This window comes from Pteronotus mesoamericanus, unplaced genomic scaffold (genome assembly GCF_021234165.1).
Source record: "Pteronotus mesoamericanus isolate MK-2021 breed Mesoamerican mustached bat unplaced genomic scaffold, CSHL_Meso_final contig_87, whole genome shotgun sequence".
Classification (NCBI taxonomy): Eukaryota; Metazoa; Chordata; class Mammalia; order Chiroptera; family Mormoopidae; genus Pteronotus; species Pteronotus mesoamericanus.
In genome coordinates, this window is record NW_026555273.1 from 327,865 (window position 1) to 387,820 (window position 59,956).

A 59,956-nucleotide genomic window follows, 5' to 3' on the forward strand; every position below is an offset into this window, starting at 1 on the left:
CAGCAAGAGGAAGAAAACTTACATCATCCAAATTCCCACAGCCCCTGTGTGCTCTGGGCCGAGGTCTTTCCAACAAAGAGCCACATGCAGCAGCGCACTGCCCACAGTGTGTGGCAGTCTTAGGAGAGCCAGAGTGTGCCTGGGAGGGGACAACGGTGGGTACCAAGTCTGACCACAGGACCCGCTGCCACAGCGACAGCTGCACCTGACCTTCTGACACTCACACTGTGAAGTCCATTTACATCAGGGCTTGAGATTGTCTCTGGCATCCGATAACAGTGGGGACAGAACAGGGACTCGGTGGATCCGCAATACTGGTCATGGACCTAACACTTTAGCAACAGTTGCCTGTGACCATTCTAGGTGAACCTGACTCACTCTGGCTGATCGAGGACCATGTCACAGGTGGTGCACAAGCTTCTCCACTGCACTGAAGACCCTGCGTCCACAGGCATATACAGCCCTGGAGTGTGGGTAACACCAGATTCATACACTCATTCGTGCTCTTATTACAGGAAACGGGCCCTACATCTTTACTGGGCATGTCCCGCTTGGCCCTGGACGTATGAAGCCGGGCGGTGGGGGAGGGAGTGATATGTCTCTGATAGTCTCCTGCACACCCTGTAGATTAATCTTCAGTGGCTACTGGATGCACTGGGGCTGCCAGGATTCAGGGAAGGGACTGGAGTGGGTGGCAAGTATATGGGGTGATGGAAGTTCCATAGCCTATGCAGACTCCATGAAAGCCTGATTCACTATCTCTAGAAACAACACCATGAACATGTTGTACCTGCAAAGGGAGAGTCTGAGAGCCAAAGACACGGCTGTGTATTTCTGTGTGAGACACACAGAGTAGGGGAGACAGCCTAAGCCCAGACACAAACCTTCCTGTGGGAGATAGGAGGGCTGAGCTGCAGGGGGCTCCCAGGACACCAGGGGGCGCTCGTGACACCAGGAGATCCTCTATCTGAATGCACTGGTCAGACACATGTGATTTTTTGACTGAGGAACTCATCTCCTAAATAGCTCTGTTGTGACTTGGTTTTTGTTTTTGTTTTAGTTTGCGTGGGTCACAAGGTGCCCAAACTGTTGGCTGGGAGTTATCCTTAGGTCTGTCCACAGTGTGCTTACAGGTAACTTTCTTTTGAATTGATGGCTCAGAAAAGCAGATTGTTTCTCCATTGTGAGTGGGCACCCTCCACTCCCCTGAGGGACCAATTGGGCAAACAGTGAAGGAGGGAAAGTTAAGCCCTTCCTGCCCATGTGCTGGATTCTGCCGCGGGGACCGAAGTCGTCTCCTGCCCTGGGCACCCTGGGCGTCAGCCTCCGGGCCAGGCTGAGTTACGGCGGCAGCCTCCCTGGGTCTGCTGCCTGCAGCTGCCGCTCATGGGCCCGTGGGGCGTCTCACTGAACATTCTATGAGCACCAATTCCTTATAAATGTAAGTGTAAATGTGCATTTTTTGGTTCTCCTTCTCCAGAGGAACATGACCAATTCTGTGATAAAGCAGACTGCACACAAGTTTGCCCAAATTTCCCCATCAGAGCTTACGTAAGGGTAAACTTGAAACAGTACTGGGAGCTTGGTGAACAAAATGGAGGATCTCATTGACTGATGTCATGTTAGAGTTTACAAAGCTGTTAGCTGACATTCTCTGTGCCACAGACATGTGAAGCTCATTGAAAGTATTGGATACTCGTGAAGACTCAAAGGAGATTGCTGAGGACAGAATAAACAGTCCTGCGTGGCATGGGGGCTCAGAGGCAACTTCAGCAGACGAAGCTGATGACAAGCCGCAATACACTGGTCCTCAGTGATTGACCTTGCAAACGGTTTTTACCCATTCATCTCAGAAAATAATCCACTGCAATTTGCCTTCATGTGGAAACATTTGTGACATGTGTTTACTGGAATGATACAGGTGTATTTGATTTATCGGATCATTGTGAACATCTGCTCAGAAAGGATGTTTGCTTGACGCGGGTCCCAAGGGTTATAATACACTATAATCACGAGATCAACATAGAGGGTAAATATGCACTAACTGAAATGATGTGGTGTCACACATAACTGACACATGCTTGATAAGCCTAGCGCACACCCAAAGTCCTGAAGAGATGGGGACTTTCTCAGCACTCTCTTAGGCAGCAGCCACCTGTGACATTCCCTGGACAGTGAACACTGAAACAGACGCACTCGTCCGTTCCTGGAACTAGGTGAGATCTCAGTGCCTGCCGGGCTGCTGGATGTGGAGGACAGAGGGTCCATATATGGGACATCACGCAACTCCTCCATGACCGACCCTAGAGAAGACCTCCTCTGAAAGGCAGCCTGAGTAACGACCAGCGGTGCCTGAGTTCTCATCTGTGGTGCCTTGGTCAGTGCAGGAACCTCCATGAGGGTTGAACCAGGAGCCCAATTACAGGAGGAGGTGGCGGTTCTTGCAGCGACTGACAGGTGCAGCCGTGGGCCACTGAGCAGTGAGTCTGACTCCACGTGGGATGCAGGGTCTGAGGTCCCTAAGGCAGGTGGTCGAAGGGAAGATAACCATCAGGATGGAACATCCAGAAAGGATGAAAAGTCAGCCTGTCCCTCACAGAGCAACCCATCAATTGCTCGCTCCGGAAGTCACTCCCAGGCCTAGAACCTATGGGGGGGCCCTGCCCATGTGCTAGGAACAGGGGAGAAGGGAGGCCTGAGGTCATTACCATGGAAATCATCACAGTGTATGTGTGTGTGGGAGGGTGATTTATTGAGCAGCAGACGTGCAGTGGGACTAGGGCCACATGCGGGGAAACTGAGATGGGACCTGCAAGCAGAGGAACTGCAGGACATCAGAAACCCCCAAAGCCCCCAAGAGCTTCTGGACTCAGGGGTGTCAGCTGAGTCAGTGCATCTGGAAGCTCCAGGGAAGGGGTTCCCTGGTGGCTCATAGAGCACTGGTAACAGGGCTCCCCACAGAGTCACTGTGGTTTAGTACGGCAAGTTTTCTGTGTCCAGAGATGTCAAAGCACATGGTGTCCCTGAGGCAGCACCCTAAAGTCAATGTACAGCCATGAGAGGTCCATGCCCTGTGACCCAGACAGGACCCTCCCCTGCAGGGCACCGGCTGTGCAACAAGGGACATGCGGGACCCGCGATCTCAGGGCTGCTGCCCCAGCAGCAGGTGCAGAGGGAGCTGGGGAGGGATTTCTTCTGAGGGCCTGGCTCTTCCTCTTCTCAAAAAACATCTAAAATAAATTGGACATGAGGTGACTGTAATATCCCATTCCATCAGAGAATTTAACAAACTCAGTAAAACCTGTGAACCACAGTCAGTGCAGGTATTTCTAGGGCTTCTTTATATCTGAATTATAAGGAGCTGGGTCAGGGAGGCTTTTATTAACTCACCGGGGGCAGAATTTGGGAGACACACTGGCCCAGCAAGAGGACATGCAGGAGTCAAGGCCAGCCCTGGTCCAGGTGGTCTCTGTGTCACTCAAAGGTGGGATCACAATGTGGAGCATGTCCTGTGGGGGCTTTTCCCTCAGTTGGAGGAGCTATGTCAGCACAGAGCTCAGGGACCTGGCCGGGGACACATGTCCATAAACACTGATTTGGACTTGACCCCTGAGTCCCCCACTGAGCATGGCCTCTGCGTCCTCCACCCTCTCCCAGGTGGAGTCAAATAATCAGCTATGAAATGCTCTGCCTCCTGAGTATGCAAATGAGCAGAGGCAGTCGAGGTGAAATGTGGGTCTGTCCGAGTCCTGACAGCTCTGCCCACAGCCACAGCCTCCGCAGCAGGAGTCTGACGCTCGGAGCCTCACCATGGGCTGGAGCTGGAGAGCCCTCTTCCTGGTGGCAGTTGCTGCAGGTGAGAGGCTCCCCAGTCCCTGGGTTGATGAGGGGTCAGGGACAGTCAAGGGACATTTCCACACACTTCTGCCTTCTCTCCACAGGTGTCCACTCAGAGTTGCAACTGGTGCAGTCTGAGGCTGAGGTGAGGAAGCCGGGGGCCTCAGTGAAGGTCCCCTGCAAGTTTTCTGGATACACCCTCAGCAGCTCCTTCGTGCACTGGGTGCGAAAGGCCCCGGGACAAGGGCTCGAGTGGATAGGGATGGTTTACCCTGACTATGGTAACACAAACTACGCACAGAAGGTCCAGGGCAGAATCACCATAACCGCAGACAAGTCCACGAGCACAGCCTACATGGAGCTGAGAAGCCTGAGAGCTGAGGACACGGCCGTGTATTACTGTGCGAGACACACAGTGAGCGGAAGTCAGGGTGCGCACAGGCAGAAACCCCTCTGGGGGAGAGAGGAGGGCGCGGCTGCCGGGGGCGCTCAGGTCCCACAGACCACGGAGAAAATCTGCACGGGCAGGTGTGGGCCTGGCGGGGAAGGAAGGGGCTTCCCCGTGGAGGCAGGGATTTCCTCTCCACTCCCTCAGCTGCATCCAGGGCCACTTCCTCCTTCTTCGTGGTTCTGATTCCCCGCATTCTCACTGCAGCCAGCAGAGGAAGAAGTGACCCTGTCTGCCTGCCTGCAGAGGAGGTTCCACCCCGCGCCTGGGGCCTTTCTTTCATGAGGGTCCCGTGTGTCCTTGTCCTTCCTTGGCAACGCACCACCCTGAGTGCTCTCACCTCCCCGTGGCGCAAACGCTTCCCACAGAGGCGTCCAGCCCCGCCCGCGCCCCCGTCTGCTGAGCTCAGGCCCTCTGACCCCCAACGTACACAGTGTCCCCACACGGGTCCTTCCCTCTGACAGTCACACCCGGCCCCACAGGGGTCGCGATCGTCCCCCAGGACCTCCACCTCTCAGGCCTCTGTCCTCCCTGCCACACATTCGCCTCTTGCCCCTCATTAACTGGGCGGGTGTGGGAACACACCCAAACATACGTTTCTACAATCACAGTATTGTTACTCTGATTTTCTTTAGTTTCCTTTTGAAAACGACACATGGTCCCATTTATGTCCCAACAAAAGAATTCAGGGTAATCTCCCCACGTCAACCCCTGTACCTCAGCCGCCCCTGACTCATCATGTCTGCAGACTCCTGTCACAAAAGCGAACGCTCTCTGGTCCCAGCAGCAGGAATCTGGATGTTGTTGAATGTCCGGGTTCAGCCATCCTGGCTCCCTGAGTATGTGGGAGTCAGCTGCACCTCAGGAACCTGGGGACAGGCTTCCTCCTTGAGGTGCTTGAGGTCGTGTGGGGGAGTATGTGTGTGCATGTGTGTGCACATGTGTTGACTTGCTGGCACATGTGTGTGTGACTATGTGTGGTGAGTGTGCACATGTATGCTTTAGTCTCTTCTGAGTCTCCTGCAGCTCACCGATGAAGGATCTCCCCACACGTCAATAAGAACCGGGCCCACAGCGAGCGCAGCCACTGGAAAGCCTGTGTTTCCCTCTCTGCCCGCTGGGTGTGACCCCATGGACAAGAGTGCATCGTGGGCACAACATGCTTGGGGACCTCCTCCTTGATGGAGACTGACTACTGAGGGCCTCAGATCATGCATGTAAAGAGGCTGAAAGGCAAGGCATCCCTTACTCAAAGTGTCCCCCTTGTTCCCAGGTGAGCTGCAAGAGTCAGGCTCAAGACTGGTGAGCCACAGAAAGGGGCTGCCAGGATGGGGTGCATGGGAGCCGGGGGTAGTGCTCACCCCAACTTTCCTTACAGAGCAGAACCTTGACCCTGGGACACATCCTGGATCCAGCTCTCCCTGCAGCTGAGCCCTGTGACCACCAAGGGCACAGCCCTAGGTCACTGCACCACACACACAGAGCGATACAGTGCCTCCCCAGACACCAAAGTCCATCTGGAGGGGGCGGGGGTTGCTCAGGACACTGGATGCCTGGGGCCCATCTGGTGAGCAGGTGCAGAGAGAGGCTGGGAAGTGTTCTTGAATCTCCCTGTAATTCCTCTCCTTGTTCAGAAAACTCCTTCACAAAGACCTTCCTCCCATTCATGTGTGTATGTGTGCATCTGTTACTCTGTGTGTTAGTGTGTCAGTTAGTGTGCATCAATGTGGGCATGTGTTACTGTGTGCTTTACCTGCACATGCAATTTTGTGTGTTCGTGAATGTTTGTGCTATGTACCTTCATATTTGCATAATTTTATGTGTGTTTCTAAGTGTTTTCATATTCTTATTACTGGCATGACTTTTAGGGAAGAGCAAAGGCTTAATGTTCGTTTACAACATTTCCTAATTTTCAACAAACTGCTCAGCTGCTAAAAATATGTCCAATAATACATCTTAGTATACATTCCTTTCTTGGTGTCTTTTTACCTTCTTGCACATGAGTCTGAGCTCCACAGGCATCTTGCTGGTGATTTGCTGTGTGTAGCTCTGTGACCCTCTCTCAGGCGGACATGGCTGCACACAGCGTCTGACTCTCCGTGCGCCCTGCCCCATCCCGGTCCCAGGTCCCACGGGCCCTCCCCCTGCTGACAGGCCTGACCAGGCTCAGGGCTGGTGGACCTCACCATCTCGGGGTCCACATCATCCCAGAAAGGGCTGTCAGCTCAGTGCTCCAAACACAGGGTTCCCCACATCTGTCCTTAGAAGGAGCCCCTCTCTCCACAGGAAGCAGTCCTGACACCACAGTAGGGACACCGGATCCTAAGGACTGGGATGTGCCTCATTGTCCTTCAAGATTTCCTCCTGCGTGCAAGGGTTTCCATGTTCAGTATTGGTGGTACCTGCACTGGGAACATGTTGGATCCTAGGAGCAGCCCAGGGGACCCTGACTTCCTGGCTCTGATGTCCAACAGCCCTGTCCATGGTGAAGATCGTCAGAGGGGCACATGTTTAATTGAAACCTCTTCTAGAAAGAAACAGAGACTTTGTTACAATTTTAAATAAATTTCATGTTGAGCTCTTCAGTACATAACAAAATATGCACAGGGTGAACATACCTGCTAGTGTAAGAGTGGCCAGCGCCCACCCCATCCTGTTAGTACTTGACCAGAACATACACAATCAACACAGAGTCACACCGCAGTCATGCACACAGTCACACACAAGGCTACACACTGTCACATGCAGTCACACACACAATGACAACACACAGAGATACACACACAGCCACATACAGTCTCATACTCATTTTTTTAATTGCCAGAGTATATTTTCATCATCATCTAAAAGAAAACACTACAAGTTCTCTTGCTACTACCAAACCGCAGGAACACTTGTGTAAGGAGAATATCTCCTCTCATCTCAAGGCAAAAGAACAAAGTGAAGTACAAATGTCCTTTGTGTTTTTTTTTTCACTTGTTTTTTGTTGTTCAAGCACACTTTCATGCCACAACTTTCCCCTGCCCCACGACAACCACCAGCCAGCAGTGCTTTCCCCCTTCGGTGGCGTCCACGGGTCCTTTTCACATGTTCCTTGATTTGACCCTTCCCATTCTTTCCCTGTTACCCACCTCCCTCCTTCCCTCTGGTTACTGTCAGTTTGCTTTTTATTTCAATGTTGCTGGTTATATTTTTCTTGCTTGTTGGTTTTGTTGATTAGGTTTGACTTATAGGTGAGAGCATATGGTTTTGTCTTTCACCACCTGGCTTATTTCACTTAGCATATTAATGCTCTCCAGTTCCATCCATGCTGTCGCAAAATATAGTAGCTCTTTCTTTCTTTGTGCTGCATAACATTCCATTCTGTAAATGTACCACAGTTTTTTGATCCACTTGTTTATTGATGGGCACTTAGGTTGTTTCCAGCACTTGGCTATTGTAAATTGGCTGTTATGAACAGTGGGGTGCGTGGGTTCTTTTGAATTGGTGATTCAGGATTCTTAGGGTAAAATCCCAGCAATGGATTTGTGGGGTCAAAAGGCAGTTCCATTTTTAGTTTTTTGAGGAAATTCCATAGTGTTTTCCACAGTGGCTGCACCAGCCTGCATTCCCACCAACAATGTACTAGGGTTCCCTTTTCTCCACAACCTCTTCAGCACTTGTTTGTTGATTTGTGTACGGTGGCCATTCTGACTGGTGTGATGTGGTATCTCAATGTGGTTTCAATTTACATTTCTCTGATGACTAATGATGCTGAGCATCCTTTCAAATGTCTCTGGCCTCTCTGTGTGTCCCCCTTGAAGAAGTGTTCAGGTTCTTTGCCCATTTTTTAATTGGATTGTTTGCCTTCCAGAAGTGGAGTCATGTGAGTTCTTCATGTATTTTGGATATCAAATCCTTGTCTGAGGTATCATTGGCAAATTTATTTTCCCATATGGTTGGTCTCCTCTTCATTTTGCTGATGTTTCCTTTAGCCATGCAAAAACTTCTTATTTTGATGAGGTCCCACTTGTTTATTCTATTTCCTTTATGTCCCGTGCTCTAGCGGACATATTGGTGAAGATATTGCTCTGTGGGATATCTGAGAGTTTCCTGCCTATGTTCTCCTTTAGGACTTTTATGGTGTTGTGACTTAAGCTGCGACTTACTATTTAAGTCTTTTATCCACCTTCAGTTTATTTTTCTCTATTGTGTAAGTTAGTGGTTGAGTTTCACTTAATTGCATGTAGCTGTCCAGATCTCCTAACACAATTTGTTGAAGAGGCTACTTTTACTCCATTTTATGCTTCTGCCCCATTTGTTGAATATTAATTGACCACAGAAACATGGTATAATTTTTGGGCTCTCTAACTGTTCCATTGATCTATATGTCTTATGCCAGTACCAGACTCTTTTGAATACATGGCCTTATAATGTAGTTTTATGTCAGATATTGTCATCTCTCCAACTTTGTTCTTCTTTCTCAAAATTGCTGCAGCTATTTGGGGTCATTCATAATTCCATATAAATTTTTGAAATGTTTGTTCTGTATCTGTGAAATATGTCATTGGCATTTTTTTAATTTTATTTTAATTTATTTTTTCAAATACATTTGTCTCTGCCAACCCCCCACCACTTTCCCTTGCCCCCTCCCTCCTTCCCCAGCTCTTCCCCTTTGGTTTTGTCCATGAGTCCTTGCTACATGTTCTTTGACTTTCCCCTTCCCTTCCTTTTCCCAGCACCCCCGCTCCCTCCTTCCCTCTTGTCTCTGTTGATTTCTTTTCCTTTCAGTGTTGCTGGTCTTATTTTCCTTGCATCTTTGTATCATTGGTTAGGTTCGACTTATAGGTGAGATCATATAGTATTTGTCTTTCACCCCCTGGCTTATTTCGCTTAGCATAATGCTCTCCAGTTCCATCCATGCTGTCGTGAAGTTTAGTAGTTCTTTTTTTATTTCTGCTGCGTAGTATTCCATTGTGTAAATGTACCATAACTTTTTGATCCAATCATCTCCTGATGGACATTTAGGTTGCTTCCAACACTTGGCCATTGTCAATTGTGCTGCTATGAACATTGGGGTGCATAGGTTCTTTTGTATTGGCATTTTGATATTCTTAGGGTATAGTCCCAGCAGGTGAATCACTGGATCAAAAGGCAGTTCCATTTTCAGCTTTTTGAGGAAATTCCACGCTGCTTTCCACAATGGCTCCCCCAGTCTGCACTCCCACCAACGGTGTACTAGGGTTCCCTTTTCTCCACAGCCTCGCCAGCACCTGTTGTTTGTTGATCTGTTTATGATGGCCATTCTGACCGGTGTGAGGTGGTACCTCATGGTGGTTTTGATCTGCATTTCTCTGATGGCTAGTGATGCTGAGCATCCTTTCAAATGCCTCTGGGCTCTCTGTATCTCTTCCTTGGAAAAGCATCTGCCTAGGTCCTTTGCTCATTTTTTGACTGAATCGTTTGTCTTCTTGGAGTGGAGTTGAGTGAGTTCTTTATATATCTTGGAGATCAAACCTCTATCTGATGTATCATTAGCAAATATATTTTCCCATATGGTTGGCTCCCTTTTCATTTTGCTGATGTTTTCTTTAGCCATGCAGAAGCTTCTTATTTTGATGAGGTCCCACTTGTTTATTCTTTCCTTTATGTCCCTTGCTTTAGGAGACATATCAGTGAAAAAAATTGCTGCATGGCATATCTGAGAGTTTCCTGCCAATGTTCTCCTCTAGGACTTTTATGGTGTTGGGACTTCTATTTAAGTCTTTTATCTATCTTGAGTTTTTTTGTGTGTATGGTGTCAGCTGATGATCCAATTTCAATTTTTTGCATGTAGCCGTCCAGCTCTCCCAACACCATTTGTTGAAGAGGCTATTATTGCTCCATTTAATGGTTCTGCCCCCTTTGTCAAATATTAGATGCCCATATAGACCTGGGCTTATTTCTGGGCTTTCTATTCTGTTCCACTGGTCTATGGGTCTGTTCTTGTGCCAGTACCATATTGTTTTGAGTATAGTGGCTTTGTAGTAGAGTTTGATGTCTGGTATTGTGATCCCTCCTACTTTGTTTTTCTTTCTCAAAATTGCTGAGGCTATTCGGGATTGTTTATGCTTCCATATAGATTTTTGAAATGTCTGTTCTATTTCTGTGAAATATGTCATTGGTATCTTAATAGGGATTGCATTGAATCTATAAATTGCTTTGGGTAGTATGGACATTTTGATGATATTAATTCTTCCAATCCATGAGCACAGTATATGCTTCCATTTATTTGTGTCTTCCTTAATTTCTTTTTTCAATGTTGTATAGTTTTCTGCATACAGGTCTTTTACGTCTTTGGTTATATCTATGCCTAGGTACTTTATTTTTCTTCTTGCTATATTGAATGGTATTTTTTTTTCTGATTTCTTCTTCTTCTATTGCATTGCTGGTGTACAAAAATGCCTTTGATTTCTGAATGTTGACTTTGTATCCTGCTGTTTTGCCAAATTCACTTATTAGGTTGAGGAGTTTTTTGGTAGAGTCTACAGGGTTCTCTATGTATACTATCATGTCATCTGCAAAGAATGATAGCTTTACTTCCTCCTTTCCTATTTGGATGCCTTTTATTTCTTTTTCTTGTCTGACGGCTGTGGCTAGGACTTCCAATACGATGTTGAAAAGAAGCGGTGAGAGCAGACATCCTTGGCATGTTCCTGATCTTAGTGGGAAAGCTTTCAGTTTTTGCCCATTGAGTATGATATTGGCTGTATGTTTTTCATATATGGCCTTTATTACATTGAGGGATGCCCCATTTATTCCCATTTTGCTGAGTGTTTTGATCATAAATGGGTGCTGTACCTTATCAAATGCTTTTTCTGCATCTATCGAGATGATCATGTGCTTTTTGTCTTTTATTTATGTGATGCATCACGTTTACTGATTTGTGTATATTGAACCATCCCTGCATGCCTGGGATGAATCCCACTTGATCGTGGTGGATAATCTTTTAAATGTATTGCTGGATGCGGTTTGCCAATATTTTGTTGAGGATTTTAGCGTCTATGTTCATCAGTGAAATTGGCCTGTAGTTTTCTTTCTTTGTAGGGTCTTTATCTGGTTTTGGGATCACGGTGATGCTGGCCTCATAGAAAGAGTCTGGGAGTCTTCCCTCCTCTTGGATTTTTGGGAATAGTCTGAGAAGGACAGGGGTTAGCTCTTCCTTAAATGTTTTGTAAAATTCTCCTGTGAAACCGTCCGGCCCTGGGCTTTTATGTGCTGGGAGTTTCTTGATGACTGCTTCAATTTCCCCAGCTGTTATCAGTCTGTTCAAGCTTTCTGTTTCTTCCTCCTTCAGTGTTGGAAGATTATACTTTTCTAAAAATTTCTCCATTTCATCAAGATTTTCAAATTTCTTGGCATATAATTGTTCATAGTAGTTTCTGACGATCCTTTGTATTTCTGTGGTATCCGTTGTTATTTCTCCTCTTTCATTTCTGATATTATTAATTTGGGTCCTCGCCCTTTTTTTCTTGATGAGTCTACTTAAAGGCTTGTCAATTTTATTTATCTTTTCAAAGAACCAGCTTCTGGATTGGTTGATCTTCTGAATTGTTCTTTTCATCTCTACGTCATTCAGTTCTCCTCTAATCTTGACTATTTCCTTACTTCTACTTGCTCTGGGATTTAGTTGTTGTTGTTTCTCCAGTTCTTGAAGTTGTAGTGTCGGGTCTTTTATTTGAAATGTTTCTATCTTTTTTAGGTAAGCCTGTATTGCTGTGAACTTCCCTCTCAGGACTGCCTTTGCTGTGTCCCATAGGTTTTGGACTGTTGTCTGTTCATTTTCATTTGTTTCCAGAAATTTTTTGATTTCTTCTCTTATCTCATTATTGACCCATTCATTGTTTAATAGTCTACTGTTTAGGCTCCATGAGTTTGCAAGTTTTTGAAGTTTCTCTTAGAGATTGATTTCCAGTTTCAAGCCCTTGTGGTCCGAGAAAAAGTTTGGTATTATTTCAATTTTCCTGAATTTGCTGAGGTTTGCTTTGTGTCCTATCATGTGGTCTATCTTTGAAAAACTGCCATGAACATTTGAAAAGAACGTGTATTTTTCTTCTTTGGAATGTAAGGTTCTATATATGTCAGTTAAGTCTCTTTGATTCAGTGTGTCATTCATCGTCACAATATGTTTATTAATGTTTTACTTGGAAGATCTGTCCATTTTTGACAGTGGGGTGTTGAAATACCCTACTATCAGTATGTTGCTGTCTATATCTTTTTTTGAAGTCATCCAAAAATTTCCTTATAAACTTGGGGGCTCCTATATTGGGAGCATATAAGTTTACAATGTTCATGTCTTCTTGATAGATTCTTCCTTTAAATATTATAAAGTGCCCCTCTGGGTCTCCTTTTATGGCCTTTGTTTTGAAATCTACTTTGTCTGATAGAAGTATGGCAACCCCGGCCTTTTTCTCATGCCCATTTGCTTGGAATATTTTTTTCCATCCCTTTACTTTCAATCTGTGTAGGTCTCTTGCTCTGAGGTGGGTCTCTTGTAGGCAGCATATGTATGGGTCATGTTTTCTTATCCATTCAGCTACCCTGTGTCTTTTGATTGGGGCATTTAGTCTATTCACATTGAGAGATATTACTGATAGAAACTTACTTATCTTTTCTCTTTGTACCTGTGTTCCTCTCATTCTTTTCCTTCATCTGCTTAAACCAGTCCCCTTAGCATATCGTGGAGTGCTGGTTTGGTAGAGATGTATTCTTTTAGCCTTCTCTTATCTGGGAAACTCCGTATTTCCCCTTCTATTTTAACGGAGAGCCTTGCTGGGTAGAGCAGCCTTGGCTGTAGGCCCTTGTTCTTCATGACTTGGAATATTTGTTGCCATTCCCTTCTGGCTTATAGTGTTTCTGTTGAGAAGTCAGCTCCTAGGAGTATTGGGGCCCCCTTGTATGTTACTTTCTCCTTCTCCCTTGCTGCCTTGAGGATTCTCTCTTTGTCTTTGACATTTCCCATTTTAATGATGATGTGTCTTGGAGTGGACCTCTTTGAGTCCCTCTTGAGTGGGGTCCTCTGTGCCTCCTGGATCCACGAGAGCCTTTCTCTCCTCAAATTAGGGAAATTTTCCATCATTACTTTTTCGAGGAGGTTCTCTATCCCTTGCTCCTCTTCTTCTTCTTCTGGTATCCCTATTATGTGGATATTATTGCGTTTCAGGTTGTCCTGCATTTCCCTAAATGCCTCTTCATTCTTTTTGAGTCGTTTTTCCATTTCTTGATCTTTCTGGGAGCTTCTTTCTACCTTATCCTCCATCTCACTGATTCGATCCTTGGCTTCATCCAGCCTGCTTTGGATTCCTTCTACTGTGTTCTTCCATTCAGAAATGGTATTCTTCATATCCTCTTGTGTCTTCTTGATAGTTTCTATGTCCTTTTCCAGGCTGATATAGTTTGCTGTAAGATCCTGATAGTTTCTCTGCAGTTTCTCATAGTTATCTTTGAGCTGGCTGAGCTCATTGAGCTTCCCTAGAGCCATTGTTTTGAATTCAGTATCTGATAGTTCCCTTGCCTCTATTTCATTTAGCTCTCTCTGTGGGGAGTCCCCTTTTCCACTCATTTGGGGGGAACTTCTTTTTCTTCCCATTTTTATGAGAGTCTGTTAAGTATTTTTGTCCTTTAGTTTTCTTTCTGGGCCTGCCTCTGATGATGTCAGTTGTTGACCCTATATGACCTTGGGTCATTTGTTTGAGCCTTCCAGGAGTCTACTGTCTGTGTCTGACTCCTGCTTTGGGCAGCTCTGTGACCCCTTCGGTCAGCGCTGGGCTATTTTTTGGGATCTCTCTGCACTCTCAGGCCGGCTCCTTGAGCGCGCTCCTGGCGCGGCAGGATCCCCCGCCTGCCTGGGCTGGCTTGTGCTTGCCCCAGACCAGGGGGCTTATTCGCGACCTCGTGCAATTCATCTGCCCCCCCCTGGCCGACGAGCTACCCGGCACTGGTCAGTTTAGGGCTTTCTATTGTGTGTTTTCCCCGCTTTTGGCTCTTTGGGTGCGTTGCTTGCCTTCGCCAAATGGGGACTATGGAAATGGGAGGAAGTCAGCTCCAGGTCTCTCCGGTTAATTCTGTCTCCGGTCTCTCCTCCAGGGACTCTGGGCAGCTCTGTGACCCCTATGGCTGCAGATCTACTAATTTTGTGGGCCGCTCCGCAATCGCGGGTGGGCGGGTCAATTTACGCCTGCCCTTGCCGCTCTGTGCACTACCTCGCAGGCCGTATGTGTGCCAATCTATGGGAGGCCTTGCCGGCCGGTGCAAGCGTTCACCAGCCTGCACAGGTCACACACACGCTCGCCAACCCTCGCTGGTCACTCAGCACAAGTGTGCGTGCCTGCACTGGGTGTTTTTGGGGTGTTTATGTGTGCTTTTCGGCTTTTGGCTCTTTGGGGGTGTGGCCTCTTCCCGCGCAATGGAGACTACAGCAAGGAGAAGGAGTCGGGATTCCCCGGTTCCTCCTCCCGTTCTTTCCCCAACGCCTCCGTTTCTAGTCTCTCCTCAGGGGTTTCTGGGCAGTTCTGTGACCCCTTCGGCCAAGGATCCACCACCTGTGTGGCCCGCCTTTCAATCGCAGGCAGTCTGGTTCATGCGCGCCCCACTTCTGCCTCTTTAGGGTTGCGCCTTTCCAGCCCACAATGGAGACTACAGAACGGGGAAGGAGTCAGGACTCCCCGGTTCCTCCTCCCCTTCTTTCCCCAACGCCTCCATCTCCAGTCTCTCCTCAAGGCTCTCCCAGCCAGTCTGCACTCAGTCCCCCAGCTCACATGCACAAACTGTGTGTGGAGTGCACAAAAGGCAGGTTAATTGATTCCCTTATGCCTGATCGAGATGGTAGCTGCAGAGTGGGAGGTGCATTATCACCTGGGCTCCACCGGCCACCGTGTCAGTTCTCTTCACAAAGTTTTCTTCACCAGGGTTTTCCCAGGCACCAGCCCACCCTGCTGCTGCCTCTACCCAGAGATCAGGGAGGGTGGCTGCCACTGCAATTTTTGCGTTGGCCCCTTAAATGTCTCTTTGCATCCCCAGCCACCTGTCTCTGGCAGAGAGCGCCCCTAAGCTTTTCGGGGTTGTGTTTTGTCTGTATTTTCTTGGTTTTAGCTGTTGTAGTTTAGGGGTCCCTGTTTATGATTCAGACCCCGTTCTCGGGGGAAGCTAACTGGCTGTTTCAATGTCCCTCTGATGCTAGTGCCCGTGGGGACCCAGCCCACCCTCTCGAGCCTCCACTGCACTTCTCACGCGTTGGGATGTGTGAGAGTCGAATCCACTGTCTGTCCGCGGCTCCAAAGCTCCTCTTCCCACTATCGTTCCATTGTTTTCCAGGTGATTACTCCACTATTTAGTCGCAATTCTAGCTTGATCTTGGGAGGTCAGCGTGACTCCCATTCATTCCTCCGCCATCTTCTCTCCTCTCGTCATTGGTATTTTAATAGGGATTGCGTTGAATCTATAAATTGTATTGGGTAGTATGGACATTTTTATGTTAATTCTGCAATCCATGAACATGATATGTGCTTCCATTTATTTCTGTCTTCCTTAATTACTTTCTTCAGCGTTGTGTAGTTTTCTGAGTATAGCTCATTTACCTCCTTGGTTCAGTTTTTTCCTAGGTACTTTGTTTTTCTTGTTGCTATAGCAAATGGGATTTTTTTCCCTAGATTTCTGATTCTGATATTTCATTGTTGGTGTATAAAAATGCCTTTTATTTCTGAATATTGACTTTGTATTCCCCTGTATTGTCAAATTCACTTATTAGGTCAAGTAGTTTTTTTGGTGGAGACTATAGGGTTTTCTATTGACACTATCATGTCATCTGCAAACCAAAACAGTTTTACTTCCTCCTTTCCAATTGTGATGCCTTTTATTTCTTTTTCTTGTCTGACTGCTGTGGCTAGGACTTCCAATACTATGTTGAATAGAAGTGGTAAAAATGGAAATCCTTGTCTTGTTCCCAATCTTAGTGGGAAAGATTTTAGTTTTTGCCCATTGAGTATGATGTTGGCTGTAGGTTTTTCATATATGACCTTTATTATATTCAGGTATGCCTCCTTACTTACACTTTGCTGAGTGTTCTTTTCATAAATGGGTGCTGTACCTTATCAATGTTTTTTCCTAAACTATTGATATGATCATGTGATTTCTATCTTTCCTTTTGTTTATGTGATGTATTATGTTTATTGATTTGTGGATATTGAACCATCCTTGCATCTCTGGGATGAATCCCACTTGATCATGGTGGATGATCTTTTTAATGTATTGCTGGATGCAGATTGTCAATATTTTGTTAAGGTTTTTAGCATGTATGTTCATCAGCAATATTGGCCTGTAGTTTTCTTTCTTTGTTGCATCTTTATCTGGTTTTGGGATTAGGACAATACTGGCCTCATAAAAAGAGTTTGGGAGTCTTCCCTTTTCTAGGAATTTTTGGAATAGTCTGAGAAGGACTGAGGTTAGCTCTTCCTTAAATGTTTTTTAATATTCTCCTGTGAAACCATCCCATCCATGGCTTTGGTGTGCCAGTTTTTTGATTACTGCTTTAATTTCACCCACTGTTTTGGTCAGTTCAGACTTTCTGCTTCTTCTTGACTCAGTTTTGGAAGAATATATTTTTTCTAGAAATGTGTCCATTTAACCCAGGTTTTGAAATTTCTTGGCATATAATTGTTCATAGTAATTTCTTACAATCCTTTGTATTTCTGTGGTATCAGTTGTAATTTCTCCTCTATCAGTTCTGATTTGGGGGTGGGGGGGCTCTTCTCCTTTTATTTTTTCCTGATGAGTCTAGTTAAAGGTTTGTCAATTTTCTTTATCATTTCAAAGAACCGTCTCCTGGATTTATTGATCCTTTGTTCTTTGAATCTCTGTGTCATTCGATTCTGCTCTGGTCTTCATTATTTTCTTCCTTCTACTCACTCTGGGTTTTGTTTGTTGTGGTTTCTCCAGTTTTTGTAGATGTAGGATTAGACTGTTTATTTGAAATATTTCTATCTTTTTTAGGTAGGCCCTGTATTGCCACGAACTTCCCTCTGAGGACTTTCTTCACTGTGTTCCATAGGGTTTGGACTGTTGTATGTTTATTTTCATTTGTCTCCAGAAACTTTTTGATTTCTTCTTTGATCTCATCATTGACTCATTCATTGTTTAATAGAATGCTATCAATCTCTTGAGTATCAATATTTTTTAGTTTTTTCCTTGAGGTTGGTTTCTAGTTTCAAGCCCTTGTGGTCCAAGTAAATGCTTGATGCCATTTCAATTCTCTTGAATTTGTTGAGGCTTGCTTTGTTCCTATCATGTGGCCTATCTTTGAAAATGTTCTATGTGCATTTGAAGTAGCATGTATTTTGCTTATTTGGGATGAAAGGGTCTATAGATATCAGTTAAGTCCATTTGATCTAGGGCATTTTTCAATGCCACAACATTCTTGATATTTTGTTTGAAAGATCTATCCATTGATGACAGTGGGATGTTAAAATCCCCTAGTACAAGTGTGTTTCTGTCTATATCATTCCTGACGTCTTCCAAGAATTTCCATAAATATATATATATATATATATATATATATATATATATATATATATATGCGCGCGCACACACACATACATACATACACACACATACTCCTTTGCTGGGTGCATATAAGTTTATGTCTTCTTATTAGAGTCTTCCTTTGAGAATTATGAAGTGTCCTTCAAAGTCTCTTTATGTGGCCTTCGTTTTGAAGTCTATTTTGTCTGGTATATGTATTGCTACCCTGGCTTTTTCTTCTTTCCATTCACTTGGAACATTATTTTCCAACCCTTTACTTTCAGTGTGTGTAGGTATTTTGTTCTGAGGTGGGTCTCTTGTTGGCAGCATATGTGTAGGTCATATTTTCTTATCCATTTAGCTACCCTATGTCTTTTGATTAGAGCATTTAATCCATTTACATTTAATGTTATCATTGATAAGGACTTACTCATTTTTCACTTTGTACCTGTATTCCCTTCTCTCTCACTGTTTCTCTTCCTTTTCTTACAGCAGTCCCTTTAGCGTCTCTTCCAGTGCTGGTTTGGTGGAGGTGTATTCTTTTAGCCATCTTTTATCTGGAAAATTCCTTATTTTGCCTTCCATTTTAATTGAGAACCTTGCTGGGTTCCAGACTTTGCTCTTCATTACTTGGAATATTTCCTGCCATTCCCTTCTGGCTTGCAGTGTTTCTGTTGAGAAGCCAGCTTCTAGCCTCATTGGGACTTCCTTGTATGTTACTTCCTGTTTCCCCTTTGCTGCCTTTAGGATCCTCTCTTTGTCTTTGAAATTTGTCATTTTAATTATGATGTGTCTTGGAGTGGGCTTCATTGGGTTCTTCTTCATTGGAACCCTCTGTGCTTCCTGGACTTGTATGACTTTTTCTCCCATCAAATTAAGGAAGTTCCCCATCATTAGTTCTTCAAACAGGTTTTCTATCCCTTTCTCATCTTCTCCTTCTGGTATCCCTGTTATATGGATATTATTATGTCTCATGTTACCCTGCATTTCTCTTAACCCCTCTTCATTCTTTTAGAATCTTTTTTCATTTTCTTCCTCTTTCTGGGAGTTTTTTCTACCTTGTCCTCCAGCTCACTGATTCAGTCCTCTGCTTCATCTAGCCAGCTTTTGATTCCCTCTTCTGTGTTCTTCAATTCAGAAATTATATTCTTAATTTCCTCTTAGTTCTTGTTGATAGTTCCTATGTCCTTTTTCATGCTGATATAGTTTGCAATAAGTTCCTCATAGTTTCCCTGTAGTTTTTGGTAATTCTCACTGAGTTCATTGAGCTCCCTTAGAACCATTGTTTTGAACTCAATATTTGATAGTTTACTTGCTTCCGTTTCATTTAGCACTCTTTCTGAAGATTCCTCCTTTCCTTTTGATTGAGGGTTGTTTCTTTGTCTTCCCATTGTTTGTAAGACTCTTTTTTTTCTTTTTTTTCCTTTTGCTTCTGCTTCCTAAATTGATGCATTTTGACTTCAAGACTTTATGGTATGAACTTCTATGGTAGGAGACCTGTGAGAGTCAGTGGTGCAGTCTCCTTGATCTCCTGAACTTGCTGCTCTTTGGATGCCTTTTATGCCCTTTATGTTGGTTCTCTGGAGGTAATTGGGTTTTGATTGTTGTTTGGTGGTCCTTTGGTGGGTCCTTCCCTCCAGCTGATTGCCTAAGGGTCACTCTGCCCACCAAGACTTGTGTGTTTTTGTGCAGGTGGTGCCAGAACAAAACCACAAAGCCCAGGAAACAAACCCACATCTGCAAAAATATCTCCCTCCTGCAGTCCCACTATCAACAGCAAACGAACCAGTATTAATAAGACTGTAAAGAGATTAAGACTATTATAAGAAATGAGACAAATAAACTATTAGTATAAAATCTAATGACTTAATATGCACAAATTTGATGGACCGAAAATGAGATGTTAAAAAGCTATGTAGTAAAGAAATTTTCGCAAGTCATGGAAGAGACCACAGTGGAGTTCGTCTCTGTAGCCTCTAGCATTTACCAGGGTTTTTTTTTTTTTTTTCTTTCTGGATCTTCCCCTGATGATGTGAAATGTTGATGCTGTCTGACCTTAGGCAGTCTGTTTGAGACTTGCAGGAATCTACTGTCGGTGGCTGTCTCTTTCAGTCATTAATCTAGTCATTCTTCACTCAGCAGTCAGGATTAGGCACCACAGGGCAGGGCAGAGTCCCTCCTGGTGGGGCTATTGTTTCCTCTCAGGCTGCTGCCACTCAGGGGAGTGGTCTGCCTGAGCAAGATGGCTGCTGCCCTCATACTATTTTTGAAAAAGACACACATTCACACATGTGTTGTGATACAAAACTGTTCATGTCATTGCACAATGTTTCCTCTGAAATATCTCAGGGTGTTTTCCCCACGTTAATGCCCAGTCCACAAAATGCCCAGGACAGATGGTTCTCCTGCTACAATTGCAACAACAAGTACTTAACCCATGACCTTTACTAGCATTTGCTTTATGTTTCTCTCCTGCAGTACCAATTATTATAAATAAACTCATGTGTTTGGAATTGATATGATACTGAGAATAAATAAGTAGATCTGTAATGGAAAAGTGAAGTTATGAGCAATGTTGTACTTTTCACTCAATGATTTTAAGAGTTTCTTCAAAAAGGTTATACCAACTCCCTTTAATCACCAGGTAATACCAGAGCAAACACACCTCCAACTCCTATGCCGCAGTACAAAAGTACTTTACTTCTATAACAACAATTCAGAAGGCTGAACTTGAATTTTAACCTATAACTCTGTTTCCTAATAGTCTTTATAAAGTTAGGGAAGTACACAATTAAATAATTTTAACAGAAATAGGGAGAAAATTTGGAAAGAAATGTCCAGGATGAGCATACAAGGGAGGGGAGATGAGGCAGAACTTTGTGTTCTGCCTGGTGGGCCCACGTATCCCTCCCTCTCCGCTCCATTCTCTGCTTCTCTTAGCAAAGGAGAGAAGACAAATGAGGACAGAAACAGAAACCTCACCCCAGTGCACTGTAAATGCAGGGCACTGGTGGTGCCCGAGATGGGACTAACCTGTTACAGAGTGTGGCCAGGACTCACAAACTAGATATGACAGGAACAACAAAAAAATTGTGAAATCTAGTTTTATATATGTTTTAATTGTTCATTGTGATAGAAAATACAAAAGATGTCATCTTAGCTATCTGAAGCGTACACTTCAATAATGTTAACTGTATTTACTTTGACATACAAAACGGTGAAGAACTTTTCATCTTGCAAATCTAACACTTTATACACATGAATCAACTTCCGCTTCCTCCCAGCTCTGGCACTCACAATTCTACTTCCTGTTTCAATACACCTGACAACTCTAGATAGACACTTTGAAGCAGTGGAGTCATACAGGGCTGTCTCTTTTGTGACGGTCTTATTTCTCTCATCATAAAATCCTCAAGGTCCATCCATGCTGAAGCACCTGACAGATTTTCTCTTTTTTAATGTTATGTAACATTTGGCTGTTTAACCATCTCTTTGAAATTACAGTAGATATACACCTAGGATTCAAATTGATGTACCATATGACACTCCTATTTTAAATTTTTACAAACATCTGTATGGTTTTGCATAGTGGGTGCGTAATTATCACTAATGTTGATCATTTTCAGATGTGTGTTGCCCATCTGTATGTCAACTTTGAGAAATGCTTGTTTCACTTTTTGCCCCACTTTCCTTTCAATTGTATAGAAGTGTGATCATTCAGCCCTGAGTAAGGGTGAGGTACACAGCGTAATGACTGGACTCACATCTCTTGTGAAATGATTGCCACAGAAATACAATTAACGTCCATCATTTCGTATAGATGTGAGGAAACAAAAGGGAAGAGAAGAAAAGAAAATAGAAGAAAAAAAGGGAAATGCGGGTTTCTTTGTGATGAGAACTTTAGGATCTCCTCTCTTTAGTAACACCCACACTTAGCGTACAGCAGTGTTAAATCTAGTCATCACGCTGCCAATTACATGCCCAGGGCTCGCTTATCCTGCACCTGGAAGTTTACACCTTTATCTCATCAACATCCAATTCTCCCACAGCCCAAACCCCACCTCTGGCAACACAAATATGATCTTTTTAATGATTTTTTTAGGAGTCATATACAAGTTAGATCACACAGAATTTGTTTTTCTGTGTGTCACTTACTTTGTCTACCATTATGACCACAAGGCTACTTATGTTGTCACTAATGGCAGGATTTTCTTCTCTTCACGGTGAACAATATCCCATTATGTATACTTTATCCATGTCTCAGCTGTTGTATATCATGCTACCATAAACATGAAACTACAGCTAAGTCTTTGATATGGTGATTTTGTTTCCTTTGGAGGCATACCCAGAGGTGGAATTTCTGAGCCATAAGGTAGTTCTGTTTTTAAATTTTTGAAGAAATTCCATATTGCTTTTTTGTAGCAGCTGTACCAATTCGCACTCCCACTGATAGTGCAGAGGGTTCCATTGACTGCATGTCCTCACCACCCTTTCTAATCTCTCGTTTATGTTTGACAGGTATTTCTTTTGTTGGTTCATTTGTATTTTGATGTTGATTTGTAAAAGTTCTAATTATATTCTGGATGTTAATGCATGAGCAGATATATGACTTGCAAATATTTTCCCCATTGCATCAGTTGCCTTTCACTTCGTTGACTGTATTCTTTTTATGCACATATAATGTTGAGTTTATTTTTTTAAAGATTTTATTTATTTTATTTTTAGACAGGAGAAGGGAGGGAGAAAGAGAAGGAGAGAAACATCAATGTGTGGTTGCCCCTCACATGCCCCCTACTTGCCCAGGCCTGTGCCCTGACTGAAAATTGAACTGGCAACCCTTCAGTTCGCAGGCCAGTGCTCAAAACACTGAGCCATACCAGCCAAGGCTGATGTTGACTTTAATGTAAGTCAATTTATCTCCAGTTCTTCTTGTTTATTGTGTCTTTGTATCCTATAAAATAAATTATTGACAAATCCAATGCCATCAAGTTTTCTCTTTTATATTAAGTATTTTATAATTTTAGGTCTTATATTCAGATCTCTAATCCATTTTGAGTTAATGTTTCTATATGCTATATGATAGGCTTTCATTTATTCTCTGTATGTGGATTTTCAGTGAACTCAACACCATTTGTTGCTGACACTGCCCGTACTACATCATGTGGTCATAATGCAGGAAAAAGTTGACAAAATGTAACACACTTTCCTGAGAAGAAATACATTTGACACACTAAAAGTTGAAGGGAACTGCTTCATATAATAAAGACTGTGTATAGAAGCCTACAGATAATATCATTCTCAGTGATGAAAAAAGTGGAATAATTTCTCCAAAATCAGGAGCAAGACAAAGACAATCACTCTCACCACTTGCATTCCTCATAGTACAGGAAGTCCTACCCAGATCCCTTTGGTAGAAAGCTAAATAAAATGCATCCAAATCAGAAAGGAAGAAGTAAAATGATCTCTGTTCACACAGGACATGAACTTACAATGGACTTCTATTTCATTACAATAGTTAAATGAAGTCTTTCTTTTGCAGGAGAGTTTAATATGCATCTGGGTTTCTTTTGCGCCGTTGCATATGACCCACTACATTCCTTGGACACAGCAGGAGCTGCAGTGCACACCTGAATGACCTTGCATGGGTCTGTGCATATGTCTGTGTGTGTGTGCGTATGTGGGGGTGGCAAGTTGCAGGGTGTGGCATTTTGCTTTATATCTATCATCACTCCAACTTTGCATAATATCAAACAGTTTCATTTGTGAAACTCACCATGTTACATTTAATTATCTTTTTACCTTGACAGCAATGTCTTATTTACATAAATTGAGTGCATATCCAAATGAAGGCTCATCTTACCCTTTCCAAGACTCTGCAACATGAGTTGAGCCCAGGACATAGGAGTTTTGTTGCTGGGCTCCTCTGCAAGAGGGCAACGCAGTGCATCCACAGTTGACAGGTCACTCTCAGCCTATTTGCCGGCCTCTTCCAGTCTCCCCTTTGACTCCAAGGGTACGGGATGTGCAGTAATGTAATTGCAATGGCCCTCAGTCATGCTTTCCACCCAAAGTCACCAGAGAGGCCTCATGTAAACCACAAATGCAATCATGGCAGAACTGTGGTCTCACAACAACACTGCAAATTAAGGGATCACCTTATTTAATGCAAAAACTGCAGAAGGACTAACTCGCACAAACCATGGAGCTCAGGATGGCCACCGTGGATGTGCATGCAACGCACTGTAATGGTCTAGAAATGCCCACTTTCTGCACGTTATTCCATGTAGTATAGGTCTCAGGGACCACAGGAAAGGGGATCATCACCAGTGCTGTCAGCTGCTCCCTGCGTCTGTCCCCACCAGCTGCCTGGAGATTTCATCGTTGTGTCAGCCGGGCTGACTGGGCACCCTGACAGGGCTCCGGGCCCCTGGGGTATCACAGTGGTCTGCCGCGCAGGGCCGACGCTGTTGTGAGCACGCACTTGTTCACACAGTGAGCACAGGTGACCTGTCCATCGACCTCACTCATCTTTACACCCCGCCCTCACTCTCCCAATCTTGGGGAGGCTGGGATGGAGGAGAAATGGGCTGCTGCTCTCACTCAGGCTCACACTCTGTCCAGTCCTCTAGGCCAACCCCTCTAAGACAAGACCCACAGGGCAAGGGGCTCTGGATGAGCTCCCAGCAGAGGATGTTGTCTCCTCCATAGTGCAGGGCCCTTCTGAGGGCTTTGTTCCCTGAGGGTCCTGGTCCTGGTTGAGGGTGTCACTGGGAAGAGCAGTTGTGGAGCCCACAACTCAGGTCTCATGGCTCCTCCAGCAGAGACTCACTCCCCTACTGCAGGGCCCTGAGTTCCCATGGGGTCAAGACCACGGGAGCGAATGCAAATCCCACCCAGCCCCACCCTCGCTGGGTTGAAGAACCGAGCACTGGGCCCAGGGCAGTGACTCCTGTGCTCACCATGGACAGGCTGTGGTACACTCTCCTGCTGCTGATCATCCTTTCTTGTGAGTGCTCCAGTTGGGGATGAAAAGACTCCTGCTCACCTCCTCACGTGGCTTCACCCCTTCTTGTCCTTTCTCCAAAGGGGCTCTGTCTCAGGCCATCCTGCAGGAGTCTGGCCCTGGGCTGTTGAGACCCTTCCAGACCCTCACACTGACCTGCTCCTTCTCTGGGTTCTCACTGGGCACTGCAGGTGTGGGTGTTGGATGGATTCATCAGTTCCCTGGAAAAATGCTAGAGTGGCTCTCAAATGTTTGGTGCAATGATGATAAGCATTCCAACCCATCTCTGAGGAGCAGGCTCACCATCTCCAAGGACACCTCCAAAAGCCAGGTGGTTCTCACAATGACCAGCATGAGCCCTGCGGACACAGCCACATATTACTGTGCATGGATGACACAGGATCACAGGCCAGGCGCCTCCTGTACAAGAACCTGGGTGCATCTCAGCGGGGCCCCACATCTGCAGGACAGGAAAACATTGGTGACAGTGTTTCCTTCCAGGATCTGCGGTTTCCTCTCCCCTCTCACAGGCTCAGAGCCCCATCTACCTTTGTTTTCTCTCCTGAGAAGACCCACATCCCTGTTAGTGGTGCAGACAGGCAAGATGCTGAATTCTGTTTCATGAACATTCAACATGACCAGGTCAGTTACATAGGACAGCAACATCACCCATAGGATGTCACTGTTTCCTGGGCTCCTGTCCTTCCAAGTGGCAGAATACAAATGAACACAAAGTCCATCTTTGTAAGAGATTGGATTTCATGTTAGAGGAGCTTTAGCTGATAAGAAAGCCCAAAGAGATTCCAAGACAAGGCAGAGTAGCTGGAAGCTCCACCCACTTGCTCCTAGCCCAGAGTGAACTTGCAGCTAAATTGTGGAGCAATCAACTTGAAGACCAGCTGAAGTGTAGCTGCTCTGAAACTTTACAAAGAGATGCCTGGAAGAAGTTGGGAGGAGAGAAGGAGAAGGTTAGCCCCCTCCCACAGGTGCAGCAACCGGCAAGTCCAAGGGACATTGTGGCAGGGAGCTCCCTCCCCCTGGGAGTGTTGGGTCTCAACCCAGCAGGGTCTCCAATCCACGGCAACAGAGATAGAAAAGGAAGCCCATGTAACATCTGGCATTTGGAATTTGTGCAGATTAGTCCACCTGGGCAACTTGGAGCACTGCATCTCAGGGAGGGAGCAACCCCATTATTGTAAGACCAGGATCGGTGACGGCTAATGCAGCCATGAGGCGGTTTCAGTCCTGAGGAGCGGGCCGTTGGTACACCCCGTAGTGACTTTAAGGGGCCCTCTATTTTCTGGAAGGACTGGGGGCAAAGAACCCTAGGAGTCTGGACCGTGTGGCTTGAGCAAAAGGACCAGCGTTGCCCTCCTTGTGCACATGGGGAGCTCGTCACCTCCACCTGCTGAAATGCTGTGCCCACCCAGGCAGCACGGGGCAGTCATCTGGCCCTTGTGTCCCGGGAGGAGCTGGGGAGATTCGAGTGCCAAAACTAGACGGACAGGTGCTGATGTGAGGAAAGTGGGTCTATTATGGGCGCCAGCAGCCTGGAAGAGGAGGGGTCTTGTCTCAAACTGCTTCTTAACATTTCACTCTAGAAAGAAGGTTGGATAAGGAGGGTGAGGGCCAAGGAGAACTAAGAGATCAGGGGGTGAGGCTGTGGACCTGCAGGCAGTGTCCTCGTGGCCCTGATACAGATCTTTAATGTCCACATCCTGGAGCTGGTCCATGCCAGCCAAATTCCTGCAGTTTAGCGATTTGTGTCACCCAAAGTCTTGGTCAAGGCCATTTCTTGCACAGGCAGGACTGGAACTGCTGGCACTTTTGCAATATGCTTATAAAGAAACTGTAAGTGCATGAGTTGTTGTTGTTTTTTTTTTTTATCAGTGTGTTACTATATCTTTTTGTAATCCCATTTCATAGTAAGTTTAGAGAAGTATAAAGTTTATTCCCTTTTTCTCTAGCAACGGGACTGTGGTCTTCCAGCTCCCAGGCCTGTGGAACATAAATGTAGTTATTCAATTCTTGGTTGGTGTGGCTCAGTGGATTGAGTGTCGGCCTGCGAACCAAAGGGTCACTGGTTTAATTCCCAGTCAGGGCACTTGCCTGGGTTGTGGGCCAGGTCCCCAGGAGGCGGCATATGAGAGGCAACCACACAGTGGTGTTTCTCTCCCTCTCTTTCTCCCTCCTTTCCCCTCTCTCTGAAGATAAATAAAATAAATAATTTCTTTAAAGTTTCTTCTTTATCAGCTTCCCAGTCCATGGCACACTGTTATAGCAGCCTGAACAGTCTCAGACAAGAGAGTCTGTTTGTCTTTTCCTAGTGCCAAAACTGCTTTCTTTGTTCTGTGACCTCTTCCTCCTCCTCCATAGCAAGGGACAAGTCAGCTGATGTCACTTCCTTCTTCTCCTGGAGTCTCATCTTCCTCTGCTTCCCTCTCATATAAACACTTATCATATAGGATCCACCCAGATTACCCTGGAGAATCTTTGGATCTCAAAATCTATAAATTAATCAGCATGACAACATCTTTTTGTCATACAGATTTCAAAGGTACCAAGCATAATTCCAACAACCACAGCCAAACTCATTGATCATAGGTAATGTGATTCACATTTATTTCACTAATTATTCTACTTTATTATCTTCTTTAAGGATTTTCATTATTTTCTACATAAGGTTTATGCAGAAAAACCCTCTGTAAATGACCCTTCTGGTTGTTGGAAACACATAGCCTCCCCACAAGCACCATGAATCTCTACCTTCTCAGGGTCTCTAAATCCCAGTGATAAAAAAGCACCTTTTCACCACTCAGCTGCTCAATCTCCTTGATGGTCAGGATGTCAGAGACCGTCATGGCCAAGGGCACCAAAGTCACTGAGGACACTGAGTCCTCTGTTATAAGATCTAAGCCTGTGGTCTCTCTCCCAGATGTGCACTTGCCTCAAGTCCTGGGGAGGAGGTAACACTCATTCATGTTCTCATTACAACAAGTAGTCTTACAACTTCACGGGGTGTGTCCAGCTCTGCCCTGGCTCAGGTGCAAGGCATCAGTGGGAGCCAATGGAAAGGACACAGGCACAGAAGCTGAGCTCACTGTCAACAGATGTGGCCTCTTGGACATGCCTGCAACCAAGACTGCTCTACTCAGCAAGGCTCTCAATTACTATGGAAGGCAAAATAAGGAGTTTCTCAGACAAAAGAAGGCTAAAAGAATACAACTCCACCAAACCAGCACTGCAAGAGATGCTAAAGAGACTGCTTTAAGAAGAGGATGAAAAAGAGTGAGAGAGAGGAACACAAGTATAAAGGGGAAAGATTAGTAAGTACTGGTCAATAATAACCTTAAATGTAAATGGATTATATGTCCCAATCAAAAGACCTAGGGTGGCTGAATGGATACGAAAATATGACCTGCACATAAAAGAGGCCCACCTCAGAACAAAAATCCTCCACAGACTGAAAGTGAAGGGTTGGGAAAAAAATACTCCAAGCAAATAGAGGGAAGAAAGCCAGGGTAACAATACTTATATCAGACAAAATAGATTTCAAAACGAAGACCATAAAAAAAGACACAGGAGGAGACTTCATAATATTCAAAGGAAGAATCCATTAAGAAGTCATAAATGTTATAAACATATATGCACCCAAAATAGGAGTACCCAAATATATAAGGACAGTCTTGGAGGACTTCAAGAAAGATATAGACAGCAACACAGTGATAGTAGAGAATTTTAACACACCACTGTCAACAATGGATAGATCTTCCAAACAAAATATTAACAAGGATATTGTGGAACTGAACAACAAATTAGATCAAAAGGACTTAACTGATAGATCCCTTTGAGAAGGATATATATATATATATATATCCTTTCAAAATGACTTAACCTTTCATAACAAAGTAGAAAAATACACAATCTTTTCCAAGACACATGGGACATTTTCAAAGATAGGCCACAAGATAGGAACAAAACAAGCCTCAACAAATTCAAGAAAATTGAAATTATATCAAGCAATTTCTTGGACCACAAGGGCTTGAAACTAGAAACCAACCTCAAGGAAAAAACACAAAAACATTCAAACTCATGGAGACTGAATGGCATGCTATTAAACAATAAATGGGTCAATAATGAGACCAAAGAAGAAATCAAAAAGTTTCTGGAAACAAATGAAAGAGAATATACAACAGTCCAAAACCTATGGGTCTCAGGACTCAGCAAAGGCAGTCCTGAGAGAGAAGTTCATAGCTATACAGGCCTACCTAAAAAAGATAGGAACATACCCAATAAACTACCAAACCCTACATCTGCAAGAACTGGAGGAACAACAACAAACAAACCCACAGCAAGTAGAAGGAAGGAAACAACCAAGATCAGTGCAGAGTTAAAAGACATAGAGACTAAAACAGCAATTCAAAAGATCAATAAATCCAGGAGGTGGTTCTTTGAAGAGATAAAGAAAATCGAGAAGTCTTAAGCAGACTCATCAAAAAAAAAAGAGGGGGGGAAGGACCCAAATAAGTAATATCAGAAATGAAAAAGGAAAAATTACAACTGATACCACAGAAATACAAAAGATTGTAAGAAAATACTATGAACAATTATATGCCAAGAAATTTCAAAACCTGCGTGAAACACACAAATTCTAGAATGTATAATTTTCCAAACTGAATGAAGTAGAAGAAAGTCTGAACAGACTGATAACAGCTAATGAAACTGAAGCACTAATCAAAAAACTCCTGGTACACAAAAGCCCTGGACTGAATGGTTTCACAGGAGAATATTACAAAACATTTAAGGAAGAGTTAATCCTCATTCTTCTCAAACTATTCCAAAAAATCCAAGAAGAGGGAAGACTCCCAATCTCTTTTGATGAGGCCAGCATCATCATAATCTGAAAACCAGATAAAGACCCAACAAAGAAAGAAAACTACAGGTCAATATCACTGATGAACATAGATGTTATAATCCTCAGCAAAATATTGTCAAACCACATCCAGTAATACATTAAAAAGATCATCTACCATGATCAAGTGAGATTCATTCAAGGGATGCAAAGGTGGTTCAATATTCACAAATCAATAAAGGTAATACATCACAAAAACATAAGGAATGACAGAAATCACATGATCATATCAACAGTTGAGGAAAAAGCACTGATAAGGTACAGCACCCATTTGTGATAAACACACACACACACACACACACACACACACACTCAGCCTAGTGGGAGTAAAGGAGGCATACCTGTCGCTCCCATCCATGTCCTGGATGGAGAAGCACTGAGCCTGGGGACTGATCAGCTCTCAGTGTGTCCCCAAGACAGAGACAGGAGGCCAACACAGAGGTGGAACCCTGTCCCAGGGCTGCTGGGCAGCGTTCTGAGCAGGTCTCTGAATGCAGTCCTGTCAGATGAGACCTACAACGTGTCTTGGCTTCACATGAAGAACCCACATGGATCATAAGACCGCCCTCTGCCATTCATCCAGGATCCCCAGAATCACTCCTCATCATCACCCCCTGCTTTCTACTGTCCAAACGCTCACTAACTCTATACTAGGTGTGAAGCCCCATGTGGCTGGGGCTCCACTCTCTTCTTTCCAGCCCTGGTAGTTTTTGCCTTAAGCGTCGCCCCCATCCCCTCATGCCCATCTTGTCTATCAGTCCCTCCATGAGAACCCAGGGCCAGGCACAACCAGCTGACCTGAAGCTGGCCTCGGCCACCTTTCCGAGCCCACACGGAATGCACGCATGTGATTCCAGGTTACTCAGTCTCCTGCAGGGCCAGCCTGTGTCAGGTGGAGACACAGCTGACGAGTGACCTTAGAGCACCCACAACAACACACATGTGCTGAGAGCACCTCCAGTGGCCCCATGAGCTGAAAAACATCATGGTGGACAAGCCCATGGGCAGCAGGGGTCAGACAGCAGTCAGGGAAGGGCTGAGTGGCCTGGTCACCTGCATATTACCAATGTCCCTGGTGACCAGTGGCCAGATATACAGGGATGCTGCTGTTATTTCTAAAATTGCAGGAACAGGCTTAATTTGCAGCTAAAACAGTGATTAGGAGAAATTTAATAAAGAGCAAAGAGTAATGACCTAAGTGTCCTACCTAAGAAGTTGGACAACAGACAAAGAATGTGAATTAAATGAGAACAAGCATTGTTGCACACACTTAAAATGATTTGTACACCTTTTCTTTGTACCACAATCTAGAAGTATCAGTAAAATTTATTGTATACTTACAGAGTCTACAACAAAAAAAAATATATACTGCATAAATGAAACCCACCAGATGTGCTCATTCTAGTGTGTGGTCTACACAGTCAATTCTAAGATATGCTGCCACCTTGTACAACATGCTGTGATGTTACATTCAGCCAATGTTCTCTTTTATCTCTTTCTACACCACCTCTTCCTTGCCTTAGTCCTCACCGGTCACTTTGACACTCTTGAAATAATTTCCTGGGTGTGGTCCTTCAGGCATCTCTACTTCACATTTCCATCACACCCTTTAGTGTTTGTGCCAAAACCACATGACACTTCAATGTCCCCTGTCAGGATGGACCACAGTTTATCATCCGTTTGCCCCCTCAAGGACATATTGGTTGTTTCCAAGTTTTGGCAAATGTGAACGGACCTGCTATGAACACTGTGTGCAGGTTTCTGTGTGGACCCAGTTGCCATTCTCCTTTGGGCAAATACCAAGGAGTAAGACTCTCGGGTCCTATGGTGAGAGTATGTTCAGTTCTATAAGAAACTGCTGAGCTGTCCTCCAGCGTGGCTGTGACACCCTGCACTCCCGCCAGCAATGACTGAGAGTGGGAGCTGCTGGCCACGCCCTTGGCTTGTCATAAAGGGAATGACAGTGCCTGTGGGGCTCCACACTGTGTCCCTGTTGCCCCCGCCCCGCGCCGACTCTGTGCTCACATCGTGTCGTGTTAGTCACCGTAAGTTTAGGTGAATCGCTGTGGTAGTATGGGTCGCTCCAAATGTGTTCTTCAAAATATTTTGCTGTTCCAGCTCTTTTGCATCCTCACAAAATGCTTACAAACAGCTTGTCTACTTCAAAAACGTGTTAGGGTTCTGACTGGGATTGAATTGAAACTGTGTTATTTAGGGACAATTGTCATCTTGACTATGTAGAATAGACCACAGTGTCTGGTCTATTGCCTCCTTCATTCATATTCTCTGAGCAATATTTTACAGCTTTCAGTGAACAGACCTTGTGCATCAGTTTAGAGTCACCCTAAGGGGTTTTCTCTTTGCTTTTATATCATCTCAGGTTTTTTGTTTGTTTGATTTTTTGCTTTCCAAATTTATTTTTCTGTTTGTTTGGGGCTTGTATTAGTTTGAATATATATATATATTCAGTTTCTTTAAGATTTCCTATGTAAACAATTGCATAATCTCTGAATAGAACCGTGTGCCTCTCCCGGAAGCCCCCGGCAGGCTCGTGGGGCAGGCTACGGCGGGGTGTGAGCACTGCCATGAAGCTCAGGAGGCAGTGTGGCCAACACCTCGACAGTGACACCTGTCGTAGCACCACCTCCGGCCGGTTTCCAAGGCTGCACTGTGGGCCCTGGCAAGACCCTGGGTCAGGTCTTCATTACCAGGCTGCATGGGGCTCAGCAGGTTCCACTGCTCCATTTACAACCTTCATTGACCCCCTTCCCCACCCCGCGTCAGAGCGACTCTGAACCCAGCGCATGATTAGGTTTTTAGAGGAAAGCTGGCCGGGCCTTTGAGAGCCTCGAGAACAAGGCCCCCTCGCCCCAGCAGGGCCCTCTCCTCTGCCACCATGTCTGGACCTCCCTGTGTGCAGCGAAGAAAACAAGGTGGCTGCAGAGGAAGAGCTCACGTGGGTCAGTGTCTCCTCCTTCTGGGCCTCATTCAGACCTTACAGTGAGCCAGGAGAAACCCCATGATGGTGTGGATGAGGGCACTGGGTCTGCCGTTTCTAGACGCAGGTTCCTGCAATACAGGTAGCCCCTCTGTGACCAGCCCCCTCGATCTCGTTGTCTCTCCCCACAGGGTGAGGGCAGTGGCCACAGCCCAACCACAAGGAGTAACATAAGGGACCGACTTCCCACCCACAGGCAGACCCTTCGTTCCCAGCCAGGCTGCAAGCTCCCAGGTGCGGCTGGGGGACTGCTGGGAAGGCTTCCCGGTGGTGCCTCTGCAGCTGCCCCCGTGGGCTCCCCTGGGACAGTCCCAGGGGTGAGGACCAGCCTGCAAGCAGACGTCCCACAGCCGTCCCCACAGGGGCTCTGTCGGGGGCGCGCCACGGCCTGAGGGGCCAGGCCCTGCCGCGGGCACAGCTAGGGATGCTGCTGTCCTCCTCCAGGTGCCATCCTCGGCCCATGGGCTGGGGCAGCCTGGGACACTGTCACCCTGTGGTCCTCTTGGCAGTGGCCCAGCTTTGCCCAGGGACCAGGACGGGCAGCGGTCCCACACCCATTAGCCAACCTGCAGTGGGTCCAGAATGTGCTGGGAAGTGGTGACGTGCCCTGCCCCAGCCAAGGGTGCCGCCGCCCGGGGGGACGGCACACGGACACCCAAGGCCAGAGGTTAAGACCACAGGCCCGAGGACATATTGGCTGATGACGTGTTCAGCTGAAGAAAAACCCAGCAGAGACACAGCCACGTACCACGGGTGCAGAATTGTCACCAAGCAGGAACTCTCCCCTAAGGTGCCCCATGTGCAGCGGTCACCGGTCCTGCGCCATCCTCCTTGCTGAGTCATACCTGGGGTCTCTCCAGAAGGAAGGGTTTCCGTCCACCCACCTGGGCCACTGGGTGCTGAGCTGCTCCCACCCCGCCCCCATCAGAGACGCCCCCTCACCTTGCTGTGCTCGGCTGCATAGGACCCTAATCTGCAAGCAGAACGCAAACCCAGGCCTGTTTCCTTTCCCCTGGGGGTCCCCCGGGGCTGAGGACACTCACCTGTGCCCCTCTTTCCCTGAGGTTCATGCAGAGGCCTGTTGCTGGGGACTGAATGTTGTGTGTCTGACTCACAAGTACCTGCCCTGTGCCCCTAGGAACACAGGGACAGCTGCCATTGTCTTTGTTGTCTGGAGGGGTGCTGGTGTGCCACTGGCCCTCCGTGTTGGCTGAAGTAAGTAATTAAATCCAATCAATGATTATGGGCATAGGGGCTCTGGGACTGATGGAAGATCCACCATGCCCATGCCCAGGGGCCTGCCTGTGAGCACCCTTGTCCCCACGCCCACCTGGGGTCCAACTTGCCCCAGGACAGGCCTCAGGAGGAACCTGGCTGCAGACCCGGGGCCGTGCTTCAGGGGGCTGTGTGCATCCAGGGCCTCACATCAGGGAGCGATGCTCAGGCCACGCTGGCCCTGACTTCCTGTTTGAATCAGTCGCACAGGGGCCTGCAGAGCCTGCTGAACCTGCTGACCAGGGAAATGCCTGGCTCCTTCCTCCCCTTCCCTTCCATGCTGGGTCCCCACGGGGTCAGCGTCTGGGAGGCCTGAGGGTGCACAGCAGTATCCACAGAGACAGGGAGTCATTGCCCTCATTGCTTTTTTTGTCCTCGGGTGTCCTGTCCCAGGTGCAGCTGCAGGGCAGGGCTCCAAGGCGGTGCAGCCCTGGCAGACCCTGTCCCTCCTGGTGCCATCTTGGGCACAGTGTCTCCAACAGCAGTGCTGCTTGCAACTGGCTCAGGCAGCCCCCAGGGAGAGGGCTCCCACGGCTGAGAGGGACATGCTCCAGATCCAAGTGGTAAAGCGATTACACACTGTCTCTTAAAGGTCAGTCCGTCATCAACCCAGACATGTCCAGGAACCAGGATTCCCTGCAGCTGAGCTCCATGAGCACCGAGGACACAGCCATGTATTACTGTGTGACAGACAGTGAGAAGATGTCAGCGTGAGCCCAGACACCAACCTCCCTGCAGGAGACAGGAGGGCTGGGCTGCAGGGGGCACCCAGGACACCAGGGGGCGCCCAGGGCCCAGAGAGCAGAGCATCCACCAGGAGCAGGAGCCGCTGAGGCTAAGCCCTGGGTCACCATGCAGTCTGGGGTTTCCTCTTCACCTGACATTGGCTCCAGTATCTTCTCCAGAGTCGGGATTGGGACACGGACAGGACAGACACCTCAGCAGCCAACGGCAGCTCCCAGGGCTTGCCTGCGCTCAGCTCACAGAGCGGTAGTCAATGCTGACGGGGAAGAAAGGCCCGATGGTGGGGGTGGTCACTGTCCCAGCACCCCGCACGCAGCGCCGGTGGCTGCGGCCCCTGGGGAAGCCCGGAGGGGCTCCCACCCTCAGTAGCTTCTGACATGGAGTCTGATGATGTCCACACACCAGGGATCAGATGGAGCTCAGTTCTGACGTGATCGAAGTCTCAGGAGGGCCGGGCAGGCCTGTCCAGCAGCAATGAGGTGGCTTCTGAGAGCTGGCCCAGGAGCTTTTCTCAGGATTTGCTGTGGCCAGAGGGTGAGGGCCAATGAGGGTCTCGTATTGGGCAGGGACTGGGTTGGTTGACTCTCCCGCCAGGGGCAAAGGAGCGATCACCCAGGATTTCTTATCAGTGGGTCCCGATGAGGGAAGATGGGGAAGCAGGGGGTGAGGCTTGAACACTCCCAGACGTCCAGCATCAAAACCTGAGCTCAGACTCCAGAGCCCACCCAACAATTGTAATGAGAAGGGAGAGGGGGTAGGCATGCCCTGGGGGCTCAGCCACCCAGGATTGTGAGCTCGCTGGTAAGGACACACCAGGGACTAGACAGGGGACTTGGTGGGACCCTCCGAGTGGTAGTTTGCACTGTCTGAGATTTTTCTCATTGTATCAGAGGTCGAGGGTCAGCGGCCTCCTTCCATGGAGCGTAGCTTCTGGAGGGTCCAAGATTCCTGAGTTAGGCTTCCTGCACTGGAGCCGTCCTCAAAGGTGTGGAGTCCGCATTTTCTCCGTGAGCTGTGAGGGGTGACCCCACAGTCTGCTCTGGAGTTTGACTGCGACCTGTGTTGTCGACACACACGTTAGGGTCTCATCTGCGAGGTTCATCAGCCGTTTCCCCTGATTCCTCATTCAGCAGATAAATCTCCTAGAGTAAGGCCCTGGAGACGCTGTTGAGGCCGATGTGGGGGAAGGCCATCTGAGTCTGCTGAGAGGGCAGGATACGTGGGTCACATGAGAGTCCATTTATGGGTCTATTTGACTGACAGTGGGTGCCCCCACATTTGTTCAAACAGTACCTGGGTGTTTCTGTGAGATATCTTACATCAGTGGACTGGGCAGACGCCCTTCCTAACGTGGGGGCCCCGCCCGACCACTGAAGGCCAGCAGAGGGAAACCCTATTGAGTGGGTCAGAGCTTTGGGACCTTATGACAACCAACCAACCACAGGGACACCATGCCCAGAAGCCACTGAGGGGTCGAAAGAGAATCAGACTATGTTCCAGGCCTGGAGCCCCAAGGGTTCAGGAGGAAGCCTGTCCTGAGAAAGGCAGGGCCCTCTGCTGCCACAGCCTCGGGCACCCAGGTGGGCGGAGCACGACGCTGGATGAGGCAGCCAGGACGGAAGGCACCGGGGTTTCCCCTGCCCCGGGCCTCCCTGCACCTGCACCGCCTCCCCTGCGCATGCTCCACATCCTGCTGGAGCAGATAGGATGAAGTTGTATCAGGGGACAGGTTGGCCCCAGAGAGGGGATCCCCAAGGTCTCCGTCACTGTAATGGCCCAACCCCAGGCAGGCTCAGAGAAGACAGCAACCACAGTGGGATGGTACAGATGTGGCCAGGGAGGGGCTGGAGGCAGGGTCAGAGGCCGGCACCCAGGTGGGGCGAGGCTGTGCTGCCCTTCCAGACATCCTGTGGGACAGCAAGCATAATTTGGACCCTAGAATCCCAGGATCAGGGACAGTGGGAGCCAATGCCCTGGCAGGGGTCACCCGCTGGCCACTGGAAGGCCAAAGGCCTACAGTGCCCCTACACAGGTTGGGGCAAGTTATCAACCCAGAAGGCTGTCACCATAGGTTTGGGCTCCAAAGTGGGGACAGGCAGCAGGCCAAGGTGGCTGTGCCCTGCCAAGGAGCCTCAGGACAGCCGGGCATGGCCCCATTCACCAGCTGGACAGGGCCCCAGCCCTGAGCCCGCCCACAGCCTCCCTGGGGCTCCGCCTCCCTCCATGGGTCAGCCCTGAAGCCCAGGCTCCCTGAGGCCCGGCCCCATTGTAGGGGATGTGGGGTGGGGCTGTCACTGTGCAACCCTCTACGAGATTATTGCTGATGCAGCTCACATCCGCCATGTCACAGCACCCATCAAACACCCTGCTGGGAACCCAGGCCGTGCCCTGCCCCCGCCCCTGGATTTTGAACGGGGCCCCAGCACCAGGGGTATGGTGGCACTACAGGGGTGCGGCCCACAGCACAGACCCCCAGGGCGGCAGGCGCAGGGAAGGCACGGCCCCCACGGCGTCCCCGCCCAGGGACCTGCCCTGCCGACTCCATGGGACCGTGACCCCGATGTGCGCCCCGTGCAGGCAGGCCCACCAGACTCTGGGGCCAGGGGCCTCCGCAGGGAAGGGCCCTCCCACCACATGAGGAGCTTTTTGCCACACACCCTCCCACCTTGCTACCCTCGTTACTATAGCTACTACAGTGACAGACCTGGTGCCCTAAACCCAGCCATACCTCTGGGCCCTCATGCCCTAAGGGGCTGCTCCCCGGGTGGTCTGCCCCCCTGGGCCCTCAGGGCCACTTCCAGCCAGCCCGGCAGCCAGGGCCTGGTGGGCTCCGAGGCGCCTCACTGACCCCGCACGCTCTGAGGGTGCCTGAGCCCAGCGAGCACCAGTGGGAGCCACGCCGTCCGAGGTGCCCCGGGGCCAGCAGCCCGAGGTGAGGCTCCCCGCAGGCAGGACCTCAGTCAGCACAGCAGACAGCCTCAGGGGGGCTGACAGGAGAGAGCCCAGCTGGAGCTTGACTGTGGGACCCATGGACCAGCCGGGCAGGGTAGGGTGTATGGGGCTGGGAGCGTCTCCAACCCACTGCCCGTGGATCCCAAAGCCGGGGTGTCCTGGCTGCACCTGGGGTGTTGCAGGAGCCTCTCCTGTGGAGCAGGGCTGTGCACGCTCTTGGCCGCCATGCATCTCATGCACCAATGAAAACTGGGCCACAGTGAGGGGAAGCCCCTCAGAGGAGCTGCCCTCCACAATCCAGAAGCACAGGGCCTGCTCCCCTGATCGGGCTGGGCTGCCCGGTTCCTAGGGGAGGGTGCTGCCCAGGGCCTCCCCCCGTCCTCAGCCCCAGGGTCGCCCCAGCCCCCACTCTGGCTGCACACCCCTACGCTCTCGGACCCTGTCCACCTCCAGGCTTCCGGGCCAGGGCTGCCCCACCGGGTGGACCTTCCCGGGAGGGCAGCTTCAGGTATTAGAGATTGTGACCCAGGGTTTGTCAGCAGGCCCAGTCCGGCCTCTGTCACTGTGGGTGACTGGAGGAGCTCCCACAGTGACTTGGCCCAGGCTCAGAACCCGCTGCCGCCATCTGGCCACCTTGTCCTGCTCAGGCCTGGGCCTGTCCCCTCCTGCCGCCCTCCCAAGAGGCTGGTGACCTCACAGTCAGCTCCTGAGCAGACAGAGGGACACTGCGGGCAGAGAGCCACCCACCACCTGGCCGGTGTCCAGTGCAGCATCCAGGGCAGTGCTGACGAGCCTCCAGCCCTGACAGGTGTCCACCACTCCCGCCCAGAGCTGGCTCTTCTCCCTCCCCAGGGTCCCAGTCCCTGCCTCCTCCCCGCACCGGCTCACCCCTCCTCTTTCCACGGGAAAGGGAGTGTGAAGGAGATCTGGAGCTGAGCTGGCGCCCCAAGAGCTCCATGACCCCACCCACTTCTCAAGCAACCTCAGGGCTCTGTTCTGTCACCTAAGTCCCTGCTCCCCTGGCCCAGGTCCCCGCGCCGCAGGGCCAGTGCAGACAGTGTTGCTGGGTGCAGGGCAGGGGCTGGAGCAGCTGTGGAGATGCGGGGGAGCTCAGGTGACGATCCCCCATGCCCACCCCGCCCCGGTGGAGGGGAGATTCTGCATGAGACCCTCTCAAGGTGGGAACACCCCCACCGTGGCTCAGGCCAGACCCAAAATCTTCTCTGTGAGCCTCTGCTCCTCTGCCCTCAGGAATACCCCTCCAGCAGCCCCCCCACCCTGTGATGCAAGGACACCAGCCCAGGGCTCAGGCTGCTGCCCCCACCCGGGGTGTCTCTGCCTCAGAACCCACGAACCACAGGCTCTGAGGCAGAGAAGCCCCAGATGGACTTCCAGCCTCACACACTGGGACCTGGGACCACCAGGCCTCAGGAGACAAATCCAGCAAGGAAGGACCACGCCCCTCCTTCAAGGCCAAAGAGCACAGAGTGAGGTGCTGAGCCCCGAATAGGCCAGGGGTTTCTGGTCCTGCCTGTGATACTGTGATACAGTGGAGGCTGATACCGCGGTGACACCCTCCCGGCCAGAAACCCTCGCTGGAGAAAGCCGCTGAGCCCGCACCCCGGGGTCTGAGGTGCAGCACCGCCCTCCCGCCGGGCACAGGCCCCACACCCTCACCTTACGCCCTGGGAGGGCCACAGCCTGAGGAGGGGTCCTGGGCCAGCACATGGCCGCTGGGGCCCGGAGGGGCCCCACCCTTCCCAGACCCCAGACGGCGGAGGTGGGGCTCAGGCTGCCTGCAGCTCCCAGGGCCCCAGGCTGCTCCTCAGACCCGCCCTGGCGCCCCGAGCCCAGGCCTGCGGGCTCAGCCCTCGCCACAGGAAGCCCACCCCCACCGCAGGGGCCCTGAGCCCACCAACTGAAGGGTTCTGAGCAGAGGCAAGTCACAGGGGGCTCAGCGGGGACCCCCACCCTGAGAGAGTCTGTGGCTGCCCCCGTCCCCATGCCCTCCAGGGACCCAGCCCTGGGGCCGGAGGGCAGAGCGCGGAGCCCGGCTCCTGGCCAGGGGCTGTCACAGGCTCCACAGGCAGCCCCAGTCGCACTCCATGGCGACGGTGGGGGCTGGGCGGGTCAGGGGAGGGCTGAGTCCTGTCCTCACCCCTGGCAGGGCTGCAGGAACACTGCCCAGAGCTGACCTTGGGGGGGAGCATCCCCAGGGCCAGAGGCCAGCAGACATGACCCCTCACCTACGCCACCATGCAGAGCCCCTCCAGGCCCCGCGTAACCCAGCACCACAGACCCCTGAGCTGCGTCCTTCCCGGGGCTGGCTGGGCGGGAGCTGACAGCCTGCTCCCTGGGTCTTGGCTCTGTCAGAAAGCCCAGCGGGGCAGCCAGCACACAAGGTGACTGTGGTCAGCAGAACCCACTGCCCTCCTCTCGTCCACCCTGGCGGGGAGTCCTCCATGGAGCCCGGGAGATACAGACCCTCCCGAGCCCTCACAGGGCCACTGCCGCAGCCCTGGGAACTCCGCACACTGGCCGCAGGTGCCCCAGTCCAGAGCTGAGCCCAAAAAGCCTGTGTCTGCTCCCTTCCACAGGTGGGCCTCCTAGGAATGGCCTGCCCCTAGGAGGTCCGGAGCCCCAGGCAGGGAGGGAGTGGAGGGCCGCACTCACGGGGGCCCCTTTCTGGCCAAAGCCACCTGTGCCCAGGTCCCAGTGGGCCAGCGCTGGCCATTTGCAGAGCAGGGTCCTGAAGGACAGAGGAGCCCCTTCTACCTCCCAGGCAGCCTGCTCTCCAGCAGCATCCGGACACTGAGGGGGCCTGGCTGCCCAGCCTGCAGGAAGCAGGTAAGCCCCAGGGCAGCTCCAGGATACAAACTGCTCACCCGGGGAGCCCCTTCCTGCCCAACGGCCCACCCCTCCCCCCACATGGCCCAGGAGGTTTTCCAGCCCTTTTAACACAAAGCTGGGGTTGCCCTGCTTGGATGTCTCTGCAGTTTGCCTCTTCTGCTCAACACCTTATTTCTTTATCCACTGCCAAGGCCACCGCGCTTCATCCACCCGCTCACTGACTCATCAGGGGCCTGCGCCGGGGCCTGCGGTGACCACATGAGGGGAAGTGCAGGGCAGGGCATGGAGGATGTGTCACTCGGCCCAATCCAGCCTGGGGCCAGTCAGGGTGACTCCCTGGAGGAGGCAGCACTTTTAGCTGCAGTTGGAAAGGAGCGTCCAAGGCTTGGTGAAGCTCTGGGTCCCTGGAGACCTGCTCGGGGACACAGCACCAGCTGGAGTCACAATCCCAGATGCAGGGGCAAAAGGCGTGAACAGGGACCCCGGGGCGCAGGGCACCTGCACAGAGCAGCACCCCCTCTGGGCCAGGCCCCCATCCTGGGCCTCAGGACCCTGTGCTCAGCCAGGAAGAGCCCCCAGCAAAGCAGGGGCTCTGCAGACACAAACGGGGCACTGAGACCTCCCTCGGGTCCCTAAGGCAGCCTCGTCAGGCTTCAACGCGCACGATGTCCCAGGGGAATCTTCTTCAGAGTCAGACACAGCGGTTCTGGGGGCGGTTCAGGCAATGCGGACACCACGGGTCCTGGGAGCAGGAGGGGGACGCGTGGGACCCCAGAGACCCCCTCGATCAGCCCCAGCTCAGCCCCAGATGGACCTGGACAGGGACACCCTGCCTGCCAGGACCAGCTGCTCTGCGGGGAAAACTCCCCGCCCCTCCCCCAGCCGTCCACCAGGCCCCAGCACTGCCTGGCCCACGTGTCCCTTGCAGCGACCCCCACACCCGCCCCGAGGGGCCTGGGCAGACTCTCTGCTGCCCCTTCCTTCTGTGCAGGAGCTCAGCTGCCGTGGGAGCCTGGTCCCAGAGTGACTCGCACACTCACACTCACACTCACACTCAACACACCCACCCCATGAGCTCCTGCCCTCCCCCGGGCCCACCCCTCGTCCGTGGAAGGTCCACCCTCTCCCTGATGCCTGCCGCCTGTGTGGACACCCTCGAGTCTTTGATCCTGGCCCACAGGACCGCCCTTCCCTCCCTCTGGCCACCTCTCCCAGGCCAACGTCTGGGCTCCTCAGCACCCACTGCTCCCTCCAGAATCGCCCACCCTCCCCTCCCCCCGGCTCATTCTCTGCAGCACCCGCGACCCTCGACCTGCACCTCTGCCCCCCTCCAACCCACCCCCACGTCCTAACTTCTCTCCCTGCTTCCCCTTTACTCCCTGTCCCCTCCCCATGGCCTGCCACTCTCCTCCTAGACCGAAAGGTCAACCCAACTCTGCGCACCCAGGCCTGGCGCCATTTTAAACCAGCAGCCACAGGCTGAGTGGGCTGTGGACCCAGCCCACTGTTACAGCTGCCACTCCACCGTCCCTGGGGCAGGGCATCAGAGCCCCCCCAGCACTCCCTGTGCCCTCATCCTTCCCACACAGCGAAGGGTGGACACGTGGCCGGTGTCTGCCCACTGAGAGGTCAGTGGGGTCGGCAGGTGGGACGTCCCAAGTGTAGTTTGCCGTTTTCCCATTCTGGGATGTGCATGCAATGTCTGGAGGTGAGCAGCCCCTTTGCCCACCTATGAAGGACACTGACCAAAAACACAGAGGGGCCCTTCTGTGTCCATCACTGGCCTGTCCCAGGGAGGGGCAGCCAGGAATCCAGAATCAACATTCCCAGACACTGCACAAAACAATGTTCTAGAAATTTCTTTAAATTCCCAGAGAAAACGACCAGAGCAGTCAATAACAAGAGTATTTTATTAGCATCATTGGACTTCAAAACATGCAGATGGGCACCTAAACAAGGAATTCAGCTCACTTATGAGACAGGGACAGATATGTCCTGATTTCTCAAAAACAAAAAAAGTTTGACAATGTCTATAAAACACTGTTGGAGACAACACGTGATCCAAGAACTTTATGACCAACAGAATGAGTGTTCATATATATATTGTTCACACGCACAAACGTGGAGGCTTGACCCCTTGTATCCTTCTTTACTGAGTAAATTCATGTACATTTATATATTAATATTTAATTATAATAAAATATTTTATCATTTGATAAATGATAATATCATTTGGTAGTCTATATTATACATATTGAATACATGTGCATATTTGTACATGTTTATGTATACACACATTCAATACTTACAATATGGACTATTGAAAATAAAATTATGTCCTCTAATAATGGTAAACTTTATCCAACCCAGACAGAAATGGAAAGACTCCAACACAAAGGACACACCACTTAGAGTACAACTTAGAGCCCACGCTGTGGAGCGTGTGTGGCGCAGGCAGACGTGAGCCTGCAGCCTGTGGGGCAGCCCGTGGTGCGCCTGAGGCCCGCTGCCGACTCTCCAGGTGACCTTTGTCAACCCTGAGAAAAAAGATACCTACAAAGAGTTCCTGGTGGATAACTGGGCTCAAAGTTTTAAAAGCAGAGCATAGCAGCCATTTCTACACGGGGACCTGTCTTTCCCCATCCCACTGGAGCTGTGCATCTCTGTACCCATCAACATCTTCACCAGCCAATCAAAACAGCTCCATTCTGACCAGTCAAGTCTGTGCCTTTGGACCAATCAAACTGTAAGGATTTGGAGTCCTCATTTGCATGAGAATGGACCCAGCTGTGCTGTATCCCAGGGGACCTGTTTTGCACTGAATAAAGTTTGCTTCTTCCCCACACCTCAAATGGGGGGTTCCTGTTGGCGCTGTGTTGGTGCCAATGACCATCATTGGTTGACTGTGCTGGGTTGAGGAGGAGCATTGCAATCTCTAGGTGTGGTGACCTTGAGATAAAGCAGAGGGGTGTAGCTGAAACAGCAACAGAGGAAGGCAAATGAAATGCTAAAAAATAATGATGATTGAACCCAAGGCTGGCGGGAAAGCATGAAGACAGGAGTGAATGCAGGGGGCAGTTTGATCAAGGACTGTCAATCATGGTTCGCAGCTCAGGGGACCGACACTGCTGTCCCTGGGGTCATTCCATCTGAGCCTGAAGGAGCAGTGGGGCATCCCTGGAAACAAGACAAGACAGGCCACTAAGGGCCTGTGGCCAGACTGTCCCTGGGGCCACACCTGGAGGGAGTGAGGCCAAAGTGCCAATGCTGGACGGACCCCCCAGTGCTGTCCCAGCTTCGGGGTCCCCACACTTAGCTGTCATTGTAGGTGACTGCCCCCAGGATGAGCGGCCCACACAGGTCACTGCTGGGGTGCAAAGCAGACAGAGAAGGTGAGAAAGTAAGCTGAGCTGCAGGCACACGTGGGTGTGGTGGAAGTTTCTAGCGTCCCCCGTGTCTGCCTCCTCCTGCCCCAGCCCACCTCCCCTCCCCACACAGCAGTTTCCCCACCATTGCTCCAGAATTTGTGCAAAAGCAATAGGCAGAATTTTTAAAATATTTTTATTTATTTATTTAATTTTAGACAGAGGGGTAGGGAGGGAGAAAGAGAGGCAGAGAAACATCAATGTGTGGTTGCTTCTTGTGCACCCCCTACTGGGGACCTGGCCCACAACCCAGGCATGTGCCCTGACTCGGAATCGAACCAGCGACCCTTTGGTTTGCAGGTCAGCACTCAGTCCATTGAGCCACACCAGCTAGGACAATTTTTTTTAATCCTCATCTGAGGGTACATTTATTGATTTTAGAGAGAAAGAGAAACATCAACATAAGAGAAAAACGTTGATCTTTTGCCTCCCCTACGTGCCCTGAGCAGGGATCAAACCCACAACCTAGGTATGTGCTCTGATTGGGGATCACACCTGCAACCTCCTTGGTGTATGAGACAACACTCCAACCAACTGAGCCAACCGGCCAGGGTGCAACAAACAGAATTTTTTTTAATGGCAACTTCAATTTTTAATGAAACTAAGAAAATAGGTACAACCCCCGAAATGTAAGTCAAGATGCCACAAACCGCTGACATCGGGCAGAGGCCACAGGGAGGAAGTGAGAGATGAAGGAGAGACAGCGGCGGGAAGCCCCAGTGGCGGCAAACACACACCTCCTGAGCATGAGAACCTGTCCTTCGAGCTCTGGGGTTCCAGCCCCATTCCCACTGGGCTCTGCAGAGAGGAGGGTCGCTGTGAAGCAGGTGGCGCTGGGCCAGGAAGACAGCCCAGGCACCATGGTGCTGGAAGCTCTTTGCCTCATGGCCGCAGAGAACGACAGAACCTGCGGGTTAGGAGGCTCCAAGGCCACGCTCCTCCATCCTGAGGAAGCACCCAGAACAGCAGGTCCAGAGTTTGATTCATGAAGTAATGAGTTATAAATTTGAACTGGAACAGTACTGATTTAAAAATAATAGAACAACAACAAAATGTACAGACAGACAAAGACTGCTCACCAGAAAATTGTTGCCAAAGGATAAGGTGACAGTTCCAGCCAAAAATCCTTCATGAATAATATCCAAACACAAGTAATAGACGAGAGCAAGCGCTAACGGGGGATAGGGCCGGGTCTGGACCAGGTAACAGAAGAATCCTTTTGAAAATCCAGACCTTCAGGAAGGCAAGTTGACAGAGCCCAATAAAACGGAGACAGCGCAGAACAGTCAGGGACCTGGGGACAGAAGCAATGAGCGGTGTGGAGCAAGGATTGGGAGGAGAGACAGTAAACGGGGTGCAGACACTGAAGCCCGACTGCAGGGTCCTGGATCTGCCGTGCTCCGAGCAGATGAGCAGATGCAGCCCAGCCACCGTACCACCCGTAGGCTAATCGAGGGAGGTGGGGGACCGTGGTGGCCCACACGCCATCGTCTACAGAGTGGGGTTCAAAGTCCAGGAGCTGAGGGGGCCTGTTTCCCGCTCTGCCCATCCCCAGACTTCATGCACAGAATATCCACCTTATCCAACACTGTGGGTGACCGGCGGCCCTTTGGAGCCGTCCGAGAATCCCGAGGGCACTTGCTCTGCGTCCTCCGGCACCACCAGCCTGAAGTTCCCAGGGGCAGGAGTCTGTGGGAAGGCATAGAGGTGGCCAAGACCCTCAAAGCCGTAAGTCGAGACAGCCCTGTGGAAGAAGGCTAGAAAGCTGCCTCGGAGACACAAGAGGCTTGGCCAGGCTGCTGAACGCGTGCAGGTGTGCGACAGGCGAGCGTGGGCCTCCTCCTGTCCTGACGCCTCCCTCCCCCGCCCCGGCTGTGCACCTGCCCCGCCCCTCCCTGGGTCCTGTTGGTTGAGCACTGACCTTAGAGCACAGTGGTTCAGCCCTCAGCTTGGCTCCAAGTCCTGCCCAGAAGAGCCAAACCAGGAGACACCTTCCCAGTCACCTGCTCTGGAGAAGGTAGGGTGCACATGAAGCAACAGCCGTGAGCAGAGGCCCGAAGGCTGGCTCAGCATAGATGGCGGGCTCGACACAGGCCACCCCACTGCACCCTTCCAGCTGCCATGCCTGGCACCCGCTGGGCACACACTGTAACACTATGCTCTTCCCCTGACACATGCCTGTGACAGGCGGGGACAGGGGCGGCCTCCCAGACTGTGGGTGGGGCACCACAGAAGGAGCCCGGGCTGTGTATGAGCACAGCCAGCCGCGTGGTCTGCAGGCCCTGGGCCCGCCCCGGCTGCCCTGGCCCCAGCGACACACCGCACTGCCGGGCAGCGCAGGCAGGCAGGAGCTTCCTCAGGGAGCCTCAGAGAGCTCGGCCGAGGCCAGCTCCCGTCACCTACGCAGTCTGCAAGAACGGAGCCGGGTCCTCTGCAGGCCGCACGGTGCCCGCAGCTGCTGTCCTGGGCCAGGATGAGGAGGCAGGGCTGGGGCTGGAGATGGGGGCCGGGACTGGGGGTGAGAATTAGGGGCTGGGCTGGGGGCCTGGGCTGGGACTGAAGATGGGGACTGGGGGCTGGGGATGAGCTGGCAGAAAGGGGCTGGCAGGGCACAGGGGGCACCTTCCCGCCCCCAGCCAGGAGCCAGAGGCCTGGAGATCCAAAGCAGGTGCTTCCTGTGGGGGCTGGGGCAGCCCCCAGCCCTGTTCTCTGAAAGGCAGACAGGAGGCCCCAGAGCAGAGGCCGCAGCAGGAAGAGCCTCCAGAGAGGGGCTGGGAGATTGAGGAAGCCCTGCTGTGGGCTGTGAGCACCGCCCCGCCCCCGCATGAGCCCTGCAGGCAGGCTGGGACACCAACGCTCCCCCAGAGCCCAGGAGCCCAGCCTAGGAGGAGAGGGCTGGCCGGACCCTCCCCCATCACCAGCCAGGGCAAAGGAGGAGAGGGGCCATGTGGCCCTAACAGACACCTCAGCCTTCTCTCCCCTGCCCCTGGCTGTGCCCCTCGCTGCGCTGGGTCTGCACCCCACTCCCGTCTCTCCAAGACCCAGGGATGCCACCTGGGAGTGCTGCCCGAGACCCTGTCCCCTCCCCTGGGGGAGCCCCTGTGGCCTTGCGCACCGTCCCCAGGGGCTCCTGACCCGCATTCAGCACCCTGGCCTCCTGCCCTTCACACCCCAACCGTCCACACTGCACCAGATGGAACCTTCTAGAGCAAGCCCCCCACATGCTCAGCTTCTTCGCTGGGCACTCAGGGCAACTTTCAATGCAGCCACCTCAAACCCCCTGGGTCCCCCGGGCACAGGCCAGCCTCCGGGTCTCCCCTCGGCCCTCCCAGTGCCTGGAGTCAGGCAGGTGCACACGCACGTACTCATGCACACATGCCGCGTGCACACGCACAGGCTCACACACGTGCACTCACATCGGCACACCCACCCTCACACAGGCTTCTCACACGCCGGCACTCACCCTGCCCCAGCCAGCTCTCAGGGCACCCTCCCACCCTACCAGTCCTTGGGGCCTGCAGCTGCCTCCGTAGGCTCCGCCCTCAGCAGCGGCCGCCCCCAGGCACACCTGCCAGGCTGACACCCAGGCTGAGGGAGCCTGTGTGCGCTGACCTCCCCAAGCACCCACGCCTGGTGCCCCTCTGAACCCTGGCCCCCAGTACTAGGCCTGACAGGTGGGGATGCAGACCTCCCTCCTCGTCTCCGTGGCCCCCGAGTCAGGGAGAGCAGCCCAACAGGCGTGGGGGAAAGGGACCCTCTCCCTTAGACTGTTTGCCCCTCCCCCTGCACTGTGCTCCTGAGACCCCTCTCCGGGAACCAGCAGCCCCAGGGGACCCGGAGGGAACCCACCCCTGTGGAGACCCAGGGGCCCGGCAGTCACCCCAGGAGACCACACCTGCAGGAGCAATGAGCAGGCAGAGTTAACAATATGGGACCAGAGAGAGAAAGCAGCCTCTCGGGCGGAGCCCCTGACAGACCCAGGGGGCTGCGCTACGGGCTGCCATGGACTCGGGGTTCCACCGCCCCCCCTACACCCTGGCTGGTGGGCTTTCTCCAGCTGAGAGCAACTCAAATGTGGGGGCAGGGCAGGGGTTCGAGAGGGCCTCAGACCCGGTGTTGGATCTGCTCTCATTTCTAAAGAAAAGGGAAACGGCAGCCCCGGGTGCTGGGGCCTCCCCTGCTCTGTGCTGCCGCCCGCCTGGCCCTCAGCAGGGCATCCGCCTCCGCCCCCCGGGCCCCCACTCCAGCCTCGGGGTTTTGGCTGAGCCTGGAACCACAGTGGTAACTGGGAGCACAGTGACTGACAACTCTACAAAAACCTCACCAGCGTCCCCAGGGCGGCTGGGCCGTCCTCCAGGGCTCAGTGCCACATGCACGAGGGGCCTGGGGAGGAGCCCACAGTGGGAATGGGGATGCCCTCCAGGCCAAGGGACGGGGGCTGGGGCGTGGGGGGCAGGGTGAGCAGGGAAACGTGGCCTGTGGGACCAAAGCAAGCCAGGTGTCAGGAAGGATGCCCAGACCCAGACCTGGGGGCTGAGGCGGGGAGGGCGCCTGCCTGGGACACCGGTGCACACACACATACTCATACACACGCACACGCCCAGGAGGAGAGCAAGCTGTGCGGCTCCCGGGCTCCCCGGGGACCCTGGCTGCAGGGGTGCCTGAGGCCTTGGCTCGGTGCCCACTCACGGTGGCTCTGCTCACTTCCTGCACTGGGGCCTGGGCGCCCCGGTCACCGTCTCCCCCGGTAATGACGCCCCTGCCCGCCTGCCCCTAGGTCCATGTGGCTGTGGGCAGGTTTATGTCTGGGGGGGACCAGGGACTGTGTCCCTGTGCAATACTTTAGATCCCTGGGGCCAGGGGACCCTGGTCACCGTCTCCTCAGGTGAGTCCTCACTCCACACCCACTGGAACTGCTCTGGGGGAGACTGGGGTGTTGGGGCCTGGGTTTCTCAGAGACACAGGGGCATTTTGGAGGCCAGGAAAGAGAGCCAGGGAGAGAGCCCCTAAGTGGGGGCTGGAGCACCCCCCCGAGGGCGCTGTGTGTAGGGACTGACCGGGCAGCGCGGCTGCCCTGCCCTCAGCTCCGTGGGCTCTGCTGCACCCACTGTGTGGGTTGGGTGGCCGCCTGTGTCGCTTGGACTTCTGAGTTCCAGTGAGGGGCTGTCGGCTCACGGTCAGGGGCTCAGGCGGCCGGCGGTCTGGCTCCTGTGGGTCAGGGTAGGGGAGCAGCTGGTGGAAGGGCCCAGGACCCTCAGATCACAGTGACTTGGACGGTTGGCTTCCATGTGGCACCTGGAGACAGTGCCAGTCTCCGGGTGGCCTCGGGGGAAGCCGGGCCAGCCCCGTGGTTTCTGTGGGGTGAGGATGGAGTTTGCACCGCTGCGACTGCTATGGAATGGGATACTGCGGCCAGGGGACTCTGGTCACCGTCTCGTCGGGTAAGAATGGCCTTCTCAGGCCTTCATTTTCTGCTCCTCTCTGTGCGTTTTTCTGGACATCAGCGGTTGGTCCTTGGGACATGTGGCCTTGGGAACCTGGGCAGGCTGGCCGGAGGGACCAGGGGCCAGGGCTCAGGGACTTCAGAGCCTCTTGATTTTCTGATGCTTTTTGGAAACTAGCTTAATGCTGGCATATCCAGGGAGTCATTGAGTCCCTGAAAGAGGGCCTGTCAGCCTGAAGGGCCACGCTGAGGGGAGACGCCGGAGCCGGGGCTGAGGGCCGGTGGGGCTGCGGCCGGACAGTCTCGCCGTCAGAACTGGGAGTTGGTGAGGAGGGTGCCTGGCACTGGCGGTTGTGAACCAGGCACGGCAGAGTGCTCAGGGAGACACTGTCCTCAGATTTGGGGGTGAAATTCTGAGCTAGACTGGATTTTTTCCAAGTCCATTACCTTTATGTGATTTAATTTAAAAATCGTTCGATTGTATTTAGCCTTCTTTATTGGTTAGGAAGAGCACCATCTGGTGAGAAGGGATGCACGGCCCTGGTCTTGGGGACAGCGGGTGCCCAGCCTCGGGGGCGAGAAGCGGCCGAGGCCAGAGAGCGCAGCCCAGGGAGGCAGCTTCCAAGAGAGAGCGGTTTGCTCTCTTAGGAGGCTTACCTGACAGGCCAACTTGGAAGTGGCCCCTTTGGAAAGTAATTAAGAAAATTGTGACTTTAAAATGTGAGAGTTTTCAAGGGTAGGAAATTTTTAAATCTTATTATTTAATTAATCACATCTTTCTGGAGTTGATAGTGGTACAAATTTGGCCAAGAAATGGTAACTGGGAACCGTGAGCCTCCGTTCAGGGCTGACTTTTGACAATAAATAAATTAAGTTTATTTTTTAAATGAATTGGGGGACGTTCCGAGTGGACGGAGCCGAGCTAGCGAAGACGGCCCTGGGGCTGCGCACCTGCAGCCGGCGGCCGGAAGCGGGCGGACCCAGTCTATTTCAGGAAGCAAGAAAACAGGAGTGGCAAATTTATGGTTACTGGTTTTGGAGAAGTTGTTTCGGATGGTTTTGCCCACAAATCTGAAAGTGTTTCCTCTGAGCAAAACAGCACCTGAGCAACTTGAGTTCTAAATTAAGGTGCGGGTGCTGGCGGAAACTAGGAGGTTCTTTTTGAAACTATTTGGGTTTAATTTTTCAATCTTAACAACTTCTCATGTATATTCATTTTGAAATTAGAATGTTTACGAAATTAAACAGCCACAGGAGCCATTTATCAATGCATTCACATAACTTTTTTAATTATCCTTTCAAATGGCAATTAATCTCACACTGGTTCTCTGTCCCCAAAACACTTTTTACAGTGACTGCAGCTTGTTAAGTTAATCAATTTTCTCTTCTTGATGAAGAAACACTTTGATATTCTGATAAAGTTGCCTTTGTTTCAGTATTGTTTAAGAGCACTTTTCAAGTTTTCCTTTGAGAACAAATTTAAGTGAAATGTGTATAATTGTTCCGAATTATTTTGGTTAAGTGTGTTAGTCAGTGGATCAAGAGGAAGCCAGTCAGGAATTGAGTCAGAAAGGAGCCGGGCACGTCGCAAGGACACTTCCTGACTTGGACTTGCTCCGGTGGAGGGTCTGAGAGCGGCCCTGAGCCCCAACCTGGGGACACGTAGCCCTGGCTTCTGCTGCCAGCCCAGCCCACTCTCCCGAGTCCTATGAGTAGTGGATTTGGAGAAATTGTTGTGTGACAAGGACCTCCTGGACTTTCAAGTGACCGGGCAGCCATGGTAAGAGAGTGGGGGAACAGACAGATGGTCTGCCAGTTTTGCTTCCACCTGAAGGGGGATCTTGGGTGGCGGATGCTCCGTGAAGGCAGAGAGACTTGTTTGTGTGACCCCTTGTCTGGTCACTCACGTTTAACCTTCTCTAAAGGACACTCCAGGGAAAAGGGGCGAGTGCTGCCCCATTGTTACCAATTGTCCATGCTGTGACTCAGACAAGGCCACACTTGTGTAGTCTTTTCATAGGTTGTGAGCGCAGCTTTGGTTTTTTGGGTCATTATTGCATATGAGAAAATAACCCATGTCTTCTAAAGGGCTTTGTGCTAAGTAGCAGAATTATAAGTGGAGAATTCAGAAAAATGCATTTCCTGGCCATTTCTAGTGATGATGTTTCTCTCGAGGAATGTAGTTAAAGTCGAGGGCTGATTGGAGGGCAGGTGCCGGGAGGAGAAGCACCACGGGGACCGCCCCAGCCTCTCCTCCCCACACAGAAGCGGTGCTCCTCCCATACCCGTGGGATGTGCCAATGACTTAAAGTTGCCAGCGGGTATTTTAACCAGGTCCTTGAAGGAGGGCAGTGATTGGAACTGCTTGGGAGCCGCAAGCCATCTGGAGCTGGGGCCGGGCCTGGGAACTGGGCTACCCTGGGAAAGAACTGACCCTGACCCCAGCCCAGCTGTACAGCACTCCTGTGTGATACAGCTGCAGTGGAGGCAAGCAGATCTGTTGGCCAGACCCCTTCTGGACAGAAACATGGGCTTTCCAGGGCTGCCCTGGGTTGCAGCCCTGAGCTGAGCTGAATTAAACAAGTTTGAAATAAGCTCTGAGCAGAGCTGAACTGAGCTGCGCTGAAGTGAAGTGGGTGAGCTTAGCCCACTAAGCATTGAGCTGACCTGGGTATCGGACCTGAGCTGATCAGGGCTAGCTGTATTGAGCCAGGCTGGGTGAGCTGAGCTGGGCTGGGCCGGGTGGACTGAGAGGAGTTGAACTACGATGAGTTGGCCTGAGCTGTCCGAGTGGTGAGCTGGGCTGACCTCGGTGGGCTGAGTTGGGTGCAGCAGTGATGGACTGGGGGAGCTGGCTTCACTCGGATGACTTTGATGATTGCCTTGGCCTACGTTATCCCGGGTGGGCCCCTGGGTCTCACTGGGTTGAGCTGACCGTGCAGGACTATCCTGGCCGACGCTGGGCGGACCTCAGTGGCCTGGTGGTGCTCAGTGAATCTGTATTGATCTTACCCACCGTACACACAACATGCTTCGGACACACAGGGCTGGGCAGCAGTGCGGCTGAGTCAGGGCCGTGGAGGCTGGGCTGGTGGGGGCCGCTTTCCTCACGAGCAGTTGTCTGGGGCTCTCCCCGTGCTGGGGCTGAGCATGCCTGCTCCAGTGTTCAGAGGAACGGCAGAGCTGGCCCGGGCCTGGGCCATCCTGAGGCGGGAGCCAGGGTACAAGTGTCCTGAGTGCAGGGACAGCATTGCTGGGGGAGGGAGGGCCAGACCTGCCAGCTCCAGCCAGGAACACTCTTCACACCCATGCTCTGAGCTGAGCTGGCCCCTGGAGCAGGGTGGGGTGCGGGCGGCCTCCCCGCACCCTGCAGCCTGTGCCAGGACGCCCTCTGGTCTTGCCACAACCGCCCGCCACGCAGATGGCAAGGCTTTGGAGGCCTCGTGGTCTCAGCCTGGAGGGGCAGCTGCAGGCAATGGGCCTGGCCCCTGACCGGCCAAGCATGAAAAGTCACCTCACCTCCCTTCTCTTTTTCCCTCTTGGATCCTCAGAGAGCGCATCTTCCCCAAACCTCCTTCCCCTCGTGTCCTGTGAGAACTCCCTGTCCGATGACAGCCAGGTGACTGTGGGCTGCCTGGCCAAGGACTTCCTGCCCGACCAAGTCACCTTCTCCTGGAAGTATAAGAACACCAGTGCCATTGGCAGCCAGGCCGTCCACAACTTCCCATCGGTCCTGAGAGAGGGCAGGTACGCTGCCAGCTCCCAGCTGGTCCTGCCCTCTGCCGACATCGCCCAGGGCACAGGCGAGTTTGTGACATGCAATGTCAAATACTCCAACATTAACAAAAATGTGCCAGTGCCCATCCAAGGTGAGAGGGAACCTCTTCTCAGCTGGGCGGGTGAGGTGGGGCTGGGCCAGGCCAGGATGACACGTGTCTCCTCACCACAGGGTCCAGGGAACTGCTGCCCCCCAGCGTGAGCATCTTCATCCCTCCCCGCGATGCCTTCTCTGGCACCAGCCCCCGCAAGTCCAGGCTCATTTGCCAGGCCACGGGCTTCAGCCCCAAGAAGATCTCTGTGTCATGGCTGCGGGAGGGAAGGCCACTGGACTCTGACTTCACCACAGGCAACGTGGAGGTTGAGAACAAAGTGTCTAGACCTGTGACCTACAGGGTCAGCAGCACGCTGACCATCACCAAGAGCGACTGGCTCAGCCAGAGGGTGTACACCTGCCAAGTGGAGCACAATGACAAGAGCTTCCAGAAGAACGTGTCATCTGCGTGTAGCACTGGTGAGTGGTCCTGCCCCTGAGGGCGGCCCCCCAGCACAGAGACCCCCTCAACACATAGGCGTCCACTCAGGTCTGCAGACACTGCTGCCACTGAGACCAGCTGCTCCCTGAGCCTTGGCTTCCCGGAGAGGCCAAGGGCGGGGAGGGGGTTGTGCAGGGCAGCTTGAGGCCACCTGTCAGGAGGGCCCCCCGCACCCCTCCGGCAGGATCCCAGGACCCAGGAGAGGCTCAGCCAAGCTGGTCACTCAAACCCACTCTCCTCCCCCAGGGGGATCCATCGACATGAGAATCTTCACCATCCCCCCACCCTTCGCCAGCATCTTCCTCACCAAGATGGCGAAACTGTCCTGCCTGGTCACAGACCTGGCCACCTATGACAGCCTGACCATCTCCTGGACCCGCCAAAATGGCCAGGAGCTGAAAACCCACACCAACATCTCTGAGAGCCACCCCAATGCCACCTTCAGTGCTGTAGGGGAGGCCACCGTGTGCGTGGAGGAATGGGAGTCCGGAGAGAAGTTCACGTGCACAGTGACCCACACAGACCTGCCCTCCCCACTGAGGCAGACCATCTTCAGGCCCAAGGGTAGGCCCGGCCCCGCCCTTCCCACTGCCCCAGGTTCCCACAGCCCCATGTCTCTGCTCCCCCTGTTGTTGGGGGCAAATCCCACTGCCCCCTGAGCTCACCACTGCCTCTCCTCCCACAGAAGTCGCCAAGCACATGCCCTCTGTGTACGTGCTGCCGCCCACCAGGGAGCAGCTGAGCCTCCGGGAGTCAGCCTCTGTCACCTGCCTGGTGAAGGGCTTCTCGCCCCCAGACGTGTTTGTGCAGTGGATGCAGAGAGGGCAGCTCGTGCCCTCCGATATGTATGTGACCAGCGCCCCGCTGCCCGAGCCCCGGGCCCCAGGCCTGTACTTCGCCCACAGCATCCTGACCGTGACCGAGGAGGACTGGAGTGCAGGAGACACCTACACCTGCATCGTGGCCCATGAGGCCCTGCCCCACGCGGTGACCGAGAGGACCGTGGACAAGTCCACCGGTAAACCCACCCTGTACAACATGTCCCTGGTCATATCTGACATGGCCAGCACCTGCCACTGACCACCCGCTGCCCTTCCTGAGTGGTGCCCAGAGCCTCAGGCTGAACTGTCACTGTGTGTGTGTGTGTGTGTGTGTGTGTGTGTGTGTGTTTGTGTGTGTGCGTGCGCAAGCAAACTGACTGCCAAAGAGGTGGGGTGCCGCATTCTATAAAAATTAGAAATAAAAATTTCAATTCAAAAGATGTTGGTCCTGAGTCAGCAAAGCTCTTGCCTGCCAGGGCCACGGTTATGCTGCCCCCGCCCCGCAGACCACACTCCACCACTGCCCCACCCCTGCCTTACCCCTGCCTGCCGCCTGCCTCCAGGGGGCTGAGCCCCTTGCGGAGCACTCACTGCAGACAGAGCTCGTGCTCCCTGCCCTCCACTACTGCTGCAGCACACGGGGGCGGGGTATGCGGCACACATACACGTGCACACAGAGACACACGCACACATGCACAGATGTGGACACACAGACACATGCATGCACATACATGGACACATGCATAGATAAGGACACACACTATGGCACCCATGCACATGGACACGGGAGCCCATGCACAAGTGTGCACACACTTGGATATGGGCACGCATGCAGTGGACATGGGCACACAAACACCATATGCAAGGATATGGACACACTGACACATGGGTACACAGTCATGCACACATGCACACACACACATAGACATGTACACAGAGACATGCATGCAAATGGACACAGGTGCACGTGCAGAGTGCACACAGAGACACATGCCCAGATGTGAACACATGCACGCAGAAGCACACTTGCACATGGACACAGGCATGCAGACATGCACACAAATGGACATGGACAAAGACACATGCAGTGGGCATGGGCACACCAACACATGCACACAGACATACAAGGGCATGCACACTTGTACACATTGAACAGACATGTGCACACAGAGATGCACTCATACATGTACAGACACGTGAGCATATGCGGACACGTACACACAGGGGCACAAGCATACATGGATGCAGAGACACACATGCAGCCAACATGGGCACACGGGCAATTGTATACATGCACAGATTTGTGCAAAGACATGGATGCGTGTACACGGATGCACAGATATATGCTTGCTTATACACATTCACATACAGTCAGAAGCACACACATGTGCTTGTACACACGGGCAAGCCATGGACACACGGGTGCACGCTGACACATGTACACAGGTGTTTGTGCACACGGGCACACACAGGTGCACACACAGACACAGACACGCATATGTATGCCCAGGCTTTGTGTCCTGGTTGCTCGGTGCCTTTGCAGACACCCCTGTCTCTGCACCTGCTGCAGGGCTTCCTGCCCAAGCCTGCTTGTCCTCTGTCTCAGCTTGGAGGTGCATCCATGGCCCATCCAGCCAGGACTCTGACCAGGGCCACCCTCCCAGGCCCAGGGCAAAGGGCTCAGCTGGCCCCTCTGGCCGACTGCAGCTCCCCAGGGACACCTGGCCCCAGTAGCACAGGGGACAGATACGGTCTGCAGCCGGAAGGGAGAGGCGTGGGGGCCCGAGTGAGTCTCCATTCCCAGCTCATGGCACTGCCCCCTTTGGGCCACCTCCTAGACACCCCACATTTCTGGTCTTTGGGGGGCCTGGGCTCTAGGCACCTCTAAAGTCCTGTCTATGTTGGGGGTTCTGGACCGCACTGTTTGTGTCCCCCTGCCCATCCCAGCATCACTCACTCTGGGGCCTCAGGTGTCTGTCTGACCCCTAGTGGGGCGGGCCAGCCAGGGCCCTGCACAGCGTCTCCGCCATGCCCTCCTCTCCAAGGAGGGGAGAGAGTGAATCCCCCTGAGGGAGCATGGAGGGGTCACTCTGCCCGCAAGGCCACCCCCAACCGTAGGTGACAGGAGGCTCTACTGCCAGCCTCTCCAGCCCCAGTGGCCCTGGTGGTCCTGCCCCCACCTCTACCAGAGGCCACTGGGGTCCCCACCCCGACCCCAACCCTGCCGCACACACCCCCTGTGTCTGAGCTGCTCAGTCACTGTCCCTGCACCTTGGGTTCCCAGGACAGGAACCTCTGCCCAGACCCCCAGGCCATCAGAGGTCCCTCCCTCCTGTCCCCCACCCTGCCTGGCCCTCCTGGGGCAGCACCGCAGGGGCTGAGGACAGCAGCAGGGGGCTGGGCTGGGGGTGCGGGCAGAGCCTGATGCTGCATTGTGTCCCTGCAGAGGGGGAGGTGAGCGCCGAGGAGGAGGGCTTCGAGAACCTGAACACCACGGCCTCCACCTTCATCGTCCTCTTCCTGCTCAGCCTCTTCTACAGCACCACAGTCACCCTGTTCAAGGTAGGCGGGCGGGCAGGCTGGCAGCGGGCGCGGGGGCCCAGAGACGCCGTGGGGGAGCGCCTCATGCTGCCTCTGTCACCTGCAGGTGAAGTGACCCGCCAGACAGGACCGTGGACACCAGGGAGCCGGAACCAAAGGGGCGCCTGCGACCTTGAGCCCAGGGCCCTTAAATCTGCCCGTGCCACCCCCAGCTTCCAGCGCTACGGAGCGGCTTCTCGGCACAGGGCCCCATGCGGAGGGAGCGTGGGCCCGGGTGTTGCTTTGCAATGGATGCGCTTGTTGCCTTGGAATAAATATGTGCACAATTTATCTTGTGAAACTGCTTCCTCGTGGAGGGTTTTTTTTTCTCCCTAAACCACACTCCTGTGTGTTGTGTGAGCCTCCCCACAGGTGACCCCAATTCTGACAGGCGCTTGGGAAAGGGAGGTCCCCTCTGCACAGGCCAGGGCGGGGGCGGGCAGCCTGGGGAAGAGGACGGCCGAGCTGCGGGAATGCAGGCCCGGTCCCCCCAGCACGACCTCGGTGCAGCCGGGATCCGGCCTCCACGTCACCAGCAGGGCCTGTGCCGGGGACACTGCAGGAAGCGCCGCCACTGTTGTTGTTCCTGGTGAGCCTGGCCGTGTCAAGGGCCTGAACCCCCCACTCACAGAATGTATGGAGTGTGTCAGGGTGACACAGAGGGCAGAGAGTGACGGGTGACCAGTCAGGAACGTGCATGACAGGGAGGCAGGACAGCAGGGAAAGGCTCTGTCCACCATGTCACCTACAGAAAGGCGGGTGGCAGCTGGGCTCAGAAGCAATAGTAAGGTGTGAGGTGCCAGGAGGCGGAAGCCATGTGAAGGGGACATAGATGTGGAGGCACAAGTTGGGGCTCAGTGGGCTGGGGGCAGACGGCCAGCCAGCTGCGGGCCATGCAGAGCCCAGGACAGCTGTGGCAGCCAGGGTCTGGGCAGAGGCAGGTCCGGAGAAGGTGGAGAGGAGCTGGTAGGGCAGGGGCTCCTGGAGGTGATGAGGGCAGGAGTCGGCGGGCACCTGCAGAGCCAGGGTTCAGGAAGAGGCCACTTCAGGCGCAGAGGAGCCGCGCGGAGCTCGCAATGCCGGCCGTCACAGGGTGTCCGTGGCCTGGCTCTGAAGACGTGACCGACTGTCCAGAAGAGAATTGGAAAGGGACGTGGATCCCAAGGGGAATTGGTCCCCAGCCGTGGGCTCTGGGTGGACAGCTTCCAGGCTCCATCTCAGCCCCAGTTAAGTGTGTCCCCTCCTGGCCCAACCTCACAGGCTGGGGGGACTCAGGCAGGGCCCCTCAGGGCACAAGGCAATGCAGCACGGCCGAGGGCTCTTGTGCAGGCATGGGCTGGCTGCTCAGGACAGCGCCTGGGATTGCGTCTGAGGCTGCCATGACAAAGAACCACAGACGAGGCAGCTTCAGCACAGAAACTTACCCTCTCGGGTTCTGGAGTCAGATCCAGGTTCAGCGGGCGGTTCCTCTGCAGCGCCGCGCCCTTTCCCCCCGGGTCCTGACCTGGGTGTTTCTTGGCTTGCACTCCACCTCCAGGTGCACGTGGTCTCACCCTGTGTATGTCTGTCTGTCCCTGAAGTCCCCTTCCCATACATTCACAGCCAAACCGGATTGGGGCCCAGCCCGCTCCATGCGGCCTCACTTTCACTCACTCTTCACATCATCAGCCATCCTAACAAGGCCACCTTCTGTAGTACTACAGGGATAAGACCTCAATGTATGAATTAGGGGGACACAACTCAAGCTATCAGCGTCCACCCTCTGGGCCCCCCAAACTCACACCCTTCTCTCATGCAAAACACTCCGTCCCGACATCCCAGCAGGTCTGATCCCATACCAGCATCAACTCTAAGTCTAAAACGTCATCCACATCAGGCACAGGAGAGTGACCGATCCTGGGACCGAGTGCACCCCAGCGGTAGCTGGTGGCTGGCCACAGGGCCAGCCCTCCCACTCCAGGGGGAGGAATCAGAGGTAAGGAAGGGAGGGAGGAAGGGCCAAGGTTCCCAAGCAGTTCAAAGCTTGCAAGGAAAACCACATTAGATTTTGAGGCCCGAGAATGCCCTCCAGCTCAATGCTCCTTCCTCAAGGCCTGTGTGGCAGCCTACCCTCTGAGCCGCGACCACAGACACCGCGGTTCTGCCTCAAAGCCGACCTTCCTCCTGTTCACCTCCTGTGTCTTCAGTCCTGGCGGGCCTGTGCCTGCTCCTGTGCCTGCGCCTGCTCCTGTGAGGTTCTCAAAGCCTCGTGGGCCCTGCCCAGTCACCGTATGCTCTTCCTAGCTGGTGCTGAGCTGGCTGGTGGCTCCCGTGGGGCACATGTGTGACCCCTGCTTCCACTGGCCACACACCTCCTTCAGCTTCTGTCTCCTCCCACCTCTATGGGCAGCAAAGAGAGGCCAGGCCACACATTCAGGACTTTGCCCAAGAGCCCTACTTTGCACAAAATAGTAGAAAAGAATCCAGCCATGATGCGACCACTTTACAACAAGGGCCTCCAGCCCTCTGATCCCTGGTGCCCGGCCCTCGTTCCCAACCGGGGCCACAGGCACCGGGAGCCTCAGCACTCGTGAGGGCATGCATGCTTGCCGAGATGGGACAGACCTCCTCCAGCTCCCTCCCCTTCCAGGACCCACACAGAACCACATGCAATGCCCATGTTTCTACTGACCTCTCCAGGCCAGTTTGGGTTTTCTGACATGCACCTTGGACTCTTCTGGCCTCCACCCACCACCCGGTTCTAGAGCCACATCCACACCCGCTTCTCTACCAAAGTCTGCGTTTGTTTCCTGGGGGCATTTCCTATGCTCTGTGCCAGAGTC

At 51.9% G+C, this 59,956-nt stretch overlaps 2 gene segments (V, D, J or C); both read left to right on the plus strand.

Annotated features, from left to right (window-relative positions):
* Positions 1–3,810: 3,810 nt before the first annotated feature.
* LOC129080277 (immunoglobulin heavy variable 1-69-like) lies at positions 3,811–34,720 on the plus strand. The segment is given in 3 exon segments: positions 3,811–3,856; positions 3,942–4,238; positions 34,599–34,720. Coding segments are annotated over 3 exon segments (465 nt in total).
* Positions 34,721–47,979: 13,259 nt separating this feature from the next.
* On the plus strand, positions 47,980–57,210 carry LOC129080278 (Ig mu chain C region membrane-bound form-like). The segment is given in 8 exon segments: positions 47,980–48,019; positions 48,755–48,862; positions 52,972–53,289; positions 53,370–53,711; positions 53,980–54,297; positions 54,419–54,751; positions 57,001–57,116; positions 57,202–57,210. Coding segments are annotated over 8 exon segments (1,584 nt in total).
* The last annotated feature ends 2,746 nt before the right edge of the window (positions 57,211–59,956 follow it).